Source organism: Tachyglossus aculeatus, chromosome 21, assembly GCF_015852505.1.
Source record: "Tachyglossus aculeatus isolate mTacAcu1 chromosome 21, mTacAcu1.pri, whole genome shotgun sequence".
Lineage (NCBI taxonomy): Eukaryota > Metazoa > Chordata > Mammalia > Monotremata > Tachyglossidae > Tachyglossus > Tachyglossus aculeatus.
In genome coordinates this window covers 1,408,922-1,465,255 of record NC_052086.1, presented here as the reverse complement: position 1 = coordinate 1,465,255, position 56,334 = coordinate 1,408,922, and the positions used below count along the sequence as shown (strand labels likewise).

The 56,334-nt window shown below is 50.6% G+C and overlaps 3 protein-coding genes across 4 annotated transcripts; 2 read left to right on the top strand and 1 right to left on the bottom strand.

The window, feature by feature from the left end:
• Positions 1–11,452: 11,452 nt before the first annotated feature.
• YDJC (YdjC chitooligosaccharide deacetylase homolog) lies at positions 11,453–45,619 on the bottom strand. Of its 2 annotated transcripts, none has more exons than XM_038763030.1 (6): positions 45,586–45,619; positions 19,906–20,091; positions 17,468–17,627; positions 17,276–17,375; positions 12,104–12,281; positions 11,453–11,957 (listed from the first exon to the last, which is right to left on the bottom strand). In XM_038763030.1, the coding sequence occupies exons 2-6, from the start codon at positions 20,067–20,069 to the stop codon at positions 11,651–11,653; spliced, it is 909 nt and encodes a 302-aa protein (XP_038618958.1). In that variant the 5' UTR covers positions 20,070–20,091; positions 45,586–45,619; the 3' UTR covers positions 11,453–11,650. The 2 variants fall into 2 exon arrangements, with proteins under 2 accessions (XP_038618958.1, XP_038618959.1); XM_038763031.1 differs by having other exon boundaries at positions 11,453–11,801.
• Positions 28,869–42,683, top strand: CCDC116 (coiled-coil domain containing 116). The gene is made up of 3 exons (XM_038763029.1): positions 28,869–28,991; positions 31,015–31,380; positions 41,630–42,683. Exons 1-3 carry the CDS (start codon positions 28,926–28,928, stop codon positions 42,647–42,649), a joined length of 1,452 nt encoding a protein of 483 aa, XP_038618957.1. The 5' UTR covers positions 28,869–28,925; the 3' UTR covers positions 42,650–42,683.
• A 559-nt stretch (positions 45,620–46,178) lies between the features above and the next one.
• SDF2L1 (stromal cell derived factor 2 like 1) lies at positions 46,179–55,910 on the top strand. Its single transcript, XM_038763353.1, has 3 exons — positions 46,179–46,360; positions 52,877–53,073; positions 55,424–55,910. The coding sequence occupies exons 1-3, from the start codon at positions 46,189–46,191 to the stop codon at positions 55,700–55,702; spliced, it is 648 nt and encodes a 215-aa protein (XP_038619281.1). The 5' UTR covers positions 46,179–46,188; the 3' UTR covers positions 55,703–55,910.
• The last annotated feature ends 424 nt before the right edge of the window (positions 55,911–56,334 follow it).

The window sequence follows — 56,334 nt, the reverse complement described above, 5'->3', positions numbered from 1 at the left end:
CGGCGGCGTCGGGCCGGGCCTCGGTGCGGTCTGGCTGTTGTTACCACCGTTACGTTCATTAAATGGGCAATCCCCAAGCCTCTGTGTGCGTGCTTGAATTGAGAGAGGGGCGGCGGGAGAGCGGGGGGCCGGGGGGCGAGCGGCCGGGAAGGTGGGTGGGCAGGCCACGCTCAATCTCCGCTTCTCCGCCCCGCGAGACGCACGGCCGAAGCCGGCGGTTGGGTTCGGCTCCGTCCGGGGCCCGCCTGGGAAGCGGAAGGGTTTTCCCGGGACTCGCGCGATCCACCGGAGCCGTTCCCGGCCCCGGGATTTGACCCTCTGTCTTCTCCGTGTCGGAATCGATCGATCGGTCGTATTTATGGAGCGCTTACTGTGTGCGGAGCGCTGGACTAAGGGCTTGGGAAGTCCAAGTTGGCAACGTAGAGAGACGGTCCCTACTGATGATAATGGTGATAATAATAATCAAGAGGCGGGCAGTTGGTTTGAAGCAGAGTGATAGTAATCAATCAATCAATCAGTCGTATTTATGGAGCGCTTACTGTGTGCGAAACACTGGACCAAGAGCTTGGGAAGTACAAGTGGGCAACGTAGAGAGACGGTCCCTACTGATGATAATAGTGATAATAATAATCAAGAGACGGGCAGTTGGTTTGAAGCACAGTGATAGTAATCAATCAATCAGTCGCATTTATGGAGCGCTTGGGAAGTACAAGTTGGCAACATATAGAGACGGTCCCTACTGATGATAATAATGATAATAATCAAGAGACGGGCAGTTGGTTTGAAGCAGAGTGATAGTGATCAATCAATCAATCAATCAGTCGTATTTATGGAGCGCTTACTGTGTGCGGAGCACTGCACTAAGAGCTTGAAGTACAAGTGGGCAACAGTATAGAGACGGTCCCTACTGATGATAATAATGATAATAATAAAGAGACGGGCAGTTGGTTTGAAACAGTGATAGTGCTCAATCAATCAGTCGTATTTATGGAGCGCTTGGGAAGTACAAGTTGGCAACGTATAGAGACGGTCCCTACTGATAATAATAATGATAATAATAATCAAGAGGCGGGCAGTTGGTTTGAAGCAGAGTGATATCAATCAATTGTATTTATGGAGCGCCTACTGTGTGCGGAGTACTGGACTAAGCGCTTGGGAAGTACAAGTTGGCAACATATAGAGATGGTCCCTACTGATGATAATAGTGATAATAATAATAATCAAGAGGCGGGCAGTTGCTTTGAAGCAGAGTGATAGTAATCAATCAATCGTATTTATGGAGCGCTTACCGTGTGCGGAGCACTGGACTAAGTGCTTGGGAAGTCCAAGTTGGCAACGTATAGAGACGGTCCCTACTGATGATAATAGTGATAATAATAATCAAGAGACGGGCAGTTGGTTTGAAGCAGAGTGATAGTAATCAATCAATCAGTCGCATTTATGGAGCGCTTGGGAAGTACAAGTTGGCAACATATAGAGACGGTCCCTACTGATGATAATAATGATAATAATCAAGAGACGGGCAGTTGGTTTGAAGCAGAGTGATAGTAATCAATCAATCGTATTTATGGAGCGCTTACCGTGTGCGGAGCACTGGACTAAGTGCTTGGGAAGTCCAAGTTGGCAACGTATAGAGACGGTCCCTACTGATGATAATAGTGATAATAATAATCAAGAGACGGGCAGTTGGTTTGAAGCAGAGTGATAGTAATCAATCAATCAGTCGCATTTATGGAGCGCTTGGGAAGTACAAGTTGGCAACATATAGAGACGGTCCCTACTGATGATAATAATGATAATAATCAAGAGACGGGCAGTTGGTTTGAAGCAGAGTGATAGTAATCAATCAATCGTATTTATGGAGCGCTTACTGTGTGCGGAGCACTGGACTAAGTGCTTGGGAAGTCCAAGTTGGCAACGTATAGAGACGGTCCCTACTGATGATAATAGTGATAATAATAATCAAGAGACGGGCAGTTGGTTTGAAGCAGAGTGATAGTAATCAATCAATCAGTCGCATTTATGGAGCGCTTGGGAAGTACAAGTTGGCAACATATAGAGACGGTCCCTACTGATGATAATAATGATAATAATCAAGAGACGGGCAGTTGGTTTGAAGCAGAGTGATAGTAATCAATCAATCGTATTTATGGAGCGCTTACTGTGTGCAGAGCACTGGACTAAGTGCTTGGGAAGTCCAAGTTGGCAACATATAGAGATGGTCCCTACTGATAATAATAGTGATAATAATAATCAAGAGACGGGCAGTTGGTTTGAAGCAGAGTGATAGTAATCAATCAATCAGTCGTATTTATGGAGCGCTTGGGAAGTCCAAGTTGGCAACATATAGAGACGGTCCCTACTGATAATAATAATGATAATAATAATCAAGAGACGGGCAGTTGGTTTGAAGCAGAGTGATAGTAATCAATCAATCGTATTTATGGAGCGCTTACTGTGTGCAGAGCACTGGACTAAGTGCTTGGGAAGTCCAAGTTGGCAACATATAGAGACGGTCCCTCCTGATAATAATAGTGATAATAATAATCAAGAGACGAGCAGCTGGTTTGAAGCAGAGCGATAGTAATCAATCAATCAATCAATCGTATTTATGGAGCGCTTACTATGTGCAGAGCACTGGACTAAGCGCTTGGGAAGTACAAGTCGGCAACACATAGAGACGGTCCCTACCCAACAGTGGGCTCACAGTCTAGAAGGGGAGACAGAGAACAAAACCAAACAGACTAACAAAATAAAATAAATAGAATAGATATGTACAAGTAAAATAAATAGAGTAATAAATATGTACAAACATATATACATATAATGATAATGATTATTATTACATATATGATTATTAATTATGATTATTGGGACTCTGAGCCCACTGTTGGGTAGGGACCGTCTCTCTATGTTGCCAACTTGCACTTCCCAAGCGCCCAGTGCAGTGCTCTGCACACGGTAAGCGCTCAACAAATATGATTGATTAGCCGGCGGGATTCGAACCCAAGGCCCGGGCCGAGCCGTCGTCGCCTCAGCGGCTCGCCGAGCGGCCCTGGACCGGCCTCCAGAGGACGGAAATACGCACAGTCCGGCCAAGAAGCGGGCACTGTTGGGTCGGGACCGTCTCTATATGTTGCCAACTTGGACTTCCGAAGCGCTTAGTACAGCGCTCTGCACCCAGTAAGCGCTCAATAAATACGATTGATTGATGCGCCGCCTTGACTGGGCCCGCGCAGGCCGGGAGGGAGTCCATCACTGGGCAGTCGGTCGTATTTATCGAGCCCCTACTGCGTGCGGAGCACTGAGCGCTTGGGAGAGTACAACATCATCGTAATCAGACACGTTCCCTGCCCGTGACGAGCTTACGGTCTTGAGATAATGATAACGATGGTATTTGTTAAGCGCCTACTATGTGCAAAGCACTGTTCTAAGTGCTGGGGGGGTACAAGGTGATCAGGTTGTCCCACGTGGGGCTCCCAGTCTTCATCCCCATTTTACAGATGAGGGGACCGAGGCCCAGAGAAGTGAAGCGACTTGCCCAGAGTCACACAGCTGACAGTTGGCGGGGCTGGGATTTAAACCCGTGCTCACCTCCTTCAGGAGGCCTTCCCAGACTGAGCCCCTTCCTTCCTCTCCCCCTCGTCCCCCTCTCCATCCCCCCCGCATCTTACCTCCTTCCCTTCCCCACAGCACCTGTATATATGTATATATGTTTGTACATATTTATTACTCTATTTATTTATTTTACTTGTACATATCTATTCTATTTATTTTATTTTGTTAGTATGTTTGGTTTTGTTCTCCGTCTCCCCCTTTTAGACTGTGAGCCCACTGTTGGGTAGGGACTGTCTCTAGATGTTGCCAACTTGGACTTCCCAAGCGCTTAGCACAGTGCTCTGCACACAGTAAGCGCTCAATAAATACGATTGATTGATTGATTGATCACAGGAAACGATCACCTCCGAGATCTGCCTCGAGCCCCCTCGGTTTCCACCCGGGTTAACCTTGTGGGCCCGATTCGCTCCCTGGGATTATAATATCCATCGATTCCTCAGGAGTATCGAGAAGCAGCGGGGCTCAGTGGAAAGAGCCCGGGCTTTGGAGTCAGAGGTCACGGGTTCAAATCCCCGCTCCGCCAATTGACAGCTGGGTGACTTTGGGCAGGTCACTTCACTTCTCTGGGCCTCAGTTCCCTCATCTGGAAAATGGGGATGAAGACTGGGAGCCCCCTGTGGGACAACCTGATCACCTTGTAACCTCCCCAGCGCTTAGAACAGTGCTTTGCATATAGTAAGCGCTTAATAAATGCCAGAACAGTGCTTTGCATATAGTAAGCGCTTAATAAATGCCATTATCATTATTATTATTATTATTATTTAAAAAAAGAGTATCGATCGACGGCTTGCGGAGCGCTGTGCTAAACTCTTGGGAAACTGCAATATTGGAGTAAGTAGACGGGATCCCAGCCCACAAGGAGCTCATCACAGTCTACAGGGGGGCGGACGTTAAAATTGATTAGACTGTAAGCTTGTTGCCGGCATTATTTTATTTTATTAGTATGTTTGGTTTTGTGCTCTGTCTCCCTCTTTTAGACTGTGAGCCCACTGTTGGGTCGGGACCGTCTCTAGATGTTGCCAACTAGGACTTCCCAAGCGCTTAGTACAGTGCTCTGCAGACAGTAAGCGCACAATAAATACGATTGATTGATTGATTGTTGGGTAGGGACCGTCTCTAGATGTTGCCAACTTGGACTTCCCAAGCGTTTAGTACAGTGCTCTGCACACAGTAAGCGCTCAATAAATACGACTGATTGATTGATTGTTGGGTAGGGACCGTCTCTAGATGTTGCCAACTTGGACTTCCCAAGTGCTTAGTACAGTGCTCTGCACACAGTAAGCGCTCAATAAATACGATTGATTGATTGTTGGGTAGGGACCGTCTCTATATGTTGCCAACTTGGACTTCCCAAGTGCTTAGTACAGTGCTCTGCACACAGTAAGCGCTCAAAAAATACAATTGATTGATTGATTGTTGGGCAGGGACCGTCTCTATAAGTTGCCAACTTGGACTTCCCAAGCGCTTAGTCCAGTGCTCTGCACACAGTAAGCGCTCAATAAATACGACTGATTGATTGTTGGGTAGCGACCGTCTCTATATGTTGCCAACTTGGACTTCCCAAGCGCTTAGTACAGTGCTCTGCACACAGTAAGCGCTCAATAAAGACGATTGATTGTTGGGTAGGGACCGTCTCTACATGCTGCCAACTTGGACTTCCCAAGCGTTTAGTACAGTGCTCTGCACAGAGTAAGCGCTCAATAAATACAATTGATTGATTGTTGGGTAGGGACCATCTCTCTATGTTGCCAACTTGGACTTCCCAAGCGCTTAGTCCAGTGCTCTGCACACAGTAAGCGCTCAATAAATACGGTTGATTGATTGAATGCAACCGTTGATTGATCAGGGAAGCAGCGGGGCTCAGTGGGAGTCGGAGGTCGTGGGTTCTAATCCCGGCTCCGCCCCGTGTCTGCTGTGTGACCTTGGGCAAGCTAATAATAATAATAATAATGATGGCATTTGTTAAGCGCTTACTGTGTGCCAAGCACTGTTCTAAGCGCTGCGGGGGATACAAGGTGATCAGGTTGTCCCACGGGGGGCTCACAGTCTTAATCTCCATTTTTACAGATGAGGTAACTGAGGCTCAGAGAAGTTAAGTGACTTGCCCAAGGTCACACAGCAGACTTGTGGTGGAGCCGGGATTCGAACCCACGACGTCCGACTCCAAAGCCTGGGCTCTTTCCCCTGCTACTTCCCTGAGCCTCAGTTACCTCATCTGGAAAATGGGGGTTAAGACTGTGAGCCCCACGGGGGACAACCTGATCACCTTGTATCCCCCCCAGCGCTTACAGCAGTGCTTGGCACATAGTAAGCGCTTAACAAATGCCTTTATTTATTATTTATTTATTTGCTCTCCCATGCCCAGCACCCAGTACGGTTGAATGAATTAAAATGGATTCGGGATAGGGTGTAAGAATATTAAGTACGTTCTGTGGCGGGGGCGGCTATCGGGGGGTTTGAGGGATACCCAATCAATCAATCGTATTTATTGAGCGCTTACTGGGTGCAGAGCACTGTACTAAGCGCTTGGGAAGTCCAAGTTGGCAACGTAGAGAGACGGTCCCTACCCAAGCTCGGAGACGACACAGAGGCCTGATGCGGTGGATGTGATTTTTTAATAAGGATTTGCCCGTGGGGAATGCTCACCGCGGACGAGGAGCTAACTCTGTTGTATCGTCTCTCTCAAAGCGCTCAGTACACCAGCGTGGCTCAGTGGAAAGAGCCCGGGCTTTGGAGTCAGAGGCCATGGGTTCGAATCCCGGCCCTGCCACATGTCTGCTGTGTGACCCTGGGCAAGTCGCTTCGCTTCTCTGAGCCGCAGTTCCCTCATCTGGAAAATGGGGATTAAGACTGTGAACCCCACATGGGACAACCTGATCACTTTGCATCCCCCCCAGCGCTTAGAACAGCGCTTTGCGCATAGTAAGCGCTTAACAAATGCCAATATTATTTATTATTATTATTATTAGACTTTATTATTATTATTATTGGACTTTTAGACTGTGAGCCCACTGTTGGGTAGGGACTGTCTCTATGTGTTGCCAATTTGTACTTCCCAAGCGCTTAGTACAGTGCTCTGCACATAGTAAGCGCTCAATAAATACGATTGATGATGATGATGATGATGATTATTACACCGCCCCGCACAGAGGAGGTGCTCCGTCCGTGCCGTGTGACCTTGGACAAGTCACTTCCCTGTGGGCCTCTAAAGCGTGGCTTGAGACGGCGAGCCCCATCTGGGATAGGGACTGCGCCCGATCCCACCCGGCGCTTAGTACAGTGCCCGGCACATAGCTTTTAACAAACACCGTTTTTACCGTCAAGGGGATGGGAGTTGCAGGACTGTTAGACTGTGAGCCCACTGTCGGGTAGGGACCGTCTCTAGATGTTGCCAATTTGGACTTCCCAAGCGCTTAGTACAGTGCTCTGCACATAGTAAGCGCTCAATAAATACGATCGATGATGACCGGTGGCGAACGGGTGAAGGGGTCGATGGCGGGCCAGACAAGATGGAGGTACGGTGAGTAGGTTGGTCTTAGGCTTTGTTGTGGGAAGGGATTGTCACTCTTTATTGCTGTATTGTTATAATAATAATAATAATAATAATTGGCATTTGTTAAGCGCTTACTATGTGCAAAGCCCTGTTCTAAGCGCTGGGGAGGATACAGGGTGATCAGGTTGTCCCACGTGGGGTTCACAGTCTTCATCCCCATTTTACAGATGAGGGGACTGAGGCCCAGAGAAGTGAAGTGACTTGCCCAAGATCACACAGCAGACATCCCGAACCCATGACCTCTGGCTCCCAAGCCCGGGCTCTTCCCACTGAGACACGCTGCTTCTCCCCAAGCGCTTAGTACATCTATTCTATTTATTTTGTTACTAAGTTTGGTTTTGTTGTCTGTCTCCCCCTTTTAGACTGTGAGCCCACTGTTGGGTAGGGACCGTCTCTATATGTTGCCAACTTGGGCTTCCCAAGCGCTTAGTACAGTGCTCTGCACACAGTAAGCGCTCAATAAATACGACTGAATGAATGAATGAAGGACGGATCGAATGCGGGTCGAGGCTAAAGCCGAGGCTCGTGAGGCGGAGGGTGGTAGTGATGTCTACAGAGAAGCAGCGTGGCTCAGTGGAGAGAGTGCGGGCTTTGGAGTCAGAGGTCATGGGTTCGGATCCTGGCTCCGCCACTTGTCAGCTGGGTGACTTTGGGCAAGTCGCTTCACTTCTCCGGGCCTCAGTTCCCTCATCTGTAAAATGGGGATGAAGACTGTAAGCCCCACGTGGGACAACCTGATCACCTTGTAAACTCCCCAGCGCTGAGAACGGTGCTTTGCACATAGTAAGCGCTTAATAAATGCCATCATTATTATTATTATTACAAGGTGATCAGATTGTCCCACGTGGGGCTCACAGTTTTAATCCCCATTTTACAGATCAGGTAACTGAGGCCCAGAGACGTTAAGTGATTTGCCCAGAGTCACCCAGCTGACAGTTGGCTGGGTCTAGAGAAGCAGTGCGGCTCAGTGGAAAGAGCCCGGGCTTTAGAGTCAGAGGTCATGGGTTCGAGTCCCGGCTCCGCCAATTAGCTGGGTGACTTTGGGAAAGTCGCTTCACTTCTCCAGGCCTCAGTTCCCTCATCTGTAAAATGGGGATTAAGACTGTGAGCCCCTCGTGGGACAACCTGATCACCTTGTAAGCTCCCCGGCGCTTAGAACAGTGCTTTGCACATAGTAAGCAATCAATCAATCAATCAATCGTATTTATGGAGCGCTTACTGTGTGCAGAGCACTGTACTAAGCGCTTGGGAAGTCCAAGTTGGCAACATATAGAGACGGTCCCTACCCAACAGTGGGCTCACAGTCTAAAAGACACAGTCTAAATTAAGCACGTCTATATGTTTTTGTTCATTTAATAATAATTGAATATTGATTTAATGATAAATGTGGCATTTAAGCACTTATAGGAGGAGAAGCAGCACGGCTTAGCGGATAGAGCCCGGGCCTGCTCGGGGTCTGCTGTGTGACCTCGGGCCCGCCACTTCACTTCTCTGGGCCTCAGCTACCTCATCTGGAAAATGGGGATTGACCGTGAGCCCCCCGTGGGACAACCTGATCACCTTGTCTCCTCCCCAGCGCTTAGCACAGTGCCTGGCAGATAGTAAGTAATGAAATACCATTAAAAAAACGCCACAAAAAAGCAGACGCTTTTGTGACAAAACACTGGGGTAGGTGCCATAGTCCCCTGTCCCGCCTGGAGCTCATAAGCCACGAGGGAGAACTGGCACAATTGAGGAAACTGAGGCCCAGAGCGGGTAAGTGACTTAGCCAAGGTCACACTGCTGGCATCAGGCGGAGCCAGGATGAGAACCCAGGTCCTCCGACTCCCAGGAGCCCGCTGTTGGGTCGGGACCGTCTCTATATGTTGCCAATTTGGACTTCCCAAGCGCTTAGTACAGTGCTCTGCACACAGTAAGCGCTCAATAAATACGATTGAATGAGTTGTTCCCCCAAGGCTGTGCTTCTTCCCCATAAGTTGGATTTCGGGTGGGGCACAGCATCCAAGATTCCCCGCTCCTACCCTCCTTCCCCCCCGTGCCTCTCCCAGGAGTGGATTTATTGGGAAGCAGCGTGGCTCAGTGGAAAGAGCCCGGGCTTTGGAGTCCGAGGTCACGGGTTCAAATCCCGGCTCCGCCACTTGTCAGCTGGGTGACTTTGGGCAAGTCGCTTAACGTCTCTGGGCCTCAGTTCCCTCATCTGTAAAATGGGGATTAAAACGGTGAGCCCCCCGTGGGACAACATGATCACTTTGTAATAATAATAATAATAGTGATGGCATTTATTAAGCGCTTACTATGTGCAAAGCACTGTTCTAAGCGCTGGGGAGGTTACAAGGTGATCAGGTTGTCCCACGGGGGGCTCACAGTCTTCATCCCCATTTTCCAGATGAGGGATCTGAGGCCCAGAGAAGTGAAGTGACTGGCCCAAAGTCACCCAGCTGACAAGTGGCGGAGCTGGGATTCGAACCCATGACCCCTGACTCCAAAGCCCGGGCTCTTTCCACTGAGCCACGCTGCTTCTCTAGACCCAGCCAATTGTCAGCTGGGTGACTCTGGGCAAATCACTTAATGTTTCTGGGCCTCAGTTACCTCACCTGTAAAATGGGGATTAAAACTGTGAGCCCCCCGTGGGACAACCTGATCACCTTGTCATAATAATAATAATAGTGATGGCATTTATTAAGCGCTTACTATCTGCAAAGCACTGTTCTCAGCGCTGGGGAGTTTACAAGGTGATCAGGTTGTCCTACATGGGGCTTACAGTCTTAATCCCCATTTTCCAGATGAGGGAACTGAGGCCCAGAGAAGTGAAGCGACTTGCCCAAAGTCAGCCAGCTGACAAGTGGCGGAGCTGGGATTCGAACCCATGACCTCTGACTCCAAAGCCTGGGCTCTTTCCACTGAGCCACGCTGCTTCTGTAGACCCAGCCAATTGTCAGCTGGGTGACTCTGGGCAAGTCGCTTCACTTCTCCGGGCCTCAGTTACCTCATCTGGAAAATGGGGATTAAAACGGTGAGCCCCCCGTGGGACAACCTGATCACCTTGTAATAATAATAATAATAGTGATGGCATTTATTAAGCACTTACTATGTGCAAAGCACCGTTCTAAGCGCTGGGGAGGTTACAAGGTGATCAGGTTGTCCCACGGGGGGCTCACAGTCTTCATCCCCATTTTACAGATGAGGGAACTGAGGCCCAGAGAAGTGAAGCGACTTGCCCAAAGTCCCCAGCTGACAAGTGGCGGAGCCAGGATTCGAACCCATGACCCCGGACTCCAAAGCCCGGGCTCTTTCCACTGAGCCACGCTGCTTCTCTAGACCCAGCCAATTGTCAGCTGGGTGACTCTGGGCAAATCACTTAACGTCTCTGGGCCTCAGTTATCTCATCTGTAAAATGGGGATTAAAGCTGTGAGCCCCATGTGGGACAACCTGATCACCTTGTAATAATAATAATAATAATAATAATAATGGCATTTATTAAGCGCTTACTATGTGCAAAGCACTATTCTCAGCGCTGGGGAGTTTACAAGGTGATCAGGTTGTCCCACGTGGGGCTTACAGTCTTAATCTTCATTTTCCAGATGAGGGAACTGAGGCCCGGAGAAGTGAAGCGACTTGCCCAAAGTCACCCAGCTGGCAAGTGGCGGAGCCGGGATTCGAACCCCTGACCTCTGCCTCCAAAGCCCGCGCTCTTTCCACTGAGCCACGCTGCCTCTCTTGTATCCCCCCCGCCAGCGCTTAGAACAATACTTTGCACGTACTAAGCGCTTAACAAATGCCATCATTATTATTATTATTATAGGGCACCCACTTGGGCCGGTGCACCTTGGTCAGCGCTCGCTCAGTCCAGAATTAAATCATCATCAATCGCATTTATTGAGCGCTTCCTGTGTGCAGAGCACTGTACTGAGCGCTTAACAAATGCCATCATTATTATTATTACAGGGCACCCACTTGGGCCGGTGCACCTTGGTCAGCGCTCCATCAGTCCAGAATTAAATCGTCATCAATCGTATTTATTGAGCGCTTCCTGTGTGCAGAGCACTGTACTGAGCGCTTGGGAAGTCCAAGTTGGCAATATATAGAGACGGTTCCTACCCCACAGTCTAAAAGAATTAAATGACCCATTCCCCGTCCGTGAGGAGGTTCCACCGTAACCCGGGTGCCAACTTGGAAATCTTTGCGGATGTACCCCCGGACCATCGTACGAGGGAAGACGCGGAGTCTAAAGGATACGGGGCCGCTTCCCCTTCGGCGGATTCAGACTCTGCTCTCCGGAGGGGGGTGAAAGTGGCTTTATTTCCCGGGGGACGCGGAAGGAGCCCCGGACCGCATTTTCCGTGCCCGTTCCCCGAGGGCAGCGGGGTTGGGCGTCCCGTCCGGATTCGAGCACGCCGTCCGGCCCACGGACGGTGGCGGATCCCCCGGAGCCGCGGGGTGGCCCGGATGGGCCTCCATCCCGCCCGGAGGAGCCCGGGTCAGAGGTCAGGGAAGGCGCACAGCTCGACGCCGGTCTCCCGGAGCTTTTCCCGCAGCTCCGGGGCCAGCAGGGTCTGCAGTTCGTGGAGCCGCTCCCGGGATTGGGAGAAGAGGTCGGGCCCCTGGCCGCATCCTCCCGTGGGGGGCACGCTGGGATGGCCCGGGTGAACCATCAGCTCCACCGTGACGGCCCCGGACGCCCCCCGGCCCGGCACGCTGCCCACCGCCCGCTCCAGGCCGTCCCGCAGCCGGCCGACGGACATGTGCCTGCCCATGGTGCTGAGCCCGAAGAAGGCGTCCGGCCACCTGCGGGGACACGGGGGCACGTGGGCACCGCGCCGCCCCGACTCCCACCCCGCTAACTTCTTGGTTGAGCGTAGTCGCCCAGCGCTTCCTGACGACAATCATCCCGGTATTCCCGCCTCGGATGCCCCGCGGGCCGGGCACCTCACCTGATCCCGTGCTTGGCAAACTCGCCCGCCGCGGCCCGGGCGTCCGCCCCGACGCCCTCGTAGAAGTCCAGCAGCGGGGGGTCCAGCCAGTCGCACCGGGCCAGGCCTGGCTCCGTAGGTACTCGCGTGAACGGGATCCCGTGGCGCGCCAGGACCTGGGCGAACACTTGGCACACGCCTGGGGCCAAGGAGGAGGCCTTAGGATAGTGCTTGGCACAAGGTAGGAGCTTAACGAATCCCCTAATTATAATAATAATGGAGGAATGTGTCCATTTTATTGTTCTACTATACTGGACTGTCTCTATATGTTGCCAATTTGTACTTCCCAAGCGCTTATTACAGTGCCCTGCACATAGTAAGCACTCAATAAATATGATTGATGATGATACAGTGCTCTGCGCACGGTAAGTGCTCAATAGATACGGTGGACTGACTCAGTTGCCTCATCTGTAAAATGGGGTTGAGACCGTGATCCCTGTGTGGGACAGAGACCGTGTCCAACCTGATTTCCTTTTATCTACCGCAGGGCTCAGAATAGTGCTTGGCACAAGGTAGGAGCTTAACAAATTCCCTAATTATTATTATTGTTACCTTACTTTGGTGGGCAAGGAATGTGTCCGTTTTATTGTTATTGTTAAGGTAGGAGCTTAACGAATTCCCTAATTATAATACTAATGGCATTTATTAAGTGCCTACTGTGTGCAAAGCACTGTTCATTATTATTGTTACCTCACTTTGTTGGGCCTCGGGCCGTAAGCTCGTGGTGGGCAAGGAATGTGTCCGTTTTATTGTTCTACTGTACTCTCCCAACTGCTTAGTACAGTGCTCTGCGCACGGTAAGTGCTCAGTAGATAAGGTGGACCGACTCAGTTGCCCCATCTGTAAAATGGGGATTGAGACCGTGATCCCCCTGTGGGACAGAGACCGTGTCCAACCTGATTCCCTTGTATCTACCGCAGGGCTTAGAGTAGTGCTTGGCACAAGGTAGGAGCCTAACAAATTCCCTAGTTATAATAATAATGGCATTTATTAAGCACTTACTATGTGCAAAGCACTGTTTATTATTATTGTTACCTCACTTTGTTGGGCCTCGGGCTGTAAGCTCGTTGGGGGCAAGGAATGTGTCTGTTTTATTGTTCTACTCTACTCTCCCAACTGCTTAGTACAGTGCTCTGCACACGGTAAGTGCTCAGTAGATACGGTGGACCGACTCAGTTGCCTCGTCTGTAAAATGGGGTTGAGACCATGATCCCCCTGTGGGACAGAGACCGTGTCCAACCTGATTTCCTTTTATCTACCGCAGGGCTTAGTGCTTGGCACAAGGTAAGAGCTTAACAAATTCCCCAATTATTATTATTGTTACCTCACTTTGGTGGGCAAGGAATGTGTCCGTTTTATTGTTATTGTTAAGGTAGGAGCTTAACAAATTCCCTAATTATAATAATAATGGCATTTATTAAGCGCTTACTATGTGCAAAGCACTGTTTATAATTATTGTTACCTCACTTTGGTGGGCCTCGGGCTGTAAGCTCGTTGGGGGCAAGGAATCTGTCCGTTTATTGTTCTGCTATACTCTCCCAACTGCTTAGTACAGTGCTCCGCGCACGGTAAGTGCTCAGTAGATACGGTGGACCGACTCAGTTGCCTCATCTGTAAAATGGGGATTGAGACCGTGATCCCCCTGTGGGTCAGAGACCGTGTCCAACCTGATTTCCTTTTATCTACCGCAGGGCTTAGTGCTTGGCACAAGGTAAGAGCTTAACAAATTCCCTAATTATTATTATTGTTACCTCACTTTGGTGGGCAAGGAATGTGTCCGTTTTATTGTTATTGTTAAGGTAGGAGCTTAACAAATTCCCTAATTATAATAATAATGGCATTTATTAAGCGCCTACTGTGTGCAAAGCACTGTTCATTATTATTACCTCACTTTGTTGGGCCTCGGGCTGTAAGCTTGTGGTGGGCAAGGAATGTGTCCATTTTATTGTTCTACTGTACTCTCCCAACTGCTTAGTACAGTGCTCTGCACATGGTAAGTGCTCAATAGATACAGTGGACCGACTCAGTTGCCTCATCTGTAAAATGGGGATTGAGACCGTGATCCCCCTGTGGGACAGAGACCGTGTCCAACCTGATTTCCTTTTCTCTACCGCAGGGCTTAGTGCTTGGCACAAGGTAAGAGCTTAACAAATTCCCTAATTATTATTATTGTTACCTCACTTTGGTGGGCAAGGAATGTGTCCGTTTTATTGTTATTGTTAAGGTAGGAGCTTAACAAATTCCCTAATTATAATAATAATGGCATTTATTAAGCGCCTACTGTGTGCAAAGCACTGTTCATTATTATTGTTACCTCACTTTGTTGGGCCTCGGGCTGTAAGCTCGTTGGGGGCAACGAATGTGTCTGTTTTATTGTTCTACTATACTCTCCCAACTGCTTAGTACAGTGCTCTGGGCACGGTAAGTGCTCAGTAGATACGGTGGACTGACTCAGTTGCCCCATCTGTAAAATGGGGATTGAGACCGTGATCCCCCTGTGGGACAGAGACCGTGTCCAACCTGATTTCCTTTTATCTACCGCAGGGCTTAGTGCTTGGCACAAGGTAAGAGCTTAACAAATTCCCTAATTATTATTATTGTTACCTCACTTTGGTGGGCAAGGAATGTGTCCGTTTTATTGTTATTGTTAAGGTAGGAGCTTAACGAATTCCCTAATTATAATAATAATGGCATTTATTAAGCGCTTACTATGTGCAAAGCACTGTTTATTATTATTGTTACCTCACTTTGGTGGGCCTCGGGCTGTAAGCTCATGGTGGGCAAGGAATGTGTCCGTTTTATTGTTCTCCTATACTCTCCCAACTGCTTAGTACAGTGCTCCGCGCACGGTAAGTGCTCAGTAGATACGGTGGACCGACTCAGTTGCCCCATCTGTAAAATGGGGATTGAGACCGTGATCCCCCTGTGGGACAGAGACCGTGTCCAACCTGATTTCCTTTTATCTACCGCAGGGCTTAGAATAGTGCTTGGCACAAGGTAGGAGCTTAACAAATTCCCTAGTTATAATAATAATGGCATTTATTAAGCGCCTACTATGCGCAAAGCACTGTTTATTATTATTGTTACCTCACTTTGGTGGGCCTCGGGCTGTAAGCTCGTTGGGGGCAAGGAATGTGTCTGTTTTATTGTTCTACTATACTCTCCCAACTGCTTAGTACAGTGCTCTGGGCACGGTAAGTGCTCAGTAGATACGGTGGACTGACTCAGTTGCCCCATCTGTAAAATGGGGATTGAGACCGTGATCCCCCTGTGGGACAGAGACCGTGTCCAACCTGATTTCCTTTTATCTACCGCAGGGCTTAGTGCTTGGCACAAGGTAAGAGCTTAACAAATTCCCTAATTATTATTATTGTTACCTCACTTTGGTGGGCAAGGAATGTGTCCGTTTTATTGTTATTGTTAAGGTAGGAGCTTAACAAATTCCCTAATTATTATAATAATGGCATTTATTAAGCGCCTACTGTGTGCAAAACACTGTTCATTATTATTGGTACCTCCCTTTGTTGGGCCTCGGGCTGTAAGCTCGTGGTGGGCAAGGAATGTGTCCGTTTTATTGTTCTACTATACTCTCCCAACTGCTTAGTACAGTGCTTCGCGCACGGTAAGTGCTCAGTAGATACGGTGGACTGACTCAGTTGCCTCATCTGTAAAATGGGGATTGAGACCGTGAACCTATGTGGGACAGAGGCTGTGTCCAATTCGATGAGCTTGTAGCAGCGTGGCTCAGTGGAAAGAGCCCGGGCTTTGGAGGCAGAGGTCATGGGTTCAAATCCCAGCTCTGCCAACTGTCAGCTGGGTGACTTTGGGCAAGTCACTTCACTTCTCTGGGCCTCAGTTCCCTCATCTGTAAAATGGGGATTTAGAAAAAAACCAAACTGTGAACCCCCTGTGGGACAACCTGATCACCTTGTAACCTCCCCAGCGCTTAGAACAGTGCTTTGCACAGAGTAAGCGCTTAACAAACACCATCATCAATCGTATTTATTGAGCGCTTACTGTGTGCAGAGCACTGTAGTAAACACCATCATTATTATTATTATTATTATTATTATTATTATTATTATTATTATTATCAACCCCCCATGTGGGACAGGGACTACGTCCAGCCCGATTAACTTGTATCTACCCCAGCGCTTAGTCCAATGTCTGCCACATAGTCTGGCTCAATAAATTCGATTGAATGATTGAAACGAATATAGTAAGCGCTTCCCAAATCCTATGATTATCAATCAATCGATCGTATTTATTGAGCGCTCACTGTGTGCAGAGCACTGGACTAAGCGCTTGGCAACATCTTGGCAACATGCTTGGCAACATCTTCCCCCCTTTTAGACTGTGAGCCCACTGTTGGGTAGGGACTGTCTCTATATGTTGCCAATTTGGACTTCCCAAGCGCTTAGTACAGTGCTCTGCACATAGTAAGCGCTCAATAAATACGATTGATGATGATGATGATCTAGAGACGGTCCCTACCCGACGGCGGGCTCACAGTCTACAAGGCTCCTTCTCCGTTTCCCACCCCTTAATTGTGGGGGGGTCCCTCAAGGCTCAGCTCGGATTCAGAGAAGCAGCGGGGCTCAGTGGAAAGAGCCCGGGCTCTGGAGTCGGAGGTCATGGGTTCAAATCCCGGCTCGGCCACTTGTCAGCCGGGTGACTTTGATTATTGGGTCCGGCTGCCGGGCTCCCGGGCCTAGGGGTGACCCCTGGCTCGGCCTCCCTTCTGCCCGCAATTAGCCCACGGCACATATCCTCGTCAATCGTATTTATTGAGCGCTTACTATGTGCAGAGCACTGTACTAAGCGCTCGGGAAGTCCAAATTGGCAACAGATAGAGACAGTCCCTACCCAACAGCGGGCTCACAGTCTAAAAGCACATATGTATCTATCTGTAATTCATTGCTTTATCTATTTGTATTAACGTCTGTTTCCCCCTCTAGACCGTGAGCTCGTTGTTGGGTAAGGACCGTCTCTCTGTGTTGCCAACTTGGACTTCCCAAGCGCTTAGCACAGTGCTCTGCACACAGTAAGCGCTCAATAAGTACGATTGAATGAATGAAGGAAGGAATGAGGGTATGGGGGCAGGATGTTAGCCGTGGTCCAGGCCTCACCCACCTGGCAGGACGTGGACATGCTGGTGTCCATCCACGTGGGCCGGATCGCGGCCCAGCAGGGCCCTGAACGAGGCCAGCTGCGCCTCCAGCTCCAGCTCCACCTGCGGGGACACGGTTTGGGGGGCGTGGGGACCCCCTGGCTCCCCATCCCCATCCCCCTGCCCCCCGCCGGGCCCGCCCCCTGCCCGCTCACCTCGGCCTGGTGGAGGAGGCCCCGGCCTAGGGCCCGGCGGAGGCCCAGCTTCCCGGGCAGGAAGCCCCCGGCCTCCCGGAGGCAGGAGCCGGGGCCCAGCTCCTGGCTGACCGCCCTGCCCTCCGTCAGGTTCATGTGGAGGCCCGTCGGGATGCCGTATCTGAGGGACAGGACGGGAGGACCGCACTGGACCCGACCCCTTCCCTCCCACTCCCCCTTTTTCTCATCCGGCCCCCTCCCGCTGCCCCCTTTCCTCATCCCACCCTCTCCCACTCCCCCCTTTGCTCATCTCGCCCCCTCCTACTGACCCCTTTCAACGTCTCACCCCCTTCCACTGCCCCCTTTCTGCATCCCGCTCCCTCCTCCTCCCCTTTTTTTTCATCCCGCCCCCTCCCACTGCCCCCTTTCCTCATCTCATCCCCTCCCACTGCCCCCTTTTTCTCATCCAGGCCTCTCCCACTGCCCCTCGCCTCATCCAGGCCTCTCCCACTGCTCCCCTCCTCATCCAGCCCCCTCCCACTGCCCCCTTTCCTCATCCTGCTCCCTCCCACCGCCCCCCTCCTCATCCCTCGCACTCCACCTTTTTCTCATCCCGTCCCCCCCACTTCCCCCTTTCCTCATCTCATCCCCTCCCACTGCCCCCTTTTTCTCATCCAGGCCTCTCCCACTGCTTCCCTCCTCATCCAGCCCCCTCCCACTGCCCCCTTTCCTCATCCCGCTCCCCCCTTTCCTCATCCCGCTCCCTCCCACTGACCTATCCTCATCATTCCCACTCCCCCTTTTTCTCATCCTGCCCCCTCCCACTGCCCCCTTCTTCATCCAGCCCCCCCCCCCCACCACCACCCCCTTTCCTTATCCCCCTTTTAGACTGTGAGCCCACTGTTGGGTAGGGGGGCGTCTCTATATGTTGCCAACTTGGACTTCCCAAGCGCTTAGTACAGTGCTCTGCACATTGTAAGCGCTCAATAAATACGATTGATGATAATGATGATGATCTCATCCCCTCCCACTGCCCCCTTTTTCTCATCCAGGCCTCTCCCACTGCCCCTCACCTCATCCAGGCCTCTCCCACTGCCCCCTTTCCTCATCCTGCTCCCTCCCACTGCCCCCCTCCTCATCCTTCCCACTCCCCCTTTTTCTCATCCAGGCCTCTCCCACTGGCCCCCTCCTCAGCCAGCCCTCCTCCCACTGCCCCTTTTTCTCATCCTCCCCCTCCCATTGCCCCTTCTTTCTCATCCCGCCCTCTCCCACTGCCCCTTTTTCTCATACTCCCCCTCCCAATGCCCCCCCTCCTCATCCCGCCCTCTCCCACTGACCCCTTCCCCATCTCGCTCCCTCCCACTGACCCCCTTCTAGTGAGAGGTTAACAAATACCAACATAATAATAATAATTATTATTATCTCAACCCTCCCACTGCCCCTCTCTTCATCCAGCCCCCTCCCACTGCCCCTTTTTCTCATCCCGCCCCCTCCCAATGCCCCCCTCCTCATGCCCCCTGCCCCCTTTCCCCATCTTGCCCCCTCCTACTGATCCCCTTCTAGTAAGCACTTAACAAATACCAACATTATTATTATTATTATTATTATCTCAACCCTCCCACTGCCCCTCTCTTCATTGGGCCCCCTCCCACTCCCCCCTTCCCTCATCCGGCCCCCTCCCAGTCCCCCCTTCCCTCATCCAGCCCCCTCCCACTGCCCCCTCTCCTCATCCCACCCCCTCCCACTGACCCCCTCCTAGTAAGTGATTAACAAATACCAACATTATTATTATTATTGTTATTATTATTATTATTATTATCTCAACCCTCCCACTGCCCCTCTATTCATCCGGCCCCCTCCCACTCCCCTCTTCCCTCATCCAGCCCCTCCCACTGCCCCCTCTCCTCATCCCAACCCCTCCCACTGACCCCCTCCTAGTAAGCGCTTAACAAATACCAACAATATTATTATTATTACTATTATTATCTCAACCCTCCCACTGCCCCTCTCTTCATCCGGCCCCCTCCCACTCCCCCCATTCCTCATCCCGCCCCCTCCCACTGACACCATTCTACATCTAGAGAAGCAGCGTGGCCCAGTGGAAAGAGCGCGGGCTTGGGGGTCAGAGGTCACGGGTTCGACTCCCACCTCCCCCACATATCTGCTCTGTGACCTCGGGAAAGCCACTTCACTTCTCTGTGCCTCAGTTCCCCCATCTGGAAAATGGGGATGAAGACTGTGAGCCCCACGTGGGACAACCTCATCACCTCGTATCCTCCCCAGCACTTCGAAGAGTGCTTCGCACATAGTAAGCGCTTAACAAATACCACGATTATTATTATTATCATCTCAACCCTCCCACTTCCCCTCCCTTCCTCCCGCCCCGTCCCCGCAGGCGTGCGCGAGTGCGGCCTTGGAAGGTCAGGGGTCAGGGGCGGCCGGGCCGGGGTGGTCCTCACCTGCGGGCCAGGCTGGCGGCGTCGGCGGCGGCGCTGCCGTTGACGAGCAGGGAGGCGTTGGTGACGGCCCCTTCCAGGAAGGCCTCCACGATGCCGCGGTTCCGCTGCGGGCAGTAGCCGAAGTCGTCGGCCGTGACCACCAGCTTGGCCCGGGGCTCCTCCATCCCGACGACGCTGACCGCGGCCCTGCAGGGCCAGGCCGGGTGAGGCGGGGGTTCATCTGGGGTGCTCGGGGACCCGCCCCCGGTCCTGCCCCCGGACTGGGCCACGTCTGCCCCAGAAAACAGCCACACCCCCACCTAATTGGACCCCTTCCAACCTGGCTTCCATCCCCTTCTCTCCACAAAAACCGTCCCCCGTCATCTCCTTCTTGCCCAATCCAACATCCTCCATCTCGGACGCCGAGGGCCACCCCGTCCTCCTGGTCATCCAACCTCGGCTTCCCTGACGTCGTCCTCCCCTGGTTCTCCTGGCGACTCTTGGGCCGCTCTTTCACGGGCTCCTCCTCTCCCTCCCATCCCCTAACCTTGGGGGGGGTCCCTCGAGGCCCACTCCTGGGTCCCCTTCTATTCTCCGTCTCGACCCTCGTCAGCTGTGGGACCCTGACCGGAACGTAGAAAGCGCTCAACAAACCATTCCTGTCATAATTATTATTATTATCATCATCATCAATCGTATTTATTGAGCGCTTACTGTGTGCTGAGCACTGGACTAAGCGCTTGGGATGTGCAAGTTGGCAACATATAGAGACGGTCCCTACCCAGCAGCGGGCTCACGGTCTAAAAGGGGGAGACAGAGAACAAAACCAAACATGCTAACAAAATAAAATAAATAGAATAGATATGTACAAGTAAAATAGAGTAATAAATATGTACAAGCATATATACATATATACAGGTGCTGTGGGGAAGGGAAGGAGGTGCCCCAGTTACCTCATCTGGAAAATGGGGATTAAGAGCGGGAGCCCCACATGGAACAACCTGATCACCCTGTATCCTCCCCAGTGCTTAGAACAGTGCTTTGCGCATAGTAAGCGCTTAACAAATACCAAAATTATTATTATTATCACCCTGTATCTTCCCCAGTGCTTAAAACAGTGCTTTGCGCATAGTAAGCGCTTAACAAATACCAAATTTATTATAAATTGTTATTACCCGCTCCCTTGGAGAACTCATTTGCCCCCCCATGGCTTCAAGTAATGAACGTGTCTGTTTACTGTTGTAGTGTCCTCCCAAGCGCTTAGTACGGTGCTTTGCCCACAGTAAGCGATCAATAAATGCGATGGAAAGAATTAACGAAATGAAAGTCAGCTCATTATGGGCAGGGACCGTGCCTACCAACCCTGTTATATTGTACTCACTCACTCTATGTGGATGATTCCCAAATTTCCATCTCTGACCTCTCCCCCTCTCTGCGGTCTCACATTTCCTCCCGCCTTCAAGGCATCCCTACTGGGATGTCCTCCCATCATCTTTTTAGACTGTGAGCCCACTGTTGGGTAGGGACTGTCTCTCTATGTTGCCAACTTGTACTTCCCAAGCGCTTAGTACAGTGCTCTGCACACAGTAAGCGCTCAATAAATACGATTGATGATCTCACACTTAACACGTCCAAAAGAGAGCTCCTTCTCTCCCCACCCAAACCCTGTCCTGCCCCTGGCTTTCCCATCACCGTAGACGGCACCACCGTTCATTCCATCTCCTCCAGGAGGCCTTCCTGACTTCTTCTCCCCGGGTTCTCTTCCCTCTAACTACGACCGTTCATTCATTCATTCCATCAATCGTATTTATTGAGCGCTTACTGTGTGCAGAGCACTGGACTAAGCGCTCGGGAAGTACAAGTTGGCGACATATAGAGACGGTCCCTACCCAACAACGGGCTCCTTCCCGTCTCACAAGCCCGTAACCTTGACGATATCCCCGTCGATCCCTGTCCTTCAAATCCTGTCGGTTCAGTCTTCACAGCGTCGCTAAAATCCGCTCTTTCCTCTCCGTCCAAACCACTTCTACAGTAATCCAGTCACTTATCTCTCTTCCTCCCTTCAAGGCCCTACTGAGAGCTCACCTCCTCCAGGAGGCCTTCCCAGACTGAGCCTCCTCCTTCCTCTCCCCCTCCTCCCCCTCTCCATCCCCCCCGCTTTACCTCCTTCCCTTCCCCACAGCACCTGTATATATATATATATATATATATGTTTGTACCTATTTATTACTCTATTTATTTTACTTGTACATATCTATTCTATTTATTTTATTTTGTTAATATGTTTGGTTTTGTTCTCTGTCTCCCCCTTCTAGACTGTGAGCCCACTGTTGGGTAGGGACCGTCTCTAGATGTTGCCAACTTGGACTTCCCAAGCGCTTAGTCCAGTGCTCTTCGCACAGTAAGCGCTCAATAAATACGATTGATTGATTGATTGACCGTCTCTGTATGTTGCCAGCTTGTACTTCCCAAGCGCTTAGTCCAGTGCTCTGCACACAGTAAGCGCTCAATAAATACGGTTGATTGATTGATTATCCTGTCCCGCTTTGATTACAGCATCAGCTTCCTTGCTGACTTCACTGCTTCCCGTCTCTCCCCACGCCAGTCCGTCCTTCCCTCCACTGCCCGGATCATTTTTCTACGAAAATAGTGAGTCCGTGTTTCCCCACTCCCCGAAAAACGCCAGTGACCTCACCCCTGCTGCCTCTCTGCTCCAACCCAGCTGGCACGCTTTGCTCTTTCATTCACTCATTTAGTCATATTTATTGAGCGCTTACTGTGTGCAGAGCACTGTACTAAGCGCTAGGGAAGTCCAAGTTGGCAACATATAGAGACGGTCCCGACCCAACAGCGGGCCCGCAGTCTCGTAATGCCAACCTTCTCCTGGCCCTCCATCTCGTCTGTCTCACCTCCGACCTCTCGCCAACATCCTGCCTCTGGCCTGGAACGCTCTCCCTCAATCAATCAATCAATCAATCGTATTTATTGAGCGCTGACTGTGTGCAGAGCACTGTACTAAGCGCTTGGGAAGTACAAGCTGGCAACATATCTCCAACATATCAACATATCTCCCTCCTCACATCTCACAGACAGTTGCCCTCCCTCCCTTCAAAGCCTTACTGAAGACACATTCATTCATTCATTCATTCAATCATTTATTGAGCGCTTACTGTGTGCAGAGCACTGTACTAAGCGCTTGGGAAGTACAAGCTGGCAACATATCTCCCTCCTCATATCTAACAGACAGTTGCCCTCCCTCCCTTCAAAGCCTTACTGAAGGCACATTCATTCATTCATTCATTCAATCATTTATTGAGCGCTTACTGTGTGCAGAGCACTGTACTAAGCTCTGGGGGAGTACAGTGTGGCTCAGTGGAAAGAACCCCGGGCTTTGGAGTCAGGGCTCATGGGTTTGAATCCCGGCTCTGCCGACTGTCAGCTGGGTGACTCTGGGCAAGTCACTTTCTGGGCCTCAGTGACCTCATCTGTCAAATGGGGATTAATCAATCAATCAATCAATCGTATTTATTAAGCGCTTACTATGTGCAGAGCACTGTACTAAGCGCTTGGGAAGTACAAATTGGCAACACATAGAGACAGTCCCTACCCAACAGTGGGCTCACAGTCAAAAAGGGGGAGACAGAGAACAGAACCAAACATAACAACAAAATAAAATAAATAGGATAGAAATGTACAAGTAAAATAAATAAATAAATAAATAGATTAAGAGATTAAGACTGTGAGCCCCACCGTGGGACAACCTGATCTCCTTGTAACCTCCCCAGCTATTAGAACAGTGCTTTGCACATAGTAAGCGCTTAATAAATGCCATTATTATTATTATTATTATTATTATTATCTCCTCCAAGAGGCCTTCCCTGACTAAGCGCTCTTTTCCTTTTCAGCACTTTTCTGCGTTCCCCCTGACTTGCTCCGTTCGTTCACCCCCTTCCACCCACAGCCCCACAGCGTTTATATCCATATCTGTCATTAATTTATTTACATTAATATGTCTCCCCCCCGGCCCCGCAAGGCTGTAAGGTCGTTGTGGGCAATGAACGTGTCTGTCTATTGTTGTAGTGTCCTCCCAAGCGCTTAGTACGGTGCTTTGCCCACAGTAAGCGCTCAATAAATACGACGGAAAGACTTAATGAAATGAAAGTCAGCTCATTATGGGCAGGGACCGTGCCTAGAGCCCACTGTTGGGTAGGGACTGTCTCTATATGTTGCCAACTTGTACTTCCCAAGCGCTTAGTACAGTGCTCTGCACACAGTAAGCGCTCAATAAATACGATTGATGGTGATGATAATGATTGTACTCAGTCGTATTCATTGATCGCTTAGTACGGTGCTTTGCCCACAGTAAGCGCTCAGTAAATACGATGGAAAGAATTAATGAAATGAAAGTCAGCTCATTATGGGCCGGGACCGTGCCTACCAACTCTGTTATATTGTACTCAGTCGTATTCATTGATCGCTTACTCTGTACTAAGCGCTTGGGAGAGTACAATACAACAATAAGCAGACAAATTCCCTGCCCACCACGAGCTTACAGTCTAGAGGCGGGGAGAAAGACGTTAATATAAATAATTAACTACAGATCTGGACATAAGTAATAATAATAATGATAATAATGATGGTATTTCTTGGAGAAGCAGCGTGGTTCAGTAGAAAGAGCCCGGGCTTTGGAGTCAGAGGTCGTGGGTTCGAATCCCAGGTTCACCACTTGTCAGCTGTGTGAGTTTGGGCAAGTCACTTCACTTCTCTGGGCCTCAGTTACCTCATCTGTAAAATGGGGATTAAGACTGTGAGCCCCCCGTGGGACAACCTGATCACCTTGTATCCTCCCCAGCGCATAGAACAGTGCTTTGCACATAGTAAGCGCTTAACAAATACCAAAATTATTATTATTATTATTATTATTATTATTGTCAGCTGTGTGACTTTGGGCAAGTCACTTCACTTCTCTGGGCCTCAGTTACCTCACCTGTCAAATGGGGAGGAAGACTGTGAGCCCCCCGTGGGACAACCTGATCACCTTGTAACCTCCCCAGCGCTTAGAACAGTGCTTTGCACAGAGTAAGCGCTTAACAAATACCAAAATTATTATTATTATCATTATTATTATTATTATTATTATTGTCAGCTGTGTGACTTTGGGCAAGTCACTTCACTTCTCTGGGCCTCAGTTTCCTCACCTGTCAAACGGGGAGGAAGACCGTGAGCCCCCCCATGGGACAACCTGATCGGCTTGTAACCTCCCTAGCGCTTAGAACAGTGCTTGGCACATAGGAAGTGCTTAATACATGCTATCATTATCATTATAATTATTATTATTATTATTATTAAGTGCTTACTATGTGCCAAGCCCTGTTCTAAGCGCTGGACTGTGGGGCTGATGCAGGGGCAAAGCGGGGATAACAAGTTGTTGCCAACTTGTACTTCCCAAGCGCTTAGTACAGTGCTCTGTACACAGTAAGCACTCAATAAATAAGATTAATTGACTGATTGATTGATTGGATAGATAAAGAGAGCAAGTCAGGGCGATAGAGAAGGGAGTAGGAGAAGAGGAAAGGGGGGATTAGCCAGGGAAGGCCTCTTGGAAGAGATGGGCCTTCAATAAAACTTTGAAGCCGGGGAGAGTACTCACTCTCTCAAGTGTTTAGCACAGCGGTCTGCACATAGTAAGCACTCAATAAACACGATTGGTTGACGGAGACCGTGTCCAACCTGATTAGCTTGCTTCGACCGCAGCACTTAGCACAGAGCCAGGCACACAGTAAGTGCTTAATAAATACCACTAAAAAAAAAAATCATTTCATTTTTCCTTCTAGACCGTGAGCCCGCTGTTGGGTAGGGACCGTCTCTAGATGTTCCCAACTTGGACTTCCCAAGCGCTCAGTACAGTGCTCTGCACACAGTAAGCGCTCAATAAATACGACTGAAGGAATGAATTTTTCAGGGCCTCAGTCTCCTCATCTGTAAAATGGGGAGTCGATTCCTGAGCTCCCCCTTCCTTAGAGGGTGAACTCCATGTGGAATAGGGATTGTGATTGACCCGATTTCTCTAGGGCCTCGACTGTGCGCGGTACCTAGCACCTGTATATATGTTTGTGCTTATTTATTACTCTATTTTACTTGAACATATTTACTATTCTATTTATTTTATTTTGTTAATACGTTCTGTTTCGTTGTCCGTCTCCCCCTTCTAGACTGTGAGCCCGCTGGTGGGTAGGGACCGTCTCCATAAGTTGCCAACTTGGACTTCCCAAGCGCTTAGTACAGTGCTCTGCGCACAGTAAGCGCTCAATAAATACGACTGAAGGAATGAATTTTTCAGGGCATCAGTCTCCTCATCTGTAAAATGGGGAGTCGATTCCTGACCTCCCCCTTCCTTAGAGGGTGAACTCCACGTGGGATAGGGATTGTGACTGACCCGATTTCTCTAGGGACTGTGCGCGGTACCTAGCACCTGTATATATGTTTGTGCATATTTATTACTCTATTTTACTTGAACATATTTACTATTCTATTTATTTTATTTTGTTAATACGTTCTGTTTCGTTGTCCGTCTCCCCCTTCTAGACTGTGAGCCCGCTGTTGGGCTCGTAGTAAGCGCTCAATAAATACGATCGATGGATCGATTGCCCCCCGATTATTCTTCTTATTCGGGGCGGGACGGAGGCAGGGGGCTGCCTCGTGGGCCTTCGAACCCTGAACCCTTAGCAACGAATTTAACAAATATATTAATATCTGCCTCCCCCTGTATACTGTGAGTTAGTCATGGGCGGGGAATACGTCTGCTAATCCTGCTGTACCGTCCTCTCCCAAGCACTCAGTAATAATAATAATAATAATAATAATAATAATAATAATAATAATAATGGCATTTATTAAGCGCTTACTATGTGCAAAGCACTGTTCTAAGCGCTGGAGAGGTTACAAGATGATCAGGTTGTCCCACGTGGGGGCTCACAGTCTTCATCCCCATTTTCCAGATGAAGTAACTGAGGCCCAGGGAAGTGAAGTGACTTGCCCAAAGTCACACAGCTAATTGGCGGAGCCAGGATTTGAACCCATGACCTCGGACTCCAAAGCCCGGGCTCTTACCCACTGAGCCATGCTGCTTCTCAGTACCGCGCTCCGCACGTCGTAAGCGCTCAATAAGTACGATCGATGGATCGATTGCCCCCCGACTGTTCTTCTTATTCGGGGCTGGACGGAGGTGGGGGGCTGCCTCGTGGGCCTTCGAACCCTGAACCCTTAGTAACGAATTTAACAAATATATTAATATCTGCCTCCCCCTGTATACTGTGAGTTAGTCATGGGCGGGGAATACGTCTGCTAATCCTGCTGTACCGTCCTCTCCCAAGCACTCAGTAATAATAATAATAATAATAATAATAATAATAATAATAATAATAATGGCATTTATTAAGCGCTTACTATGTGCAAAGCACTGTTCTAAGCGCTGGAGAGGTTACAAGATGATCAGGTTGTCCCACGTGGGGGCTCACAGTCTTCATCCCCATTTTCCAGATGAAGTAACTGAGGCCCAGGGAAGTGAAGTGACTTGCCCAAAGTCACACAGCTAATTGGCGGAGCCAGGATTTGAACCCATGACCTCGGACTCCAAAGCCCGGGCTCTTACCCACTGAGCCACGCTGCTTCTCAGTACCGCACTACGCACGTCGTAAGCGCTCAATAAGTACGATCGATGGATCGATTGGGCCCCGATTGTTCTTCTTATTCGGGGCGGGACAGAGGCGGGGGGCTGCCTTGTGGGCTTTCGAACCCTGAACCCTTAGTAACGAATTTAACAAATATATTAATATCTGCCTCCCCCTGTATACTGTGAGTTAGTCATGGGCGGGGAATACGTCTGCTAATCCTGCTGTACCGTCCTCTCCCAAGCACTCAGTAATAATAATAATTATAATAATAATAATGGCATTTATTAAGCGCTTACTATGTGCAAAGCACTGTTCTAAGCGCTGGAGAGGTTACAAGATAATCAGGTTGTCCCACGTGGGGGCTCACAGTCTTCATCCCCATTTTCCAGATGAGGTAACTGAGGCCCAGGGAAGTGAAGTGACTTGCCCAAAGTCACAAGGCTAATTGGCGGAGCCGGGATTTGAACCCATGACCTCGGACTCCAAAGCCCGGGCTCTTACCCACTGAGCCACGCTGCTTCTCAGTACCGCACTACGCACGTCGTAAGCGCTCAATAAGTACGATTGATGGATCGATTGCCCCCCGATTGTTCTTCTTATTCGGGGCGGGACGGAGGCAGGGGGCTGCCTCGTGGGCTTTCGAACCCTGAACCCTTAGTAACGAATTTAACAAATATATTAATATCTGCCTCCCCCTGTATACTGTGAGTTAGTCATGGGCGGGGAATACGTCTGCTAATCCTGCTGTACCGTCCTCTCCCAAGCACTCAGTAATAATAATAATTATAATAATAATAATGGCATTTATTAAGCGCTTACTATGTGCAAAGCACTGTTCTAAGCGCTGGAGAGGTTACAAGATGATCAGGTTGTCCCACGTGGGGGCTCACAGTCTTCATCCCCATTTTCCAGATGAGGTAACTGAGGCCCAGGGAAGTGAAGTGACTTGCCCAAAGTCACACAGCTAATTGGCGGAGCCGGGATTTGAACCCATGACCTCTAACTCCAAAGCCTGGGCTCTTACCCACTGAGCCACGCTGCTTCTCAGTACCACGCTCCGCATGTAGTAAGCGCTCAATAAATACGATAGATGGATCGATTGCCCCCCGATTATTCTTCTTAGAATCCTGACGGGATTCCAAGACACCGGACGACCCCCCTGTGACCGGCTCACAATTGTAACCTAGGAGACCGGGACCCCCCCAGGCCCAATGGAAGCTGACGAGCATGGAAATCCCGCCACGGGGAATGGGAATTGTGACAGGCCACCTCGAAGCCAGGAAGGCCCAGCCGGTGGAGAGGGAGCGAGGAAACTGAGGCAGCCGGGGAGGCGGCGGCCTGGCGGGCACCGGTCGGTCAGCCCCCGCCATGGTCATCAGCCGTCGGCGCCACTCTGGCTACTTGGCGGACGATGAGGCCGGCCGCTTTGCTGGGGTAATAATAATGATAATAATAATAGTTGGCTAAGCGCTTATTGGGTGCCGGGCACTGTACTAAGTGCTGGGGTGGATACGAGCAAATCAGGTTGGGGGTAAGGGGCCAGAGAGGATGGGGGGTCTTGGGGGAGGCCAATGTGACCCTCAGGACCCTTGAAAAGTCTCATCCTGCCCCCTTCCACCACCCCCCGGCCCCTACTTCACACCTTTCCCCCCCAACAACGGAGTAGCCCTAACACCCCCCCCACCCCCTCCCCAGATTTGGACGTCATCCTTATTCTCCTGTCCCCAAACTGAGCGTCATCCCTGCTCCCTGCCCCCCTAATTTGGGCGTCATCTCCACTCCCCGCCCCCCAATTCGGCCATCAGCCCTGTTCCCCGCCCCCCAAATCGAGCGTCACCTCTGCTCCCCACCCCCCGATTCGGGCGTCATCCCTGCCTTTCAACCCCCTGCTCAATTTGGGCTTCAACCCTGCCCCTCGACTCCCCAATTCGGGGGTCGTCTTTGCCCCTAGACCCCCCAGTTCGGGCGTCAACTCTACTCCCCTTCCCCCAATTTGGGCACCATCCTTTCCTCTCGACCCCCCGCTCAGTTTGGGCTTCAGGCCTGCCCCTCGACCCCCACATCTCGGGCATCATCCCTGCTCCCCGCTCCCTAATTTGGGCCTCATCCCTGCCCTTCAACCCCCTGCTCAATTTGGACTTCAGGCCTGCCCCTTGAGCCCCCAATTCTGGGGTCATCTTTGCCCTTCAACCCCCCAATTTGGGCCTCATCCCTGCCCCTCGACCCCCCACTTCGGGCATCATCCCTGCTCCCTGCCCCCCAATTTGGGCATCATCCCTGCCCGCCAACACCGCGCGCACCCCCCCCACCCCCCCCGGCACTTAATTTGGGCTTCAGGCCTGCCCCTCGAGCCCCCAATTTGGGCCTCATCCCTGCCCCTCAAGCCCCCAATTCGGGCCTCATCCCTGCCCCTCGACCCCCGACTTTGGGCTTCATCCCTACCCCTTGACCCCCCACTTTGGGCATCATCCCTGCCCTTTGACCGCCTGCTCAATTTGGGCTTAAGGACTGCCCCTCGAGCCCCCAATTGGGGCCTCATCCCTTCCCTTCGACCCCCCACTTTGGACATCATCCCTGCCCTTTGACCTCTCTCTCAATTTGGGCTTCAGGCCTGCCCCTGGACCCCCCAATTGGGGCCTCATCCCTGCCCCTCGACCCCCACTTTGGGCCTCATCCCTGCCCTTTGACCTCCCACTCAATTTGGGCTTCAGGCCTGCCCCTCGGCCCCCCACTTTGGGCCTCATCCCTGCCCTTCGACCTCCCGCTCAATTTGGGCTTCAGGCCTGCCCCCTGAGCCCCAAATTTGGGCCTCATCCTTGCCCCTCGACCCCCCACTTTGGGCCTCATCCCTGCCCTTAGACCTCCCGCTCAATTTGGGCTTCAGGCCTTCCCTTTGACCCCCCACTTTGGGCCTCATCCCTGCCCTTTGACCTCCCACTCAATTTGGGCTTCAGGCCTGCCCCTTGAGCCCCAAATTTAGGCCTCATCCCTGTCCCTCGACCCCCCACTTTGGGCATCATCCCTGCCCTTAGACCTTCTGCTCAATTTGGGCTTCAGGCCTGCCCCTCGAGCCCCCACTGTGGGCCTCATCCCTGCCCTTTGACCTCCCGCTCAATTTGGGCTTCAGGCCTGCCCCTTGAGCCCAAACTTGGGCCTCGTCCCTGCCCCTCGACCCCCCACTTTGGGCCTCATCCCTGCCCTTTGACCTCCCACTCAATTTAGGCTTCAGGCCTGCCCCTCGAGCCCCCAACTGGGGCCTCATCCCTGCCCCCAAACCCCCCACTTTGGGCCTCATCCCTGCCCCCCAACCCCCCACTGTGGGCCTCATCCCTGCCCTTTGACCTCCCGCTCCATATGGGCTTCAGGCCTGCCCCCGGAGCCCCCAATCTGGGGGTGGTCCCCTTCCCCCGGAGTGGGGGTGGGCTCCCATCCGGACCAGAGGCCTGCTCGGTTCCAGCTGGAGGCCGTGCCCGCCCTGGCCGGGCCCCACCGGCCCCGCCGGGCCCCGAAGATGGAGCCCTTCTCCGACTTCCTCAACTTCCTGGCGGAGCGGGACCTGCTGGACCGGCTGCAGGGCGTCGTGGACCGGGCGGCCGGGCAGGTGGCGGGGGCGGTGGCCGGGTCCCAGGAGGGCCCTCTGCCCCTCGGGCACAGGGACCGGCGGCACCGCCGCCCCTCTTCCTCCTCCTGGTCGCCCCCCTCGCCCTCCTCCTCCGGGCACCCCCGGGCCTGGGCAGCTGGCACCGCCTCGGGCACCGGCCGGCCCCCGCTCCCGCCCCTCAGGGAGCAGCTCTCCGCACAGGCCGCCCACCTCCTCCACAAGGTAAGTCCGTCCATCTGCTCCATTAGTAATAATATTAATAACGGTGGCATTCGTTCATTCATTCATTCATTCAGTAGTATTTACTGAGCGCTTCTTGTGTGCAGGGCACTGGACTAAGCGCTTGGGAAGTCCAAGTTGGCAACATCGAGAGACGGTCCCTACCCAACAGTGGGCTCACAGTCTAGATTTGTGAAGCGCTTAGTAGGTGCCAAGCGCTGCTCAAAGCGCTGGGACGGATACAAGGTCAGCGGGTTGTCCCACGAGCGGCTCACACTCTTAATCCCCATTTTCCAGATGATGATGATGATGATGGTATCTGTTAAGCGCTTACTTTGGGCAGGGCACTGTCCTAAGTGTGGGGGTACATACTTGACTTGCTCCCTTTATTTATCCAATCAATCAATCAGTCAGTCGTATTTATTGAGTGCTTACTGTGTGCAGAGCACTGTACTAAGCGCTTGGGAAGTACAAGTTGGCAACAACTTGTTATCCCCGCTTTCCCCCTGCATCAGCCCCACAGTCCAGCGCTTAGAACAGTGCTTGGCACATAGTAGGCACTTAATAATATTAAAAACGATAACATGTATTAAGCGCTTACTATGTGCCAAGCACTGTTCTAAGTGCTAGGGAGGTTACAAAGTGATCAGGTTGTCCCACGGGGGGCTCACAGTCTTAATCCCCATTTCACAGATGAGGTAACTGAGGCCCAGAGAAGTGAAGCGACTTGCCCAAAGTCACCCAGCTGACAAGTGGCGGAGCTAGGATTTGAACCCATGACCTCAGACTCCAAAGCCTGGGCTCTTTCCACTGAGCCACGCTGCTTTTCTAATTGTTCAGCGCGTACTTTGGGCAGGGCACTGCGGCCCACACTTTTCATCCCCGTTGGAGAAGTGAAGTAACTTGCCCAGGGTCACACAGCAGACAGGTGGCGGGGGCGGGATTAGAACCCACGTCCTCGGACTCCCAAGCCCACGCTGTTTCCACTATAATAATAATAATAATGATGATGGCATTTGTTAAGTGCTTACTAGGGGCCAAGCACTGTTCTAAGCGCTGAGGGAGATACAGGGTGATCAGGTTGTCCCACGTGGGGCTCACAGTCTTCATCCCCATTTTACAGATGATGATGATGATGATGATGGTATTTGTTAAGCGCTTCCTTTGGGCAGGGCACTGTTCTAAGCGCTGGGGTACATACAAGGTCATCAGGTGTGCGGCTCACACTCTTCAGCCCCATTTGACAGATGAGGGGACTGAGGCCCAGAGAAGTGAAGTGACTTGCCCAGGGTCACACAGCAGACAGGTGGCGGAGGCGGGATTAGAACCCACATCCTCGGACTCCCAATTTCCACTATAATAATAATAATGACGGTATTTGTTAAGCGCTTACTAGGGGCCAAGCACTGTTCTAAGTGCTGGGGGAGATACAGGGTGATCAGGTTGTCCCACACGGGGCTCACATTTTTAGTCCCCATTTTAATAATAATAATAATGATGGCATTTGTTAAGCGCTTACTATGTGCAAAGCACTGTTCTAAGCGCTGGAAGCACTGCTCATCATCATCATTTCACAGATGAGGTAACTGAGGCACAGAGAATTGAAGTAACTTGCCCAAGGTCACACAGCGGACAAGGGGCAGAGGCAGAATTAGAACCCATGACCTCTGACTCCCAAGCCCGGACTTTTTCCACTAATCAATCGCTCAATCAATCGTATTTATTGAGCGCTTACTGTGTGCAGAGCACTGTACTAAGCGCTTGGGAAGTCCAAGTTGGCAACATAGAGAGAGGGTCCCTACCCAACAGTGGGCTCACAGTCTAAAAGTCACTAAGCCGTGCTGCTTCTCTGCTCATTAATAATAATAATAAATCAATCAATCGTATTTACTGAGCGCTTACTGAGTGCAGAGCACTGTACTAAGCGCTTGGGAAGTCCAAGTCGGCAACATATAGAGACGGTCCCTACCCAACAGTGGGCTCACAGTCTAGAAGTCACTAAGCCGTGCTGCTTTTCTGCTCATTAATAATAATAATAATAATAATAATAATAAATGGTGGTCTTCGTTACTAATAATCATGATGGTATTTGTTAAGTGCTTCCTATGTGCCAAGCACTGTTCTAAGCGCTGGGGGAGATACAAGGCAATTAGGTTGTCCCACATGGGGCTCCCAGTCTTAATCCCCATTTTACAGATGATGATGATGATGGCGGCATTTGTTAAGTGCTTTCTTTGGGCCGGATGCTGGGATAATAATAATAATAATAATAATGGCATTTATTAAGCGCTTACTATGTGCAAAGCACTGTTCTAAGCGCTGGGGAGGTTACAAAGTGATCAGGTTGTCCCAAGGGGGCTTCCCGTCTTAATCCCCATTTTACAGATGATGATGATGATGATGATGGCATTTGTTAAGCACTTTCTTTGGGCCGGGCGCTGGGGTAATAATAATAATAATGGCATTTATTAAGCGCTTACTATGTGCAAAGCACTGTTCTAAGCGCTGGGGAGTTTACAAGGTGATCGGGTTGTCCCACGGGGGGCTCACAGTCTTCATCCCCATTTTCCAGATGAGGGAACTGAGGCCCAGAGAAGTGAAGTGACTTGCCCAAAGTCACACAGCTGACAGTTGGCGGAGCCGGGATTTGAACCCATGACCTCGGACTCCAAAGCCCGGGCTCTCGCTGCTAAGCCACGCTGCTTCGTGCCGAGCGCTGTACAGAGCGCCGGGGTAGAGACAAGATAACAATAATAACGATGGCGTTTCTTAAGACGCACATAGGAAGCGCTCAATAAATACGACCGAATCAATACGCGGTGCCTGTCCCTTATAGGGTGCGCGGTCTTCATAATTATGGCATTTGGCATAGAATATGGCATAGAATAGATATGTACAATCAATCAATCGTATTTATTGAGCGCTTACTGTGTGCAGAGCACTGTACTAAGCGCTTGGGAAGTCCAAGTTGGCAACATCTAGAGACAGTCCCTACCCAACAGTGGGCTCACGGTCTAAAAGGGGGAGACAGAGAACAAAACCAAACATACTAACAAAATAAAATAAATAGAATAGATATGTGTACAAGTAAAATAAATAGAGTAATAAATATGTACAAACACATATCCATATATCCAGGTGCTGTGGGGAAGGGAAGGAGGGAAGGCTGGGGGGGATGGAGAGGGAGAGGAAGGAGGGGGCTCAGTGTGGGAAGGCCTCAATCAATCAATCGTATTTATTGAGCGCTTACTGTGTGCAGAGCACTGGACTAAGCGCTTGGGAAGTCCAAGTTGGCAACATTTAGAGACAGTCCCTACCCAACAGTGGGCTCACAGTCTAAAAGGGGGAGACAGAGAACAAAACCAAACATACTAACAAAATAAAATAAATAGAATAGATATGTACAAGTAAAATAAATAATCAACCAATCAATCAATCGTATTTATTGAGCGCTGTGTGCAGAGCACTGTACTAAGCGCTTGGGAAGTCCAAGTTGGCAACATCTAGAGACGGTCCCTACCCACCAGTGGGCTCACAGTCTAAAAGGGGAGACAGAGAACAAAACCAAACATACTAACAAAATAAAATAAATAGAATAGATAGGTACGAGTAAAATAGAATAATAAATCTGTACAAACATATATACATATATACAGGTGCTGTGGGAAGGGGAAGGAGGGAAGGCGGGGGGATGGAGAGGGGGAGGGAAGAGGGGGCTCAGTGTGGGAAGCAATCAATCAATCGTATCTATTGAGCGCTTACTGTGTGCAGAGCACTGTACTAAGCGCTTGGGAAGTACAAGTTGGCAACATCTAGAGACAGTCCCTACCCAACAGTGGGCTCACAGTCTAAAAGGGGGAGACAGAGAACAAAACCAAACATACTAACAAAATAAAATAAATAGAATAGATATGTACAAGCAAAATAAATAAATAAATAAATAGAGTAATAAATCTGTACCAACATATATCCATATATCCAGGTGCTGTGGGGAAGGGAAGGAGGGAAGGTGGGGGGGATGGAGAGGGAGAGGAAGGAAGGGGCTCAGTGTGGGAAGGCCTCCTGGAGGAGGTGAGCTCTCAGTAGGGCCTTGAAGGGAGGGAGAGAGATAACTTGGCATTTTGGGCCAGGGGGATGACGTGGGCCGGGGGTCGACGGCGGGACGGGCGAGAACGAGGCCTAACGGTGAGGAGATTGAGGAAGAGGGTTGGGGGGCTCGAGTCCCACCCCAAGATCCCCGCTCCGCCGTCTCCCGTGCCCCCCAGGACGGCCCGGCCCGCGCGGAGGAGGACCCCGGAGGCGTCGAGAGTGACCCAGCGTCCGCGCCGTCCCCGGACGGCCACCCGTGCCTGGCCGCGTTGCTGTCCGCCTTCTCGAAGGAGCTGGAGGCCGAGCCCGCGGGCCCCCCGAGGTCCCCCCCGTGCCCCCCGCGGGAGGTTTTCCACACGCTGGACGTCCTGGCCGAGAAGCAGCTGTTCCCCGCTCTGCGGAGCGTGGCCAGCCGGGCCGCCATGGAGCTGCTCGACGCCGTCCGCGGGGACGGGCGGCCCCTCCGGGCGCGGGCCCCGGAGGCGAGTGAGCCCCCGCCGCCCACCCTGCGGGCGCCCCCGGCCCCGGAGGGACCCCCGGCTCCGCAGGGGCCCGCCGGGCCCACTCTGAGCGGTCCAGGCCGGAAAGCCAAGGCCTTGGGCCCCGGTGCCAAGCGCTGCGGCAACCTCTGGGGTTACCCGCCCGCCAGGTCGAAGCCCCGCACCCCGAAAGCCCAGGCGGAGCCCGCCGCCTGCCAGCCCGAAGGCCCCGTCCGCGGCGAGACGCCCAAACCGAGGCCCGGAGGCGGGAGGGAGTCCTGGAGACAGGTACGCGGGGACCCCCCGGGCGCCGCGGCCGACCCTTGGAGACGTGGGGAACCCCGAGGCCGCGATGCCGGACTCCGGCCTTCGTCTCTGGGCCCGGTTCCCCGGGTGCGCGGGGTGTGCGGAGCGTTGCCCCAGGACCTGGGGACTCATTCGGTCATTGCTGCATTTCTTGAGCACTTGTTCATTCATTCATTCAATCCTATTTATTGAGCGGACACCAGCCTTCATTTCTGGGCCCGGTTCTCGGGGTGCGCGGAGTGTGCGGAGAATTGCCCCCACCCGGGGCTGGGGCACAGGGGAGCGGAGGTGCCTGGGGACTCATTCGTTCATTGCTGTATTTCTTGAGCACTTGTTCATTCGTTCATTCATTCCTATTTATCGAGCGGACTCCGGCCTTCATCTCTGGGCCCGGTTCCCGGGGTGTGCACTGTGTGCGGAGCGTTGCCCCCACCCGGGGCTGGGGCACAGGGGTGCGGAGGCGCCCGGGGACTCATTCATTCATTGCTGTATTTCTTGAGCACTTGTTCATTCATTCATTCATTCAATCGTATTTATCGAGTGGACTCCGGCCTTCATCTCTGGGCCCGGTTCTCGGGGTGCGCGGTGTGTGCAGAGCGTTTGCCGCGACCCAGGGCACAGGGGAGCGGAGGCGCCTGGGGACTCATTCGTTCATTGCTGTATTTCTTGAGCACTTGTTTGTTCATTCATTCATTCAATCCTATTTATCGAGCGGACACCAGCCTTCATTTCTAGGCCTGGTTCTCAGGGTGCGCGGAGTGTGCGGAGCGTTGCCCCGACCCGGGCCTGGGGCACAGGGGGGCGGAGGTGCCCGGGGACTCATTCATTCATTGCTGTACTTCTTGAGCACTTGTTCATTCATTCATTCAATCCTATTTATCGAGCGGACTCCGGCCTTCATTTCTAGGCCTGGTGCGCGGAGTGTGCGGAGCGTTGCCCCAACCCGGGGCTGGGGCACAGGGGAGCGGAGGCGCCCGGGGACTCATTCTTTCATTGCTGTATTTCTTGAGCACTTGTTCATTCATTCATTCAATCCTATTTATTGGTTATTAATTAAGTTATTAATTAAGTTAATTAAGTTATTGGTAAATAAATCCTATTTATTTGGTTGAGAAGCAGCGTGGCCCAGTGGCAAGAGCCCGGGCTTTGGAGTCAGAGGTCATCGGTTCAAATCCCGGCTCTGCCACTTGTCAGCTGGGTGACTTCGGGCAAGTCCCTTCACTTCTCTGGGCCTCACTTCCCTCATCTGGAAAATGGGGATTGACCGTGAGCCCCCCGTGGGACAACCTGATCACCTTGTAAACTCCCCAAGCGCTTAGAACAGTGCTTTGCACGTAGTAAGCGCTTAATAAATGCCATAATAATAATAATAATAATAATATTTATCGAGCGGACTCCGGCCTTCATCTCTGGGCCCGGTTCCCGGGGTGCGCGAAGCGTTGCCCCGACCCGGGGCTGGGGCACAGGGGAGCGGAGGGGCCCGGGGACTCATTTGTTCATTGCTGTATTTCTTGAGCACTTGTTCATTCATTCATTCAATCGTATTTATATGTATATATGTATATATATTTGCACATATTTATTACTCTATTTATTTTACTTGTACATATCTATTCTATTTATTTTATTTTGTTAGTATGTTTGGTTTTGTTATGTTTGGTTTAGACTGTGAGCCCACTGTTGAGTAGGGACTGTCTCTATATGTTGCCAATTTGTACTTCCCAAGTACTATGTGCTCTGCACATAGTAAGCGCTCAATAAATACGATTGATGATGATGATGCTGCTGCTGTATTTCTTGAGCACTTATTCATTCATTCATTCAATCGTATTTATATGTATATATGTATATATATTTGCACATATTTATTACTCTATTTTACTTGTACATATCTATTCTATTTATTTTATTTTGTTAGTATGTTTGGTTTTGTTCTTTGTCTCCCCCTTCTAGACTGTGAGCCCACTGTTGGATAGGGACCGTCTCTAGATGTTGCCAACTTGGACTTCCCAAGCGCTTAGTACAGTGCTCTGCACACAGTAAGCGCTCAATAAATACGATTGATTGATTGATTGATTGATTGATTGAGCAGACTCCGGCCTTCATCTCTGTGCCCGGTTCCCGGGGTGCGCGGTGTGTGAGGAGCGTTGCCCCGACCCGGGGCTGGGGCACAGGGGAGCGGAGGCGCCCGGGGACTCATTCGTTTATTGCTGTATTTCTTGAGCACTTGTTCATTCATTCATCCAATCGTATTTATTGAGCGCTCACTGTGTGCAGAGCACTGTAGTAAGCGCGCTTACTGTGTGCAGAGCACCGTAGTGAGCGCTTAAAGAGCAATCCGCCCGCACAGGGACCTCAGATTAAAAGTCTCTACCGACTGAGCTATCTGGGCTCTGTTCGTTCAATCGTATTCATTGAGCGCTTACTGTGTGCAGAGCACAAATATGTACAAATAATTGTACATATGTACAAGGTACAAATTGTACAAATTGAGCGCTTACTGTGTGCAGAGCACTGGACTAAGCACTTAGTACAGTGCTCTGCACATAGTAAGCGCTCAATAAATACGATTGATGACTAAGCGCTTGGGAAGTCCCAGTCAGCAACATCTAGAGACGGTCCCTGCCCGACAGCGGGCTCACAGTCTGGAAGGGGGAGACAGACAACAAAACAAAACATAAAATAAATAGAATATGTACAAATAATTGTACATATGTACAATGTACAAATTGTACAAATTGAATGCTTACTGTGTGCAGAGCACTGTACTAAGCGCTTGGGAAGCACAAGTTGGCAACATATAGAGATGGTCCCTACCCACCAGCAGGCTCACAGTCTAGAAGGGGGAGACAGACAATAAAACAAAATATATTAACAAAAGAAAATGAATAGAATAAACATGTACAATTAATTGTACATATGTACAATGTTCAAATTGTACAAATTTGTACAAATTGAGCGCTTACTGTGTGCAGAGCACTGGACTAAGCGCTTGGGGAGCACAAATCGGCAACATCTAGAGACGGTCCCTACCCTACAGTGGGCTCACAGTCTAGAAGGGGGAGACAGATAACGAAACAAAACATATTAACAAAATAAAATAAATAGAATAGTAAATATTTACAAGTAAAATAGAGTAATAATAATGGCATTTGTTAAGCGCTTACTATGTGCAAAGCACTGTTCTATGCGCTGGGGAGGCTACAAGGTGATCAGGTTGTCCCACGGGGGGCTCACAGTCTTAATCCCCATTTTACAGATGAGGGAACTGAGGAGTAGCATGGCTCAGTGGAAAGAGCCCGGGCTTTGGAGTCAGAGGTCATGGGTTCAAATTCTGGCTCCACCACTTGTCAGCTGTGTGACTTTGGGCAAGTCGCTTCACTTCTCTGTGCCTCAGTTACCTCATCTGGAAAATGGGATTTAAGTCTGTGAGCGCCCCGTGGGACAACTTGATTACCTTGTATCTACCCCAGCGCTTAGAACAGTGCTTTGCACATAGTAAGCGCTTAATAAATGCCATCATTATTAACTGAGGCACAGAGAAGTGAAGCAACTCGCCCAAAGTCACCCAGCTGACGAATGGAGGAGCCAGGATTTGAACCCATGACCTCTGACTCCAAAGCCCGGGCTCTTTCCACTGAGCCATGCTGCTTCTCTGTGAACCCCAATGTGGGACAACCTGATCACCTTGTAACCTCCCCAGCACCTAGAACAGTGCTTTGCACAAGTAAGCGCTCAATAAATGCCATTATTATTATTATTATTATTGTTATTATTATTATCTAGCTTTATCTCTATTCTGATGATTTGACACCTGTCCACACGTTTTGTTTTATTGTCTCTCTCCCCCTTCTAACCTGTGAGCCCATTGTTGGGTAGGGACCATCTCTATATGGTGCAAACTTGTAATTCCCAAGCGCTTAGTCCAGTGCTCTGCACACAGTAAGCGCTCAATAAATAGGAGTGAGTGAATGAATGACGACGTAAATATGTACAAGTAAAATAGAGTATTTATTATTATTATTATTTATTATTATGGTTGGGTAGGGACCGTCTCTATATGTTGCCAACTTGTACTTCCCAAGCGCTTAGTCCAGTGCTCTGCATCCAGTAAGTGCTCAATAAATAGGATTGAGTGAATTAATGATGATGTAAATATGTACAAGTAAAATAGAGTATTTATTATTATTATTATTTATTATTATGGTTGGGTAGGGACCGTCTCTATATGTTGCCAACTTGTACTTCCCAAGCGCTTAGTCCAGTGCTCTGCATCCAGTAAGTGCTCAATAAATAGGATTGAGTGAATTAATGATGATGTAAATATGTACAAGTAAAATAGAGTATTTATTATTATTATTGTTTATTATTACGGTTGGGTAGGGACCTTCTCTATATGTTGCCAGCTTGTACTTCCCAAGCGCTTAGTCCAGTGCTCTGCACCCAGTAAGCGCTCAATAAATAGGATTGAGTGAATGAATGACGACGTAAATATGTACAAGTAAAATAGAGTATTTATTAATATTATTATTATTTATTTTACGGTTGGGTAGGGACCGTCTCTATGTGTTGCCAACTTGTACTTCCCAAGCGCTTAGTCCAGTGCTCTGCATCCAGTAAGCGCTCAATAAATAGGAGTGAATGAATGAATGTTGACATAAATGTACAAGTAAAATAGAGTACTTATTATTATTATCATTATTATTTATTAGTACGGTTGGGTAGGGACCGTCTCTATGTGTTGCCAACTTGCACTTCCCAAGCGCTTAGTCCAGTGCTCTGCACCTAGTAAGTGCTCAATAAACAGGAGTGAGTGGATGAATGACGATGTAAATACGTACAAGTAAAATAGAGTATTTATTAATAATAATAGGTGTATTTATTATTAATAATAATAATGATTTATTAAGCGCTTACTATGTGCAAAGCACTGTTCTGAGCGCTGGGGAGGTTACAAGGTGAACAGGTTATCCCAAATGGGGTTCACAGTCTTCATCCCCATTTTCCAGATGAGGGAACTGAGGCCCAGAGAAGTGACTTGCCCAAAGTCACACAGCTGACAATTGGCGGAAATAATAATTATTATAATCATCAATCGTATTTATTGAGCATTTACTGTGTGCAGAGCACTGTACTAGCGCTTGGGAAGTACAAGTTGGCAACATATAATAATAATAATATTATAATTATTAATATAATATAATTATTATTATTTATTATTACTGTTGGGTAGGGACCGTCTCTATGTGTTGCCCACTTGTCCTTCCCAAGCGCTTAGTCCAGTGCTCTGCACCCAGTAAGCGCTCAATAAATAGGAGTGAGTGAATGAATGAATGACGACCGAACGAATGAATGACGATGACTGTTCTTAATGGCAGGCCTCGCCCTTCCGGCGGCTCCCGTCCCTCACGGCGCAGGCGCAGGCGTCGGCGCAGGCGCAGTGGCCGCGGCCGCGGGCGGCGAGGGCGCAGGCGCTGATGTCGGCGCAGGCGCAGACGGCGGAGCGCGCAGCGGCGCTCCTAGTGGCCAAGTACCAGTACGAGCGCGCCCTGGCGCGGAGGCTGGGCTTCATGTCCTTCTCCATCACCGAGCTGCTCCTCGACCTATTTTTGGGCTTCAAGCGCCTAAAAGGCTCCCGCATCCGAATTTCCTCCCACCTGGATTGGGCATCCCTCCTGAGGACTCTGGAGGAGGCGGACGAGGACCGGGAGAGGGCGGCCCATCGAAGTTCCACCGACCAGGCCCGAGGCCTGCAGCAGGAGGAGGCCCAAACTTTGCTCCTGCAGGAGGAGAGGGAGGCCCAAGCTTTGCTCCTAAAGAAGGAGGAAGCCCAAGCTTTGCTCCTAAAGAAGGAGGAAGCCCAAGCTTTGCTCCTGCAGGAGGAGGAGGAGGCCCAAGCTTTGCACCTGCAGGAAGAGGAAGCCCAAGTTCTGCTCCTGCAGAAGGAGGAAGTCCAAGCTTTGCTCCTGCAGAAGGAGGAGGCCCAAGCTTTGCTCCTGCACAAGGAGGAGGCCCAAGCTTTGCTCCTGCAGAAGGAGGAGGCCCAAGCTTTGCTCCTGCAGGAGGAGGAGGCCCAAGCTTTGCTCCTGCAGAAGGAGGAGGCCCAAGCTTTGCTCCTGCAGGAGGAGGAGGCCCAAGTTCTGCTCTTGCAAGAGGAGAAGGGACAGGCCCAAGCCCCAAACTTGCTCCTGCAGGAGGGAGAGGCCCTGCTCCTGCAGCAAGGGGAGGCCCAAGCCCCAAACCTGCTTCAGCAGTTGGAGAAGGCCCTGCCCCTGCAGCTGCAGGAAGGGGAAGCCCACCCTGCCTCCCCGCAAGCCGTCGCTAGCCCTTGGCCCATCCCGGCGGCCCAACCGCAAGTCCACCCGGACGGACCAGGCCCCTCCAAGGAGGTGGACTAGTCTGGACCCCCTCCCCTCCCCAAATAAAGCCACCCTTCATCGTCATCATCATGATGGTGGTACTCGTTTAAGCGCTCACTACGCGCCGGTCGAAGCGCTGCAGGGGGGGATACAGGTGGTCCCACGTGGAGCTCAACAGGAGAAGGGACCGTCTCTGTATGTTGCCAACTTGTACTTCCCAAGCGCTTCGTCCAGTGCTCTGCACACAGTAAGCGCTCAATAAATACGAGTGATTGATGGGTTGAAGCAGCGTGGCTCAGTGGAAAGAGCGTGGGCTTTGGAGTCAGAGGTCATGGGTTCAAATCCCGAGTCTGCCAATTGTCAGCTGGGTGACTTCTTAACTTCTCTGCAGCTCAGTTACCTCATCTGTCTAGATTTTCTAGACTGTGAGCCCACTGTTGGGTAGGGACCGTCTCTCTATGTTGCCAGCTTGGATTTCTCAAGCGCTTAGTACAGTGCTCTGCACCCAGTAAGCGCTCAATAAATGCAATTGAATGAATGAATCTGTAAAATGGGGATTAATCAATCAATCAATCAGTCGTATTTATTGAGTGTTTACTGTGTGCAGAGCACTGGACTAAGCGCTTGGGATTAACACTGTGAGCCCCCCCGTGGGACAACCTGGTCACCTTGTAACCTCCCCAGCGCTTAGAACAGTGCTTTGCACATAGTAAGCGCTTAATAAATGCCATCATCATCATCATCACCAAGTGTGGGCTGGAGAAATGCCCCTTCCTCCAGGGGACTGACTGTACCTTGGTGCCCAGATAAAGACCCACCCACCAATCAATCCATTATATTTATTAAGCGCTTACTACATGTAGGGCACTATACTAAGTGCTTGGGAGACTACAGCAGGAGAGACTTTGAGCACCTCCAGCCCCACCAACCTATCTAGACTGTTCAGCTTGTTGTGGGCAGGGAATGTCACTGTGCATTGTATCGTACTCTCCCAAGCGTTCAGTACAGTGCGCTGCACACAGTAAGCGCTTAATAAATGCGATTGAATGAATCCCTGGAAACACTGACCCGTCCAGTCCGCCCACCCGTCTGCGCAATCCACTAGTCTCCCTGCTTGTACGAACCAGGGTCACTGGATCACATCCATCAAGTCCGGTCAATCAATGATATCTATTGAGCGCTTACTTTGAGCAGAGTACTGTACTAGACGCTCGGGAGAGCTTAATTCGACAAAGCCCTCATCCTACCTAAGATGACTGCGGGAGCCAAGGAGGTTATCCAGGAAGCAGCGTGGCTCAGTGCAAAGAGCATGGGCTTTGGGGTCCGAGGTCATGGGTTCAAATCCCCACTCTGCCAATTGTTAGCTGTGTGACTTTGGGCAAGTCACTTAGCTTCTCTGTGCCTCAGTTACCTCATCTGTAAAATGGGGATTAATTCTGGGAGCCCCTTGTGGGACAACCTGATCACCTTGTTACCTCCCCAGTGCTTAGAACAGTGCTTTGCACATAGTAAGCGCGTAACAAATGCCGTCATTATTATTATTATTATTTGGAGTCCGAGGTCATGGGTTCAAATCCCGGCTCTGCCAATTGTCAGTTGGGTGACTTGGGGCAAGTCACTTCACTTCTCTGGGCCTCAGTTCCCTCATCTGCAAAATGGGGGTGAAGACCGTGAGCCCCCGATCACCTTGCAACCTCCCCAGTGCTTAGAATAGCGCTTTGCACATAGCGCTTAATACATGCCGTCATCATTATTATTATTTCACTTCTCTGTGCCTCAGTTGCCACATCTGTAAAATGGGGACTAAGATGGTGAGCCCCACATGGGACATGGACGGTGTCCAACCTGATTCTCTCAGCACTGCCTCAGCGCTTAGAACAGTGCGTTACATTCATTCAATCGTATTTATTGAGCGCTTACTGTGTGCAGAGCACTGTACTAAGCGCTTGGGAAGTGCAAGTTGGCAACATATAGAGACGGTCCCTACCCAATAGTGGGCTCACAGTCTAGAAGGGGGAACATGCAGCGTGGCTCAGTGGAAAGAGCCCGGGCTTTGGAGTCAGAGGTCGTGGGTTCAAATCCCGACTCCGCCCAATTGTCGGCTGGATGACTTTGGGCAAGTCACTTCATTCATTCAATCGTATTTATTGAGTGCTTACTGTGTGCAGAGCACTGTACTAGGCGCTTGGGAAGTACAAGTCGGCAACATATAGAGAGGGTCCCTACCCAACAGTGGGCTCACAGTCTTTGCACATAGTAAGCGCTTAACAAATGCCATTATTATTATTATTAATAGTGTCTGGCACACAGTAAGCACTTAATCGTATTTATTGAGCGCTTACTGTGTGCAGAGCACTGTACTAGGCGCTTGGGAAGTCCAAATTGGCAACAGATAGAGACAGTCCCTACCCAACAGTGGGCTCACAGTCTTTGCACATAGTAAGCGCTTAACAAATGCCATTATTATTATTATTATTATTAACAGTGTCTGGCACACAGTAAGCACTTAATCAATCAATCGTATTTATTGAGCGCTTACTGTGTGCAGAGCACTGTACTAGGCGCTTGGGAAGTCCAAGTTGGCAACATATAGAGACGGTCCCTACCCAACAGTGGGCTCACAGTCTTTGCATATAGTAAGCGCTTAACAAATGCCATTATTATTATTATTATTAACAGTGTCTGGCACACAGTAAGCACTTAATCAATCAATCGTATTTATTGAGCGCTTACTGTGTGCAGAGCACTGTACTAGGCGCTTGGGAAGTCCAAGTTGGCAACATATAGAGACGGTCCCTACCCAACAGTGGGCTCACAGTCTAGAAGGGGGAGACAGACAACAAAACAAAACATATCAACAAAATAAAATAAATAGAATAGATATGTAAACACAGTCTAGAAGGAGGAGACAGACAACAAAACAAATCAGCAAAATAAAATAAATAGACTAGATAGGTAAACACCACAAGTATTACCTGGGTTCTAATTCCAGCTCTGCCTCTTGTCTGGTGGGTGACCTTGGGCTTGTCACTTCCCTTCTCTGGGCCTCAGGGGCCTCATCTGTAAAATGGGGACTTCAGGCCGTTTCAACCTGTTGAGGTTTCCGCCTCAGCGCTCAGTACAGTGCCCGGCACATAGTAGGCGCCTAACCGTGATACCACTTTAAGAAAAAAAAAAAAGTTCCAGGCGCGGTGGGCCCACGGCGCATGCGCGGGGCGGTGGGCCCACAGCGCATGCGCGGGGAGGTGCGCTGGTTTTTCCCGCCCCCCCCACCCCCGCGGGTCTGCCTGCTCTGCTATTGGTCGGCGCCAGCGGGAGCCAATCAGCGCCTCCGTCGTGTCGCCCGCCGCCGTGGCCACGCCCCCTCGCGGGGACGCGCTCCCCCCCGCAACGGCCGATTGGGGGCGGGGCCGAAAGTAAGAGCCGGCCAATGGGAGCGCCGGGCCGAAAGTAAGCTACGGCCAATGGGAGGGCGGGTCAGGCCGGGGCTCGCCCCCGATTGGCTGCCGCTTGTAGCCGCTGTCTTCCGTTGGCGGCGTGTGATTGGTCCGGAGGTGGAGGAGAAGGAGGTGGGAAGGATGCGGCGCTTGGGGCCGCCGCCGCCCCGGCTGCTCCTGCTGCACCTTCTGCTAAGCGTTGCGGTCCCGGGCCAAGCCGACGCCAAGGCGGTCACCTGCGGCTCCGTGCTCAAGCTGCTCAACACGCGCCACGGCGTCCGCCTGCACTCCCATGACGTCAAATACGGATCCGGTGGGGCTGGGGGCCGCCGCGGACGGGGGGAGGGGGCCGGGTAACAATAATAATAACGTCATTTACTAAGCGCTTACTAGGTGCCAAGCACTGTTCTAAGCGCTGGGGAGGTTACAAGGGGATCAGGTTGCCCCACAGGGGGGCTCGCAGTCTTCATCCCCATTTTACAGGTGAGGGAATCGATCAATGGTATTTATTGAGCGCTTACTGTGTGCAGAGCACTGGACTAAGCGCTTGGGAAGTCCAAGGGAACAGAGAAGTGAAGTGACTTAATAATAATGGCATTTATTAAGCGATTACTAGGTGCAAAGCGCTGTTCTAAGCGCTGGGGAGGTTACAGGGAGATCGGGGGGCTCACAGTCTTCATCCCCATTTTACAGAGGAGGGAACAGAGAAGTGAAGTGACAATAATAATAGTGATGGCGTTTATTAAGCGTTTACTAGGTGCAAAGCACTGTTCTAAGCGCTGGGGAGGTTACAGGGAGATCAGGTTGTTCCACGGGGGGCTCACAGTCTTCATCCCCATTTTACAGAGGAGGGAACAGAGAAGTGAAGTGACTTAATAATAATAATAATGGCATTTATTAAGCGCTTACTTTGTGCAAAGCACTGTTCTAAGCGCTAGGGAGGTTACAGGGTGATCAGGTTGCCCCACAGGGGGGCTCGCAGTCTTCATCCCCATTTTACAGGTGAGGGAACAGAGAAGTGAAGTGACAATAATAATAATGATGGCATTTATTAAGCGCTTACTAGGTGCAAAGCACTGTTCTAAGCGCTGGGGAGGTTACAGGGAGATCAGGTTGTTCCACGGGGGGGCTCACAGCCTTCGTCCCCATTTTACAGATGAGGGAACGAGAAGTGAAGTGACAGTAATAATAATGGCATTTATTAAGCGCTTACTAGGTGCAAAGCACTGTTCTAAGCGCTGGGGAGGATACAAGGTGGTTAGGTTGCCCCACGGGGGGGCTTACAGTCTTCATCCCCATTTTACAGATGAGGGAATCAATCAATGGTATTTATTGAGCGCTTACTGTGTGCAGAGCACTGGACTAAGCGCTTGGGAAGCACAAGGGACCAGAGAAGTGAAGTGACTTAATAATAATGGCATTTATTAAGCGATTACTAGGTGCAAAGCGCTGTTCTAAGCGCTGGGGAGGTTACAGGGAGATCAGGGGGGGCTCACAGTCTTCATCCCCATTTTACAGAGGAGGGAACAGAGAAGTGAAGTGACTTAATAATAATAGTGGTATTTATTAAGCGCTTACTAGGTGCAAAGCACTGTTCTAAGCGCTGGAGAGGTTGCAGGGAGATCAGGTTGTTCCACGGGGGCTCACAGTCTTCATCCTCATTTTACAGATGAGGGAACAGAGAAGTGAAGTGACTTAATAATAATGATGGGCGTTTATTAAGCGCTTACTAGGTGCAAAGCCCTGTTCTAAGCGCTGGGGAGGTTACAAGGTGATCAGGTTGCCCCACAGCGGGGCTCACAGTCTTCATCCCCATTTTACAGATGAGGGAATCAATCAATGGTATTTATTGAGCGCTTACTGTGTGCAGAGCACTGGACTAAGCGCTTGGGAAGCACAAGGGACCAGAGAAGTGAAGTGACTTAATAATAATGGCATTTATTAAGCGATTACTAGGTGCAAAGCGCTGTTCTAAGCGCTGGGGAGGTTACAGGGAGATCAGGGGGGCTCACAGTCTTCATCCCCATTTTACAGAGGAGGGAACAGAGAAGTGAAGTGACAATAATAATAATAATGGCATTTATTAAGCACTTACTAGGTGTAAAGCGCCGTTCTAAGCGCTGGGGAGGTTTCAAGGAGATCAGGCTGTTCCACGGGGGGCTCACAGTCTTCATCCCCATTTTACAGAGGAGGGAACAGAGAAGTGAAGTGACTTAATAATAATGATGGCATTTATTAAGCGCTTACTAGGTGCAAAGCACTGTTCTAAGCGCTGGGGAGGTTACAAGGCGATCAGGTTGTCCCACGGGTGGGGCTCACAGACTTCATCCCCATTTTACAGGTGAGGGAATCAATCGTATTTATTGAGCGCTTACTGTGTGCAGAGCACTGGACTAAGCGTTTGGGAAGTCCAAGGGAACAGAGAAGTGAAGTGACTTAATAATAATAATAATGGCATTTATTAAGCGCTTACTAGGTGCAAAGCGCTGTTATAAGCACTGGGGAGGTTTCAAGGAGATCAGGTTGTTCCACGGGGGGGCTCACGGTCTTAATCCCCATTTGACAGAGGAGGGAACAGAGAAGTGAAGTGACTTAATAATAATAATAATGGCATTTATTAAGCGCTTACTAGGTGCAAAGCACTGTTCTAAGCGCTGGGGAAGTTACAAGGGGATCAGGTTGTCCCACGGGGGGCTCACAGTCTTCATCCCCATTTTACAGATGAGGGAAAAGAGAAGTGAAGTGACCTGCCCCAAGTCACACAGCTAAGTGGCAGAGCCGGGATTTGAACCCATGACCTCTGACTCTGAAGCTCGCGCTCTTATCGCTGAGCCACGCTGCTTCTCTGTCACAGCTTCAGCCAATAATACTAATAATGATGGCATTTATTAGGCGCTTACCAGGTGCAAAGCACTGTTCTAAGCGATGGGGGGGTTACAAGGTGATCAGGTTGCCCAACAGGGGGGCTCCCAGTCTTCGTCCCCATTTTACAGATGAGGTAACTGAGGCCCAGAGAAGTGAAGTGACTTGCCCCAAGTCACCCAGCTGACAATTGGCAGAGCCGGGATTTGAACCCATGACCTCTGACTCTAAAGCCCGCGCTCTTTCCGCTGAGCCACGCAGTGCTTCTCTGTCACGGCTTCAGCCAATAATAATAATAATGAGGGTATTTATTAAGCGCTTACTAGGTGCAAAGCACTGTTCTAAGCGCTGGGGAGGTTACAAGGAGATCAGGTTGCCCCACGGGGGGCTCACAGTCTTCATCCCCATTTTACAGATGAGGGAACTGAGGCCGAGAGAAGTGAAGTGACTTGCCCCAAGTCACACAGCTGACAAGTGGCAGAGGCAGGATTTGAACCCATGACCTCTGACTCCAAAGCCCGGGCGATTTCCACTGAGCCACGCTACTAATTACATATTCATTCATTCAATCGTATTTATTGAGCGCTGACTGTGTGCAGAGCACTGTACTAAGCGCTTGGGAAGTACAAGTTGGCAACATCTAGAGACGGTCCCTCCGCAACTTTACTATTCTATTTATTTTATTTTGTGAATATGTTTGGTTTCGTTGTCCGTCTCCCCCTTCTAGACCGTGAGCCCGCCGTTGGGTAGGGACCGTCTCTGTATGTTGCCAACTTGGGCTTCCCAAGCGCTTAGTACAGTGCTCTGCACACAGTAAGCGCTCAATAAATACGACTGAATGAATGAATGAATAAAGAGAGACAATCTGGGAAGCAGCGTGGATCAGTGGAAAGAGGCGCTCGCACACAGACTGTGTGCGGAGCACTGGACTAAGCGCTCCTGGTTGGGGGGGGGGGATGCGATTTCAGCAACCTCCCCAATCAATCAATCGTATTTATTGAGCGCTTACTGTGTGCAGAGCACTGTACCAAGCACTTAATCAATCCATCGATCGTATTGAGCACTTACAGTGTGCAGAGCACCAACCCAAGCGCTTAATCAGTCAATCAGTCGTATTTATTGAGCGCTTACTGTGTGCAGAGCACCATACCGAGCACTTAATCAATCAATCAATCGTATTTATTGAGCGCTTACTGTGTGCTGAGCACTGTACCAAGCGCTTAATCAGTCAATCGATCGTATTTATTGAGCGCTTACTGTGTGCTGAGCACCGTACCAAGCGCTTAATCAGTCAATCAGTCATATTTATTGAGCGCTTACTGTGTGCCGAGCACTGTACCAAGCGCTTAATCAGTCAATCGTATTTATTGAGCGCTTACTGTGTGCAGAGCACCGTACCAAGCGCTTAATCAATCGTATGTATTGAGCGCTTACTGTGTGCCAAGCACTGTACCCAGCGCTTAATCAATCAATTGTATTTATTGAGCGCTTACTGTGTGCCAAGCACCGTACCAAGCGCTTAATCAGTCAATCAGTCGTATTTATTGAGCGCTTACTGTGTGCAGAGCACCGTACCAAGCGCTTAATCAGTCAATCGTATGTATTGAGCGCTTACTGTGTGCCAAGCACTGTACCAAGCGCTTAATCAGTCAATCAATCATATTTATTGAGCGCTTACTGTGTGCCGAGCACCGTACCCAGCGCTTAATCAATCAATTAATCGTATTTATTGAGCGCTTACTGTGTGCCGAGCACCGTACGAAGCACTTAATCAATCAGTCGTATTTATTGAGCGCTTACTGTGTGCAGAGCACCGTACCAAGCGCTTAATCAATCGTATGTATTGAGCGCTTACTGTGTGCCAAGCACTGTACCCAGCGCTTAATCAATCAATTGTATTTATTGAGCGCTTACTGTGTGCCAAGCACCGTACCAAGCGCTTAATCAGTCAATCAGTCGTATTTATTGAGCGCTTACTGTGTGCAGAGCACCGTACCAAGCGCTTAATCAGTCAATCGTATGTATTGAGCGCTTACTGTGTGCCAAGCACTGTACCAAGCGCTTAATCAGTCAATCAATCGTATTTATTGAGCGCTTACTGTGTGCCGAGCACCGTACCCAGCGCTTAATCAATCAATCAATCGTATTTATTGAGCGCTTACTGTGTGCCGAGCACCGTACGAAGCACTTAATCAATCAGTCGTATTTATTGAGCGCTTACTGTGTGCAGAGCACCGTACCAAGCGCTTAATCAATCGTATGTATTGAGCGCTTACTGTGTGCCGAGCACTGTACCAAGCGCTTAATCAGTTAATCAATCGTATGTATTGAGCGCTTACTGTGTGCCGAGCACCGTACCCAGCGCTTAATCAGTCAATCAATCGTATTTATTGAGCGCTTACTGTGTGCAGAGCACCGTACCAAGCGCTTAATCAGTCAATCGTATGTATTGAGCGCTTACTGTGTGCCGAGCACTGTACCAAGCGCTTAATCAGTCAATCAATCGTATTTATTGAGCGCTTACTGTGTGCCGAGCACCGTACCGAGCGCTTTATCAGTCAATCAATCGTATTGAGCGCTTACCGTGTGCCGAGCACCGTACCAAGCGCTTAATCAGCCAATCAATCGTATTTATTGAGCGCTTACTGTGTGCCGAGCACCGTACCAAGCGCTTAATCAATCAATCGTATTTATTGAGTGGTTACTGTGTGCCAAGCACTGTACCAAGCGCTTAATCAGTCAATCAATCGTATGTATTGAGCGCTTACTGTGTGCCGAGCACCGTACCCAGCGCTTAATCAGTCAATCGATCGTATTTATTGAGCGCTTACTGTGTGCAGAGCACCGTACCAAGCGCTTAATCAGTCAATCGTATGTATTGAGCGCTTACTGTGTGCCAAGCACTGTACCAAGCGCTTAATCAGTCAATCAGTCGTATTTATTGAGCGCTTACTGTGTGCCGAGCACCGTACCCAGCGCTTAATCAGTCAATCAATCGTATTTATTGAGCGCTTACTGTGTGCCGAGCACCGTACCAAGCGCTTAATCAGTCAATCGTATGTATTGAGCGCTTACTGTGTGCCAAGCACTGTACCAAGCGCTTAATCAGTCAATCAATCGTATTTATTGAGCGCTTACTGTGTGCCGAGCACCGTACCAAGCGCTTTATCAGTCAATCAATCGTATTGAGCGCTTACCGTGTGCCGAGCACTGTACCAAGCGCTTAATCAGCCAATCAATCGTATTTATTGAGCGCTTACTGTGTGCCGAGCACCGTACCAAGCGCTTAATCAATCAATCGTATTTATTGAGTGGTTACTGTGTGCCAAGCACTGTACCCAGCGCTTAATCAATCAATCAATCGTATTTATTGAGCGCTTACTGTGTGCAGAGCACCGTGCCCAGCGCTTAATCAGTCAGTCAATTGTATTTATTGAGCGCTTACTGTGTGCCGAGCACCGTACCAAGCACGTAATCAGTCAATCAATCGTATTTATTGAGCGCTTACTGTGTGCAGAGCACCGTACCAAGCGCTTAATCAGCCAATCAATCGTACTTATTGAGCGCTTACTGTGTGCCGAGCACCGTACCAAGCGCTTAATCAATCAATCAATCGTATTGAGCGCTTACTGTGTGCAGAGCACCCTACCAAGCGCTTAATCAGTCAATCAATCGTATTTATTGAGCGCTTACAGTGTGCAGAGCACCGTACCGAGCGCTTGGGAAGTGCAAGTTGGCAACCTCCGCAGCGCTTAGAGCGGTGCTTGGCACATAGTAAGCACTTAATAAATGCCATTATTATTATTATTATCATCATCATCATTACTATTATTATTATTATTATTATTATAATTATTATTATTATTATTATTACTTCAGAAGGGCTTTGAGGGTGGCAGAGCGGTGGGGGGGCGGTCTGAGGGCTGGGAAGCGGGAACCCTGACGGCACCCCCGCGTCCGGGCACAGGCAGCGGGCAGCAGTCGGTGACGGGCGTGGAGGTGTCAGACGACGCCAACAGCTACTGGCGGATCCGCGGCAAGACGGACGGCGCGTGCCCGCGGGGCAGCCCCGTGCGCTGTGGCCAGGCCTTACGCCTCACCCACGTGAACACGGGCAAGAACCTGCACACCCACCACTTCCCCTCGCCGCTGTCCAACAACCAGGTGAGGGGCCGGCCGGAGGGCCGCGGGGGCACATCCCGGGCACCCCGAGAGGGACGGGCACCTGCGGTCCGGTGGGCGGCCGGCGTAGACTCCATTTCCCGGTGGTAACGACGGTACCTGTTAAGCGCTTACTACGTGCCAAGCGCTGTCTGAAGCACCGGGGCAGGGCATCGGGCATCCCACCCCGCTGGCCGTCGGCCCCGGCCATCGTAGACTCCATTTCCCGTGGCTCAGTGGGAACGAGCCCGGGCTTTGGAGTCAGAGGTTGTGGGTTCGAATCCCGACTCCGCCACATGTCTGCTGTGTGACCTTGGGCAAGTCACTTCACTTCTCTGAGCCTCAGTTCCCTCATCTGGAAAATGGGGATTGACTGTGAGCCCCGCGTGGGACAACCTGATCACCTTGTATCCCCCCCGGTGCTTAGAACAGTGCTTTGCACATAATAAGCACTTAATAAATGCCATTATTATTATTATTATTATTATTATCATTATTATTATTTCCCAGTGCTACCCATGGTAATGACGGTATCTGTTAAGCGCTTACTACGTGCCAAGCACTGTCTGAAGCACCGGCGCAGGGTATCGGGCATCCCACCCCGCTGGCCATCGGCCCCGGCCATCGTAGACTCGATTTCCCGGTGCTACTGATGGTAACGATGGTATCTGTTAAGCGCTTACTACGTGCCAAACACTGTCTGAAGCACCGGGGGACATCCAAGGTGATCAGTTCCCTCATCTGTAAAATGGGGATGAAGACTGTGAGCCCCATGAGGGACAACCTGATCACCTTGTAACCTCCCCAGCGCTTAGAACAGTGCTTTGCTCATAGTAAGCGCTTAATAAATGCCATTATTATTATTATTATTATCAGAGTCTTAATCCCCATTTTCCAAGTGGGGTCACGTAATAAATGCCAACTGTCTGAAGCTCCGGGGGACATCCAAGGTGATCAGTCCCCTCATCTGTAAAATGGGGGTGAAGACTGTGAGCCCCACGAGGGACAAGCTGATGACCTTGTAACCTCCCTAGCGCTTAGAACAGTGCTTTGCACAGAGTAAGTGCTTAATAAATGCCATTATTATTATTATTATTATCAGAGTCTTAATCCCCATTTTCCAAATGCCAACTGTCTGAAGCACCGGGGGACATCCAAGGTGATCGGTTCCCTCATCTGGAAAACGGGGATGAAGACGGTGAGCCCCACGAGGGACAAGCTGATCACCTTGTAACCTCCCCAGCGCTTAGAACAGTGCTTTGCACATAGTAAGCGCTTAATTAATTCCATTATTATCATCATCATCATCATCATCATCATCAATCGTGTTTATTGAGCACTTACTATGTGCAGAGCACTCTACTAAGCGCTTGGGAAGTACAAATTGGCAACATATAGAGACAGTCCCTACCCAACAGTGGGCTCACAGTCTAAAAGGGGGAGACAGAGAACAAAACCAAACATACTAACAAAATAAATCCCCATTTTCCAGGTGGGGTCACTTAATAAATGCCAACTGTCTGAAGCACTGGGGGACATCCAAGGTGATCAGTCCCCTCATCTGTAAAATGGGGGTGAAGACTGTGAGCCCCACGAGGGACAACCTGATCACCTTGTAACCTCCCCAGCGCTTAGAACAGTGCTTGGCACGTAGTAAGCGCTTAATTAATGCCATTATTATTATTATTATCAGAGTCTTAATCCCCATTTTCCAAATGCCAACTGTCTGAAGCACCGGGGGACATCCAAGGTGATCAGTTCCCTCATCTGTAAAACGGGGATGAAGACTGTGAGGCCCACGAGGGACAAGCTGATCACCTTGTAACCTCCCCAGCGCTTAGAACAGTGCTTTGCACGTAGTAAGCGCTTAATTAATGCCATTATTATTATTATTATCAGAGTCTTAATCCCCATTTTCCGAATGCCAACTGTCTGAAGCACCGGGGGACATCCAAGGTGATCAGTCCACTCATCTGTAAAACGGGGATAAAGACTGTGAGCCCCACGAGGGACAACCTGATCACCTTGTAACCTCCCCAGCGCTTAGAACAGTGCTTTGCACGTAGTAAGCGCTTAATAACTGCCATTATTATCAGAGTCTTAATCCCCATTTTCCATCACCGAGGCCCAGAGAGGTTGTGAGGTGCCCAAAGCCACACAGCTAAGTGGTGGAGGCGTGGAGGGCCCCTTAGGTGCCCGGGGCGGAGAGGGAGCTCGGCGGGCGGGCGCGGGACCCTCTGTCAATCAATCAATCGTATTTATTGAGCGCTGACTGTGCAGAGCACTGTACTAAGCGCTTGGGAAGTACAAGCCGGCAGCATCTAGAGACGGTCCCTGCGTCCCGGCCCCGCAGGAGGTGAGCGCCTTCGGGGACGACGGGGAAGGAGACGAGCTGGACGTCTGGACGGTGCAGTGCAGCGGGCCGCACTGGGAGAGAGGGGCCGCCGTGCGCTTCAGGCACCCGGCCACGGACGTCTTCCTGGCCATCACCGGCGAGCAGTACGGCCACCCCATCCGCGGGCAGCGGGAGGTCCACGGCATGCCCGGCGCCGGCCCGCACAGCGCGTGGAAGGCGGCCGAGGGCGTCTTCATCCGGCCCGGCCCGGAGCCCGGCGGCCACGATGAGCTCTGACCGCCCGCGGGCCCACCGAGGCGGGACGGCGGGATGGGCGGGCGAGGGCATTCCCGCGCCGGGAGGCCTCCGCTCCTGCCCGCTGCTGCTGGGTGGGCACGGGGGGCGAATGGCTCCTCACCTTCCCTCATGGACACCCCCCAATTTGCCCGAAAAGAGCAATAAACGGCCCGCGAGCGGGCCCTTCCCGGAGCAATTTCTGGCGCTTCGGGGCGGGGGACGCCGGGTGGGCTTGGGACCCCCGCGGGTGGAAGGGCATCCACCCGCTTGAAGCCGGGGTTATATATATAATGGCATTTATTAAGCCATTATACAGTGCTCTGCACATAGTAAGCGCTCAATAAATACGATTGATTGATTTTATTAAGCGCTTACTATGTGCAAAGCCCTGTTCTAAGCGCCGGGGTGGTTACAAGGTGATCGTGTTGTCCCACCGGGGGCTCACAGTCTTCATCCCCATTTTCCAGGTGAGGGAACTGAGGCCCGGAGAAGTGATGCGACTCACCCAAAGTCACTCAGCTGACAATGGGCGGAGCCGGGATTCGAACCCTTGACCTCTGACTCCAAAGCCTGGGCTCTTTCCACTGAGCCACGCTGCGGGGTTGGCCGCTTTTGGGGGGGCAGGAGGGGCC

What these genes read in the sequence shown, in the direction of transcription:
- CCDC116 (XM_038763029.1), top strand. Translation starts at nt 28,926, where the DNA reads ATGGTCATCAGCCGTCGGCGCCACTCTGGCTACTTGGCGGACGATGAG. An exon ending in AGGCCGGCCGCTTTGCTGGG is followed by an intron (nt 28,992 to 31,014) that starts GTAATAATAATG and finishes GCTCGGTTCCAG; the next exon opens with CTGGAGGCCGTGCCCGCCCT. An exon ending in CCGCCCACCTCCTCCACAAG is followed by an intron (nt 31,381 to 41,629) that starts GTAAGTCCGTCC and finishes TCTTAATGGCAG; the next exon opens with GCCTCGCCCTTCCGGCGGCT.
- SDF2L1 (XM_038763353.1), top strand. Translation starts at nt 46,189, where the DNA reads ATGCGGCGCTTGGGGCCGCCGCCGCCCCGGCTGCTCCTGCTGCACCTT. An exon ending in TGACGTCAAATACGGATCCG is followed by an intron (nt 46,361 to 52,876) that starts GTGGGGCTGGGG and finishes GTCCGGGCACAG; the next exon opens with GCAGCGGGCAGCAGTCGGTG. An exon ending in CGCCGCTGTCCAACAACCAG is followed by an intron (nt 53,074 to 55,423) that starts GTGAGGGGCCGG and finishes CCGGCCCCGCAG; the next exon opens with GAGGTGAGCGCCTTCGGGGA.
- YDJC (XM_038763030.1), bottom strand. Translation starts at nt 20,069, where the DNA reads ATGGAGGAGCCCCGGGCCAAGCTGGTGGTCACGGCCGACGACTTCGGC. An exon ending in GCCGCCAGCCTGGCCCGCAG is followed by an intron (nt 17,628 to 19,905) that starts GTGAGGACCACC and finishes CCTGTCCCTCAG; the next exon opens with ATACGGCATCCCGACGGGCC. An exon ending in GCATGTCCACGTCCTGCCAG is followed by an intron (nt 12,282 to 17,275) that starts GTGGGTGAGGCC and finishes CCTTGGCCCCAG; the next exon opens with GCGTGTGCCAAGTGTTCGCC.